General features: G+C 35.0%; 9 protein-coding genes across 9 annotated transcripts in view; 3 read left to right on the top strand and 6 right to left on the bottom strand.

Annotated features, from left to right (window-relative positions):
* Positions 1–1922: 1922 nt before the first annotated feature.
* Positions 1923–4117, top strand: LOTGIDRAFT_173347 (hypothetical protein; the record flags this gene model as incomplete). Its single annotated transcript, XM_009050824.1, has 5 exons — positions 1923–2033; positions 2322–2343; positions 2558–2806; positions 3164–3256; positions 3857–4117. Coding segments are annotated over 5 exons (736 nt in total), but the record flags the coding sequence as incomplete, so codon positions are not given.
* Positions 4118–4656: 539 nt separating this feature from the next.
* LOTGIDRAFT_141097 (hypothetical protein) lies at positions 4657–5160 on the bottom strand (the record flags this gene model as incomplete). Its single annotated transcript, XM_009050823.1, has 1 exon — positions 4657–5160. One exon carries the CDS (start codon positions 5158–5160, stop codon positions 4657–4659), a length of 504 nt encoding a protein of 167 aa, XP_009049071.1.
* Positions 5161–12659: 7499 nt separating this feature from the next.
* LOTGIDRAFT_200968 (hypothetical protein) lies at positions 12660–13326 on the bottom strand (the record flags this gene model as incomplete). Its single annotated transcript, XM_009050822.1, has 1 exon — positions 12660–13326. A coding segment is annotated over exon 1 (534 nt), but the record flags the coding sequence as incomplete, so codon positions are not given.
* Positions 13327–16809: 3483 nt separating this feature from the next.
* Positions 16810–21738, top strand: LOTGIDRAFT_238638 (hypothetical protein). Its single transcript, XM_009050821.1, has 7 exons — positions 16810–16967; positions 17690–17911; positions 18109–18183; positions 18828–18938; positions 19519–19740; positions 20272–20355; positions 20785–21738. Exons 1-7 carry the CDS (start codon positions 16911–16913, stop codon positions 20860–20862), a joined length of 849 nt encoding a protein of 282 aa, XP_009049069.1. The 5' UTR covers positions 16810–16910; the 3' UTR covers positions 20863–21738.
* A 299-nt stretch (positions 21739–22037) lies between these two features.
* LOTGIDRAFT_173343 (hypothetical protein) lies at positions 22038–22770 on the bottom strand (the record flags this gene model as incomplete). The annotated part of the gene is made up of 2 exons (XM_009050820.1): positions 22038–22236; positions 22517–22770. 2 exons carry the CDS (start codon positions 22768–22770, stop codon positions 22038–22040), a joined length of 453 nt encoding a protein of 150 aa, XP_009049068.1.
* Positions 22771–37265: 14495 nt separating this feature from the next.
* LOTGIDRAFT_173342 (hypothetical protein) lies at positions 37266–39155 on the top strand (the record flags this gene model as incomplete). The annotated part of the gene is made up of 2 exons (XM_009050819.1): positions 37266–37335; positions 37687–39155. The coding sequence occupies 2 exons, from the start codon at positions 37266–37268 to the stop codon at positions 39153–39155; spliced, it is 1539 nt and encodes a 512-aa protein (XP_009049067.1).
* Positions 39156–44543: 5388 nt separating this feature from the next.
* Positions 44544–57532, bottom strand: LOTGIDRAFT_238636 (hypothetical protein; the record flags this gene model as incomplete). The annotated part of the gene is made up of 5 exons (XM_009050818.1): positions 44544–45190; positions 45401–45481; positions 45748–45914; positions 48620–48623; positions 57391–57532. 5 exons carry the CDS (start codon positions 57530–57532, stop codon positions 45075–45077), a joined length of 510 nt encoding a protein of 169 aa, XP_009049066.1. The 3' UTR covers positions 44544–45074.
* A 2650-nt stretch (positions 57533–60182) lies between these two features.
* Positions 60183–63435, bottom strand: LOTGIDRAFT_238635 (hypothetical protein; the record flags this gene model as incomplete). The annotated part of the gene is made up of 3 exons (XM_009050817.1): positions 60183–61563; positions 62029–62079; positions 62775–63435. The coding sequence occupies 3 exons, from the start codon at positions 63433–63435 to the stop codon at positions 61346–61348; spliced, it is 930 nt and encodes a 309-aa protein (XP_009049065.1). The 3' UTR covers positions 60183–61345.
* Positions 63436–70997: 7562 nt separating this feature from the next.
* The window catches only part of LOTGIDRAFT_238634 (hypothetical protein), a gene marked incomplete at its 5' end in the record, with an annotated part of 16803 nt that continues 15711 nt past the window's right edge, over positions 70998–72089 (bottom strand). The window contains one exon of the mRNA XM_009050816.1: positions 70998–71441. Within this exon, the coding sequence (XP_009049064.1) occupies positions 71190–71441 (252 nt within the window). The 3' untranslated portion in view covers positions 70998–71189. The remainder of the gene's footprint in view (positions 71442–72089) is intronic.

Raw genomic sequence — 72089 nt, 5'->3', positions numbered from 1 at the left:
ACTTTACAAATTCATTCCATATCTGACTTTCTGTGTGTTTTTTTTTGTCTAATTTTTTTTTGTACATATTGAAAATTTGCCTTTATCCCTCTGTGTACTGAAAACGATACATCAGATTAACTATGGTATCGAATAAAATCAGCCTCAACTTAACAATGTCATGCTATTAAGAACTTCGTCTTATACCTTGACTGTAATAGCCAACTTTCTTGCATCACGGAATTCAGCAATTTGATTGGATGTGCACCAGAGAATACAGCCAATCAGAGCCATCGACTGAAAGACTGTAAAACATTATATCTTAGTGTTAACAAACGTTCTGTCTGAATCTCTGATTGGCTGTATCCGCTAGTGTACAATCCAATCAAATATGTACATTGACAAATGTCTGTGACACAAGAAACTTGGTTATTGCAGTCAAGATATTAATCGAAGTTCATAATAGTTTGACATTATGAATATGATTCAGCCGATAGTGAGGATATTGATAAACCGATATTATAATGGTCAGTGTAAACTTGCAATATTTCCTTATTTCATTGTCTTATAATACTTTCACTTGTCGTTATTAAAGGTTGTATATTCAATAGTGTATGTCTAGAATGTGTGTTATGCTATAGTGTTGCTTTGTTATGTTCCAAAATTGCCGAAAGTTTCAGGCTATACTTAATTGTAAACTAGAAAAAAGTATGTTCTCTTCTTTTGACCCTGGCCAGTGCTCCTATAGGAGAGTATCTACTATAACACCCAACATATACATATACACCCGGTATATATTTTAAGATTGGTATACAATCCAAAACATGTGTATGTGTCACCTTTTATGTTACTATTATAATAATTTGAATAAATGTTTTTAGTTGTATTCATACTTTCTTAGTTTGGGTTTTCCAAACTGCAAAACTTGTGTCAGATATCATTACACCCCTACAGCCCTGCAACATATCACGGTAATGGATGGAAGACATTATTTACTGGAACTAAGTCACAGGATCTTAGAATTAACATATAATTTAAGAATTTTAATCTTGGCGAATAAGAGCCAGTAGATATACCTGGTGTCATAAATGACATAACAGGATCCTTATATAATCCGATAAATCTAAAAAACTTTTATTTTCCAATTTCCCAGGGATTCTGTAACTTTATGACACCAGGTAAGTTCACTGATGAACATATACTAATATTGACCTTTTCGATAGTATTACTTTAACGTCAGAATTATCACCTAATGGCTCTAAAGCTAGGGACTATTTTGTGACCCATGCTCGCCCTCTCAACTAATTTTTCCTAGAAACGCCACTGATTATGAACAGGCACTGACATAGAAAGTCATATGTATGTATGTAACATTTGATTAGAGTAGTTGATTAGTTTTAGTCGAATTGCAGGAATCACAGACGGCTTATCGAAAATAGGAATGATGCATATTGAATGATGCACAGTGTCCCCAATACACATACAATTTATAAAGCCTATTTACAGTCCTTTTAAGTTTTATTCATACTAACACTTCAATTCCTCAATTTATCATTCGTTGTTACGTTAAACCTGGTCGCAAGGTTAATATTGTACATCAAAACGTTATTATACACTGTAAGGTTGTTGGTTTAAGAATCTATAATTTAGAGGATACGACTGAATGGAATATTTTTCGTACAAAATATAATCCAAAAATAAAATTAAATATTGTTTGGCCATATGCCATATTGTTTAAACTCACGCCTAGGTAATAAGGCTGAAATTATAAAGGTGTTACCAGAATACAATAGAGTCACGTTACACTATTTGATCAGACAGATGAAATAATACTAACTATTTGTTATGAATGTAATAAATTTAAACATGAGGTACAGGTGTATTTACAACCTTCAGTAAAATTGATCTTTATGAATGAATGTAAACTGAAAAGAGTATAAAAGATGTGGAACTATGATAAATCTACAGGTTACCACAATACAGTATCCACCATGAGATCTCTGTTTCTGATAGCTCTTCTTGTTTGTACTTTGGTTTCAGCTCAGCCTAGACAGGTATGTAAATTGACGACGTTACCATACCATTGATCGTTTCCAAAGTTGATATCCGGACTGTGCTTTCTCAATGGTGAATTTGTCATCAAATAAAGATACTCTGTTTTGTCACGTTGTCCAATCATCAGCTGGTGCAAAAATAAAACGGTGTTCTCCCAATCTCACAATCTTTTAATGTCTGATTAATCAATTAAATTTGATGTAACGCTATGTTTAAACTCAGAAACATGCAGCAGTTATCGACAATTTGGACCATCTCATAGTAATATGTCTCATTCAATATTTCAGGCAAAGAGAGTTCAGCGTGCGAGTAAGTACTATCATCTATGTCTGTTGTCTTTAAACTGCATCTAATATTTATATCTTTGTTTTCATCGACATTATTTGAGTAGCCACTGTTTAGTTTAGAGGAACAACACTTACGCGACAATTAATAACGATTTTTTTTTAAAAATTTTATCTGTACATGTACATATTTATGACAAGCTTATAATTAAAGTAGTAAAATATTACTTATTTTACAGCATGTTCTCAACGTTATTCGGCTACATCTGGTGTTATAACATCTCATTCTAACTATGGACGAAGGAATTATGATAATTCAATGGACTGTACTTTCACCATAATGACTGGTAACAGTGCCACTGTTTACATTTCTGTTGATCAGCTGGATATAGAAAGGGAAAGTTCTTGTTCTTATGATTCTCTTAGCATTGGTATTAATACTCCAAATTCCAAAAAACTGTGTGGAACCGAGAGAGGAACTTTTATTTGTAAGTATACACATGTTTAACTCGGAGGCGAGGTCCTTCCCGGGCGACCAATGGATTTTAGATGGCTTGAGATAAATTTTGAGCATTAAGAGGACAAAATACCTTTAACAACAGGGTTCACGCCATAAATATGCTACTGTAACTTATGATAGCATGCTTTTTCTAACAATTATTACAAAGTAATGTTTGGTAGGTTTGTTGCTATTTTCGAGAAACAGTCAATCAATGGAGTTTTCTGGTCAATTGCAACGTTTCGATAATGTTCCAGTAATCATATAATTGAAGCATTAAATGGTACAACTGAAACCGGTATTTTATTACAAATCCCTTTGCTACTCCTTTTTTCAATTATTTCAGATAACAATGTGCAAGGTCGTCTAGTTCTGTCATTCAAATCTGATGGTTCAGTTACATCTCGTGGATTCAAAATTACCTACAGAGTTTCTAACAGTGAGTAAATGTTTCCTTTTGTATTGTTTGAGTCATTTGAAAGTTACGTTATAAGTTACGCAAAGGTAGCATTATTTTCAATTAAAACTAATTGTGAAACTTTTTTGAGCGATGGGATTATTTCTAACAACGTATTTGGTCTAAATTAAAATCCGTAGAAGCAATGATTCTGTTTATCAAAATCTAGTCCAAAGTATGGCATAATTGAGAGTAAAAGTTGTATAGAAGTGGATTCCTCCAAAGAGAAGTACCATCTATTGTTTCGAAAAGAGTAAGCTAGTATTAGTCTTATGGGCGATTTCAAGTGGTAGAGCGATTGTTTTTTACTTATGATATCTGGATTGTGAACTCGAGGATTATCCCATTGATATCCACCTGATTCCAAAAATTTGACACAAATTGTTAAAATCTCCAACTCTACAGGAGGAGCGCATTGGTGATTTTTTGGTTTTTGGTTCAGTTTTCAGCTAAAGCGGATGTTAACCATTACGTCACTTTCTTATAAGCATTAAATCTATTCATCTCCTGGTATCTCATTGAATGATCTAGGATGATTGTTGAGGCATATTTTTATTCATGTATATTTCACTATATTTACAGGACCCTGCTTAATGACATTCAAAGGAGATTCTGGTGTAATAACCAGCCCTAGATATGGTTTAACTAATACATATGCTAATAATCTGAACTGTGATTATGCGATTAATACTGGTGCTGGAAAGGCGAACGTGAACCTGGTTTTGAAACATTTTGATGTTGAATCATCATCCGGTTGCGTTTGGGATTACCTTAATATAGTAGCCCCTCATCACCAGTCTCAGAAACTCTGTGGAACCAAATCACCAGGAACTTCATATACAAGTAAGTTACTTAGATTGATTAATCATTTTGGTCTCTACACCGGAACAGCGTGCATGCATACTTTGCACTTTGTGGAAAGTCAACATTTTTGAAACAAGCTTAATAAAGATCTTTTTACTTTATCTTGTAAGACTTGTCCATTTTTCTTCTTTCCTTTCAGTTAGGGGTGTAGAAGGTGGCATGGTTCTCAGGTTTCATTCTGACAGCTCGGTTACTAACTCTGGATTTTTACTTGAATATCAAGTATTAGGAAGTAAGTATAATTTCTAATGTCTATTGTCGGACAATCTGCTTGACTCGTGTGTAACTCGCTGTAGTACACAAACACCTATTAGAAAATCATAAAGGCCTATCATTAATGTAGAAAAGTACCTGGGAGTACCTGTGAGAATCATATGTCTTACCTTACTTTACTATTTGAAATAATATACGAAACCTCGTAAACGAACCAGGCGCTATTTATACTTAGGATATATGATTAAGACATGTGCTATTATTTCATTTACAGAAAACAGTTCAATACCATCACTGAACAACACCTATCCATCCTGGAACAGCACCAATCCATCTTGGAATAGCACTATTCCGTCATGGAACAACACCAATCCGAATAATACCAATCCATCTTGGAATAGCACAATCCCGTCTTGGAACAGCACCACCCCGTCATGGAACAACACCATCCCATCTTGGAACAACACCAATCCGAATAATACCAATCCATCTTGGAATAGCACCATCCCGTCTTGGAACAACACCGATCCATCATGGAACAACACCAATCCGAATAATACCAATCCATCTTGGAATAGCACCATCCCGTCTTGGAACAACACCGATCCATCTTGGAACAACACCAATCCGAATAATACCAATCCATCATGGAATAGCACAATCCCGTCTTGGAACAACACCGATCCATCTTGGAATAGCACCATCCCGTCTTGGAACAGCACCATCCCGTCATGGAACAGCACCATCCCGTCTTGGAACAACACCATCCCATCTTGGAACAACACCATCCCGTCTTGGAACAACACCATCCCGACTTGGAACAACACATTCCCGTCTTGGAACAACACGGGTCCATCATGGAACAATACCAGACCAACTGGAAACCGTACATTTATCTTTTAAACATTGAACTAACAATAAAGTAGTGTTTGCATGCTTCAACATTGTTGTCTCTGTCATTAGATTGGGAAAAACCTTACTATTTTATCTTTGAAATATATCTAAATGGAATGAATTCGTATTTGAATTAGAACTTCGTATTCAAAGATTTCTCTAAGAAAACATCCAAAGGGCTTATTTAGATCGACTTTTATTTATTACCTAAATTTTATTCAGTAAGATTTGTACACCAATCTTATCTGATCTGATTTAAGAGCATGGCCTTGTAGGGAACTATGTTGTCTATTGCTCACCAATGGCGTCGAAATATAAAAATGATTTGAAACGCAGAGATAATGGTGTCGATGAAGTTCAGTTTCAAACTGTGCTACCCCACAACGGTAAAATAATACCTTAATTGCAGAACAAGAATTGAAACGTGGATTTGTTTGGGGTTTCTTTTTTGTTGCTTCTGTACGGAGTACTAAAAAATGCCCCTCCCTTAAACTTCAGAATTAGGTAAAGGAATAGAACGTCTTAGAATGAAGGTAAAATTTTAATTTCGCTCAAACCTGGCCAATAACAGTATATTATCAGTGGACTTAACTGGTGTCATAGCTATACATCAAAATCCCTCTATAATCCGATAAATCCACAAAATCAAGTTATGTATTATGAAACGTTGAATACATCCAGTAAGCGATTTTCAAATCGTGAGTCTTGGATATCCGTTGTAATCCTTTCATTAGTATAGGATAAAACACGGCTCGGGGTTTATATGATATCTGACCCTGTCATCGTATGATTTATATCTCATATTATGCTTTTCCTAAAAAAAACAATCCTATCAATTTTAATCCCTACATTGTGAAATATGTCACAAATGACTCTAGGAGCATATTCAAATACAAAAATCTTACTCACTGGTCGCCGACTGAATTGACCAAGTTTGTAGATATGAATTGTACCCCTTTGTTAAGGAAAATGCCTCTTTCATAGAATATTTTGGACCTTAAATGAGAATTATAGAGCATGCATCATAGAATGGATAAATTTGATTTGTATTTGTCGAGAGCTCTGATTGACTGTATTCTCTAGTATACAATCAAATGGTACTTCCGTGAAAAGTGGCTATTGCAGGAGAGCATATGTTTAAATAACTTTCCCGGGGGAGGAAGAGCCCCAACCCATTTAAGTCCATGGGCCCCCATCCATCTAATTAAGTCCACGGGCCCCCTCTATTTGTTGATGGTGAAAAGAAGACTATCGGCGAAGATGTTCTAACATTAAACTACAAAGGTAAGATATCGTTTGTTCACATTTGCACGTGCCAGTGACTGGATTTGACAAACGAACGTTCTTTCTCAGTCCTAAAGATTCCATAAAAGAGGCTTTCACCGTCAAGGAGGTGCAATTCCTACCTACCAACGTGGTTGATTGAGTCAGCGACCAGTTGCTTTGAAATATTTGTGAAACAAAGTTTAGAGAACGCAAAAGTTTACAACACTCTTTAAACTGGGTTAAAATTACAGATAAAACGCCATAGAACACGTTTTAAAACGTAACCGTTTCAAATGCATGTCAAATGAAAAGCCTCATCAAATATATGTAACCGAGTGAAATTACATTAAATATGGATCAGAAAAAGAAAACAGTTCAGAGTACAGCAGTGCTGTCGGATTCCTCTCCTTCCATTCATTCTTCTCTCGTTCCCGCGTCAACCCGCGTCAAATGAAAAGCCTCATCAAATATATGTAACCGAGTGAAATTACATTAAATCTGGATCAGAAAAAGAAAAATACAGTCGTCTCAATGAGACCAAGAAGACAGTTCAGAGTACAGAAGTGCTGTCGGATTCCTCTCCTTCCATTCATTCTTCTCTCGTTCTCGCGTCAACCCAAACCGGATCTCACTGATAACAACTGGTAGATCAGGGGAGGGTACTCGCATTAGACTACGAATATTCCGCCCTACAGCTAGACCGAAACAATTCCCTCTCTTCCAGTTTCTGGAAGCTATTTTGAAAGATGTCGGCTGATGGAGAGACAGAAAAACTAGGCCCTGTTTTGAGAGGATTTTCCACAACTCCAAAGTTGTCGGGGGTTTTAACCTTATTTAAATCGGATCCGCTTAAACCAGATAAATTCGTAAAGAAGATAGTTCAGTAATATCACCCTTAATCCCCATACACCATATATGTCACGTCTGAAAGTCCATCATCTTTTTAATCGAAATTGACAATTAAAACTGCGTAAGGAGTTATTTACTTTTCACCAGCCGAATATCAGAGGCTGGTAAGGAGACTGATGTTTCGGACTACTCGAAAGCTAGACTCAATACATATGCGTTTCAATACTTCCACGTGTATGTTTTTAGTTTTTTGCAACTTGATGGAAAGGGGATTTCGTACAGTTGTAGAATTTATGAATACTATTTATATATGTCCAAAACCAAAATCAACCCTCAATCAACTATAAGGAGGATGGTTCCAAAAGTTAAGACGCATCTGATTTTACATTGATGTCGCAAGATAACGCAGAGTTACGTCCCATACACGTGTCTGTTCCTACATCCTTAAAAAAAAAGGCGGTCTTAAGTAAGCTTGAATGGACAGCCCGAAAAACCCAACCAAAATAATTATAAATACTTATTTTTAAATTTACATTACTAATAATTTTATTGGAACTATTTACAGTTACAAAAATTATAAGTTCAAAAGATAAATGTATGGTTTCCAGTTGGACTCGTAGTATTCGTTAGTGGGAAAGTTTTATTGGACGACGGCAGAGAGTAGTTCCCGAACAGAAGGGTGTTGTTCCAGGAAGGAATGGTGCTGTTCCAGGACGTGATGGTGCTGTTCCATGACGGGATGGTGTTGTTCCCCAACGAAATAGTGTCATTTCCCTGAAATATTTTAAGGATTAATCGTTTTCAATCAAATACGAACTTTCATCCCGATTTCCATATTCACAATATCATGCTATTACGAACTTGGAGTTTGAAATGAGTCTATGTAGTGCTGAGTCGGAATGCTTAAGGTTTTTTGAAACATAAGTGTCGAAATAAACGAATTCGTATGAGTATCTTGGTTAGTACTTTTAGAAAATACGATTACAAGCTCGTTTCTGAAATGGAAGCGACGTCCAAGATATGAGAAAGTCTGGAAAGTACATACCTGTCTTGGCTTGGCTGAAACCAAAGTAAAAGCAAGAAGAGCGATCAGAAACAAAGATCTCATTGTGAATACTGTATTGTGGTAACCTGTAGATCTATCATGGTTCCACATCTTTAATACTCTTTTCAGTTTACATTCATTCATAAAGACGTGATCAATTTTACTGAAGGTTGTAAATACACCTGTACCTCATGTTTAAATTTATTACATTCATAACAAATAGTTAGTATTATTTCATCTGTCTGATCAAATACTTCAACGTGAATCTTGTACATTGCTCCAGCCACATGAATGAGCACTTTTTATTTACACCCACAATGTAATAATTAGTTCTAAAGCACCAACGAAATTATGGTTTTCTACCGTATTTGATGAAGCGTATATATACTATAGGGACGTGAACTGTCCATCTTCACAATATCAAGCTATTACAAACTTTGTCTACCACCTTTCTTATATCATAGCAGTTTGAAATGCATAGATTTGATGAGATTTTTCACCGAAAACATCAAACCAGAAAGCCATAATATTTACTGCCTTTCTGTCGAGGGATCTGATTGGCTGTATTCTATGGCGTAAAAGCCAATCAAATTTCTGCATTTTGTGATACAAGAAAGCTGGCCATTGCAGTCAAGGTATAAGAAGAAGTTTCACATTGTGAAAATAGCACTGGTCAAATGTGTTTTGAAGCCTTTGTTGAAATAGTATAGCCTTTTTAACAATTCGACTCATTAAATCGAGGAAGAGATTCAAAATGGTTGTGAACTACGTTCGTGTGTGTAATTCCATGAAAGAACCATACACAGTTCCGTAAGTTTCGTCCAACTTTGACATTGTTCCGTAGAACGGTTCTTGAGTTCTGACGCTCAATTCAATTTTTAGCATGATAGAAGCTAAAGTTTTTATCCTTTAGATATAAACGTAGTATGCCTATATATAAATTGAAGTATTTTGGAGAATTTCGAATATAACAATGTTTTTATGAAGAGTTATTGCTTCCGATGTTGCAGCGCATTGGAATCCGGAATATTCATCTAATCTTTATGTACCTTGAAATGTACCTTAAACTAATCATTTCTTTTACTTTTCTTTTTCTTTGATTAACGCCGGTAGGGAGAGAGCCCACCTTGTACATCACATTGAGTGATATTCATATACCATTTTTTTAACATCCTTTGTAACAAAAAAGGTTTCCTTTGACAACAGTATTAAAGTTTGACTCATTCAAATTCTCATCTTTTGTGTAATCCAAATTGGTAGAGAACCATAGCTCCTTTAGTGCTAGACATAAATAATGGCGTAATTGAAAATAATGTCCATTCATGAATATTTAAAAAAAACTTGCTAAAATATCCACAACATTGTTTAAACTCACGCCTAGGTAATAAGGCTGAAATTATAAAGGTGTTACCAGAATATGATAGAGTTACGTTACACTATTTGATCAGACAGATAGAATAATACTAACTATTTGTTATGAATGTAATAAATTTAAACATGAGGTACAGGTGTATTTACAACCTTCAGTAAAATTGATCACGTTTTTATGAATGAATGTAAACTGAAAAGAGTATAAAAGATGTGGAACCATGATAAATCTACAGGTTACCACAATACAGTATCCACCATGAGATCTCTGTGTCTAATCGCTCTTCTTGTTTGTACTTCGGTTTCAGCTCAGCCTAGGCAGGTATGTAAATTGACGACTTTACCATAACACTGATCGTTTCCAAAGTTGATATCCGGACTGTGCTTTCTCAATGGTGAATTTGTCATCAAATAAAGATACTCTGTTTTGTCACGTTGTCCAATCATCAACTGGTGCAAAAATAAAACAGTGTTCTCCCAATCTCACAATCTTTTAATGTCTGATTAATCAATTAAATTTGATGTAACGCTATGTTTAAACTCAGAAACATGCAGCAGTTATCGACAATTTAGACCATCTCATAGTAATATGTCTCATTCAATATTTCAGGCAAAGAGAGTTCAGCGTGCGAGTAAGTACTATCATCTATGTCTGTTGTCTTTAAACTGCATCTGATATTTATATCTTTGTTTCCATCGACATTATTTGAGTAGCCACTGTTTAGTTTAGAGGAACAACACTTACCCGACAATTAATAACGATTTTTTTTTTTAGTTTTATCTGTACATGTACATATTTATGACAAGCTTATATTTAAAGTAGTAAAATATTACTTATTTTACAGCATGTTCTCAACGTTATTCGGCTACATCTGGTGTTATAACATCTCATTCTAACTATGGACGAAGGAATTATGATAATTCAATGGACTGTACTTTCACCATAATGACTGGTAACAGTGCCACTGTTTACATTTCTGTTGATCAGCTGGATATAGAAAGGGAAAGTTCTTGTTCTTATGATTTTCTTAGCATTGGTATTAATACTCCAAATTCCAAAAAACTGTGTGGAACCGAGAGAGGAACTTTTATTTGTAAGTATACACATGTTTAACTCGGAGGCGAGGTCCTTCCCGGGCGACCAATGGATCTCAGATGACTTGAGATAAATTTTGAGCATTAAGAGGACAAAATACCTTTAACAACAGGGTTCACGCCATAAATATGCTACTGTAACCTATGATAGCATGCTTTTTCTAACAATTATTACAAAGTAATGTTTGGTAGGTTTGTTGCTATTTTCCAGAAACAGTCAATCAAGGGAGTTTTCTATTCAATTGCACGTTTCGATTATGTTCCAGTAAACACATAATTGAAGCATTAAATGGTACAACTGAAACCGGTATTTTATTACAAATCCCCTATGCTACTCCTTTTTTCAATTATTTCAGATAACAATGTGCAAGGTCGTCTAGTTCTGTCATTCAAATCTGATGGTTCAGTTACATCTCGTGGATTCAAAATTACCTACAGAGTTTCTAACAGTGAGTAAATGTTTCCTTTTGTATTGTTTGAGTCATTTGAAAGTTACCTTATAGCAAAGGTAGCATTATTTTCAATTAAAACTAATTGTGAAACTTTTTTGAGCGATGGGATTATGTCTAACAACGCATTTGGTCTAAATTAAAATCCGTAGAAGCAATGATTCTGTTTATCAAAATCTTGTCCAAAGTATGGCAAAATTGAGAGTAAAAGTTGTATAGAAGTGGATTCCTCCAAAGAGAAGTACCATCTATTGTTTCGAAAAGAGTAAGCTAGTATTAGTCTTATGGGCGATTTCAAGTGGTAGAGCGATTGTTTTTTACTTATGATATCTGGATTGTGAACTCGAGGATTATCCCATTGATATCCACCTGATTCCAAAAATTTGACACAAATTGTTAAAATCTCCAACTCTACAGGAGGAGCGCATTGGTGATTTTTTGGTTTTTGGTTCAGTTTTCAGCTAAAGCGGATGTTAACCATTACGTCACTTTCTTATAAGCATTAAATCTATTCATCTCCTGGTATCTCATTGAATGATCTAGGATGATTGTTGAGGCATATTTTTATTCATGTATATTTCACTATATTTACAGGACCCTGCTTAATGACATTCAAAGGAGATTCTGGTGTAATAACTAGCCCTAGATATGGTTTAACTAATACATATGCTAATAATCTGAACTGTGATTATGCGATTAATACTGGTGCTGGAAAAGCGAACGTGAACCTGGTTTTGAAACATTTTGATGTTGAATCATCATCCGGTTGCGTTTGGGATTACCTTAATATAGTAGCCCCTCATCACCAGTCTCAGAAACTCTGTGGAACCAAATCACCAGGAACTTCATATACAAGTAAGTTACTTAGATTGATTAATCATTTTGGTCCCTACACCTGAACAGCGTGCATGCATACTTTGCACTTTGTGGAAAGTCAACATTTTTGAAACAAGCTTAATAAAGATCTTTTTACTTTATCTTGTAAGACTTGTCAATTTTTCTTCTTTCCTTTCAGTTAGGGGTGTAGAAGGTGGCATGGTTCTCAGGTTTCATTCTGACAGCTCGGTTACTAACTCTGGATTTTTACTTGAATATCAAGTATTAGGAAGTAAGTGTAATTTCTAATGTCTATTGTCGGACAATAAGCTTGACTCATGTGTAACTCGCTGTAGTACACAAACACCTATTAGAAAATCATAAAGGTCTATCATTAATGTAGAAAAGTATCTGGAAGTACCTTACTTTACTATTTGAAAAAAATAAACGAAACCTCGTAAACGAACCAGGCGGAATTTATATTTAGGATATATGATTAAGACATGTGCTATTATTTCATTTACAGAAAACAGTTCAATACCATCACTGAACAACACCAATCCATCCTGGAACAGCACCAATCCATCTTGGAATAGCACTATTCCGTCATGGAACAACACCAATCCGAATAATACCAATCCATCTTGGAACAGCACCATCCCGTCATGGAACAGCACCATCCCGTCATGGAACAACACCAATCCATCTTGGAACAACACCAATCCGAATAATACCAATCCATCTTGGAATAGCACTATCCCGTCTTGGAACAACACCAATCCATCTTGGAACATCACCAATCCGAATAATACCAATCCATCTTGGAATAGCACCATCCCGTCTTGGAACAACACCGATCCATCTTGGAACAACACCAATCCGAATAATACCAATCCATCTTGGAATAGCACTATCCCGTCTTGGAACAACACCGATCCATCTTGGAATAGCACCATCCCGTCTTGGAACAGCACCATCCCGTCCTGGAACAACACCATCCCGTCTTGGAACAACACCATCCCGTCTTGGAACAACACGGGTCCATCTTGGAACAACACCATCCCGTCTTGGAACAACACGGGTCCATCTTGGAACAGCACTAATCCATCATGGAACAATACCAGCCCAACTGGAAACCATACATTTATCTTTTAAACATTGAACTAACAATAAAGTAGTGTTTGCATGCTTCAGGATTGTTGTCTATGTCATTAGATTGGGAAAAACCTTACTATTTTATCTTTGAAATATATCTAAATGGAATGAATTCATATTTGAATTAGAACTTCGTATTCAAAGATTTCTCAAAGAAAACATCCAAAGAGCTTATTTAGATCGACTTTAATTTATTACCCAAATTTTTTATTCTGTAAGATTTGTACACCAATTTCTGATTTAAGAGCATGGCCTTGTAGGGAACTATGTTGTCTATTGCTCACCAATGACGTCGAAATATAAAAAATATTGGAAACGCAAAGGTTAATGGTGCCGATGAAGTTCAATTTCAAACTGTGCTACCCCAAAACGGTAAAATGATACCTAAATTGCAGAACAAGAATTGAAACGTGGATTTGTTTGGGGTTTCTTTTTTGTTGCTTCTGTACGGAGTACTAAAAAATGCCCCTCCCTTAAACTTCAGAATTAGTTAAAGGAATAGAACGTCTTAGAATGAAGGTAAAATTTTAATTTCGCTCAAACCTGGCCATTAACAGTATATTATCAGTGGACTTACCTGGTGTCATAGCTATACATCAAAATCTCTCTATAATCCGATAAATCAAGTTATGTATTATGAAACGTTGAGTACATCCAGCATAGATATACATTAGGAACGTGAACGGTCTATCTTCACAATATCAAGCTATTACAAACTTTGTCTTACAAGCATCTTTTTTATATCATAGCAGTTGAAAGATATGATGATATTTTTCACAGAAAATATCAGACCACAAAGCCATAATAGACCATGGACTGTCTGTACTCCATAGAATTTTAAGGGGGTTAAAAATGTCAAGCTAATTGTGTTGATTTTGCAATGGTAAGGCCAATAATCCATGTTCCCAAGCTGGCATTCTGCAAAGAATGCATTTATCTGGAGCGCGGGTAAAAGAGAAATGCAGAATGATGTATTAGCAGGTAAGAAAATGAAAGAGGACTTTTGACACGACATTTTTATATTATTACATAAACTGTATGTATTGCCATTTTCTTCACGTTTGGTTCAGGGCCTTTTTATATGAGAAAACATTCAAGAATCATAAACATTAATTGTTACTGATAAAGAAAAATATATCTTAATCACAATGGAGAAGTATATTTCAAATTACAGAAGTTAAATACATAGATGGTAGTTGTACACATTGTATAAAACAGAATCCATGGCTGGACTACAAATTACAGGTATTTTGTAAAACACGTATATCTAACTTGAATTGTTTAGTTCAATTGGTATCTAGTCATCATTGATTCCAGAGAAGCAATCGTCTCCCAGATTTTAATTTTTCGTGAATGTCTTTATTTTATTTTATTCATTTTAGTACATTTGCTTGAAATAGAAGTTTAAAAGTGAAATGTTAATGAAACATGTAAGAAAATGTTTAGTTTAAGTACAGCCAGTGAGAAAATCACCCAAAAAGTGACATGGTCAACAATATTTTGAAGCCGAGTCTCGTGGACTGAGGAGAATGATAGTTTATTCATTATTTGGATGGAAATGGATCTTGCCAATTGAAGTTTATGTAATAAGGAAATAAAAGTTAAGAAATAAAAAGGTTCTTATATCAATCTATTTTTTTTATCATTCACTGATTACTTTGGTCGTGTGAACGGCTTAAATTAGAAACTGACAGATTCAGAAGAGGTTTGATGTATTAAGACGATTCTAGACTGGTAATTGTGAAATAAAACTATTAAATTGTCTCTTAATATAACTAACAGTCATAATATTTCACATGTGTGCTAACTGAAAGTATTTGAATTATCACCCTTTTCAAGTTTAGCATTTTTGAAAGTGTATTTTTATTATCACCTTTGGCTAAGATTTTTTTAACCTGTTTATAACATCTAGAGAGACTGCACCATATATTCAAAGAATCCTGAAATTTTCATGCCTCACAGAGTCTCAGAGAATATTTTTTATAGCCCATTAAAGTTTAAGATTTGTATGGCCTGGTTATGAATGTAATAAATTTAAACATGGGGTACAGGTGTATATACAACCTTTAGTAAAATTGATCACGTCTTTATGAATGAATGTAAACTGAAAAGAGTATAAAAGATGTGGAACCATGATAGATCTACAGGTTACCACAATACAGTATTCACCATGAGATCTTTGTTTCTGATCGCTCTTGCTTTTACTTTGGTTTCAGCCCCCCAGCCTAGACAGGTAGGTACATTCAAAACTTTCTCACAAGTAAGACCTCGTTTGACAATAGTAAATTTCAAATTTTATTATAGTCTTTAACCAAAATACTGAAACGAATGTGTTTACATCGACGGCTATATTCAGAATAATCTGAAGCATTGAGGCTCATTACTATAACAAGCAGTTTTTTCTTTATTATAGCACAGGACAAGTCGGTACCATCAAAAACATTTTCATCATTGTTAAAACTAACAAAACATTACTAAGCTAATCAGCACTTGTAAATGAATAGTCCTTGTTTCGAACCTAGGCCTGTGTTTTTTATTAGTTAAACCTTAACACAAACTGTAAATCGCACAATGTGTGTTTTATTCTCTGTATACACATAAAACAATTCCTTGAATTTGCCACAAATCTTAGTTTGTGTTATTGTTGTGCTTTGACGACGTTATAGTATCACGCGACATTTTTGTGGAAAAATAAACGCCAGTTTGCGTAACTGGTTCATGGAAGGGAGTAATAGTAGAGATTGAAATATTAATTATTAAATGCATCTTAAACAGGGGACCATTTATAAGAACTTATAAGATCAGGGGGGTAAGCTTACGCCAGGTACTCTGGGTTAGATGATAAAAGCAGTTTTAAGGCCCCCTAAGAAAATTTTGCCCCCCCCCCCCCCTTTATAAATTTAGACGACTTAAACGCCATAGTTGAGCCCCCTTCAACCCCTTAGACCATAGTCTAGCTATGGGACTACCCACAGCAGTAGTGACAGCATCGATTGCTGACTTTTCGAAGTCTGATGATTGTAATTGGATCTGGATAGAGGTCTTATACCGGATTGGTTCCTGGACCACTTCAATTTTACTAGTGTAAAACGAATGATAGTCTTTTCATTTTTTAAGGACATTTCGCAGCATCTACTTATACCCAAACTTATGCTTTCCAGGTAGTAGAAACAAGTGGTTCACATATACCTGGTTGTCTATGTGGGGTGCTTTGCTGAATGTACCATCCTTTTATCAAATATCACACACTGTTCCCTACATTAAGCCTTCATTTGTGATAAGGAGCAACAGTAAATTTAATATGAACATAAACAAAATATGTTATAAAATGGTAGTGAGCAATATTGTCCGGTGGGTAACTATCTATCACTCGCATACATTCAATCAACCATTTAATAATTAATATAAGTTACCGATAATTACTTACTAGTCCTATTGTTAATCTGCCAGTAATCCGCGGTCTATCACTTTCAACTCAACCTCGACACTGGTAGTTATAAACCAATTATATCACTTGGCAACTCTGATTATCTGGATATAGAAAGCAATTGGGCAACATATTCGAAGATCAGATCTAAATACTTTTACGGAGTAAAACATCAATTTGTACGCCATTTCCACAATGTGTTCTGATAAAGTCGCCAAATTTTTATTAATTGTATTGAACATAATATTTTTGGTAAGTTTTAATTTTAGAAATTTTCTTGCATTTATTTTATATACGTACCTTTGTGTATATTTATGCTGATTTTATGGGGACTACATTAATCTTCACGGAGCGTGCTCTGCCTATACCAACGCACGAACACAGGAAGGTAAAGGCATTCTCCCATTCATTAATTTGATGCATTTTACTTGAAATCATGAATCCTATAATATAACTGTATGCATGTAGTTCGCTGATATTTTTCTTGGTTATGTTTTGGAAAAGTGATGTCGTGATCAACTTTCCAGCCATTCTTTATCTGCCTTATATTAATGAATGTACGGCCCCATGGTCAATTGATGCATTAATACAATCTAACAATATCCATTTCAAACATTTTATATACCAAACACAATTATGCTTTAACAAGTCATGGTTATGCGGGTATTTCATAAAAGCCAAGTTTTATGGTGATGTAAATCATACAAGTTAAGTTTTATGCGGGAATATCAAACCACGTTTTATACTGATACATCATACAAGCCATGTTTTATGCGGATGTATATCATACAAGCCAAGTTGTATTCGGATAAATCAAACAAGCTAAGTTTTTTGCGGATATATCACACAGATAAGTTGAATGTGGATATATCGAACAAATCAAATTTAATATGGTCGCACGAGAAGGATTCACTGTATATCATATAAATTAAGTTTTATGCAATATATACATCTAAATGTAATTTTTCTTTCAGGTATTTGGTGCTATATGTCTAGGAATCGGAATATGGGTTAAAGTGGACCAAAGTTCTTTAATGTATATAACTCGAGCGGCAACCAATAACAAGTCCATAAATATTCCCTCACTCATAGAAAGTGCCGCTTATTTATTAATAGGTGGGGGTGCTATAATCTTTGTGATCGCTTTCTTTGGGTTTTTTGGTGCCATCAAGAAGATTAAATGTTTTCTTTTCCTAGTAAGTTTATTATACGTTTACATCATAATATGCCTCTGGAGACTGGGGGTACAAATAGACGGCAAACTCAATGGGGACAGATCTGTGAAGACCCCCAACTGTCGCCACCACTTCCCATGATACCCCTCGGGTTTCTGAACGATATCAATTAATGTTTTAAGTAATGTCGTGTGACAAAAAAAATGTTTATTTTTCAGTATGCAATATTTATATTGGTTATATTATGTCTAGAAGTTTCGGCTGCTATCTTAGCAATTGTCTTCAAATCAACAGTAAGTATTCCATATTGTTTTATATGAACATGTAAGAGGTGAAAAAACTATAATGTTTTAAAAGCAATTTTATTGATTTGAAGTAATAGTAATAATAATAATAATCGATTTATACTGGTAAGACATTAGGCCAAAAGCCTCTCTTGCATTTCGCGAACTTATGTACATACAAGCAAAATTAATCATCGTGAAGTAATATAAAACTATACGAAAAGAAGCATATAATAAATGTCAATCTGATAAATCTATATACAAATTAGATCAACTGACCTACTACTGACAGAAGGAAGCCTTTTCTAGAACTATTTTTGATGTTGAAATTACTAGATTTGGTTCCACTTGCGGGACACTGACAAGTCTAGCAATATAGCAAGTCACGCGTAAAACAGGGTTTGTCACGCTTTCAGGGCTGACCGTAAAATATGTCATAGATTTAAACAAACTGCCATCTTGACAAATTTCGTAATTTCTAACTTAAATGTCAGCTAAATTCGAATGTTCCACGTTCTACCCATCTTTACAACGTCAACCTATTACAATTTCATGTTAGACCCTAACTGAAGTGGTTATTAAAAACAAAAGCTATTAAATAAACGGATCGAACGTCTAATTTTAATTAAACTGACTTGTTTTTTTTATTTCAGTTTGATATGTATGCTAAAAAATACCTCACTAAGGCTTTAACAGATCAGTATGTCGGCCCTTACATTGCTACAGATTCTCTATCGCTAGCTTTTGATTACGCTCAAGTCAAGGTAAGTTCCTACATCTTGTCAGATAAATAAACATTGGGGAGGGGGGGAGGGGGGGCACAAAGTTTCCATCGCTATGGATATGATTTCTAGGCCCTTAGTCTGTCGTCTTTGCAAAAGGGGGGGGGGGGGGGGGGGGGGGTTATGGCGTCAAAATTATCACCGAAAGTGACGGTATAAACTAGTCCAGATATCCTTTGAATTACACAAATATTCAGACTTTTTAAGAGAATGAGGACTGAGGTTTTAGGAGTGGTATCTGTAGAGTTTTTCAATCGTTTTAAAAAATATCCCAAGAATTGTATCAAGTTCTAAAGCTAGGCATGTGAAATCTGGTATGAATAGTATGAAGACATATTATGATCTGGATTCTTAAATGTTACAATTAAAATGAATGGAGTTTTACGTCCTACTCTTCTACATTTGGTCTTATGAAGACGACAACCCCATGTAGTGTGCAGTGAGGGACAATGGCATAATCCTGCTCTTTTTTTATTTCCAACAGGCGAGGGATTTTTAACGTGCACATCCTGTAACAGGTGTCTCGAATAATTGTCTGCAATAATTCATTTTAATTTTTCAGTTTAAGTGTTGTGGTATCCACAATAGTTCAGATTACTCGACATTTTCTACATGGAACACAACCTGGACTCAATCTTCCACTGGGACTCAGGGTACTGCTATAATTCCATTTACCTGTTGTATCAGCAGTTCCCCTGACTCGTATCCCACTGAAATGAACACCTTTATCAATGGAATGGCAGATGACAACTGTCCTGTATCACAAGCCAGTGCCTATACCGACGTGAGTACTATAGAAAACAGACATATCTCCAATTCACGCTTAGTGCATTCATCTTGGTTTGCCAGTAGTCTGGTATCTTCACAAAGTCGATCTATTACAACTGCGTCTAATATAAAAAAGACATAGTTCTTAAAAGCTTGACATAGTGAATATGCTATCATAGAAATTTCAACCAGAATTCTAAAATTGCTTTTATATATTACATGTATAAGGTAATTCCAGTGATGCTGATATGAACCCCGGACAGATACAGAGTTTGGTGGTTCGTACAGGACGGATATTCGTGACCCTGTGTATTACTCTCAGCTTGCTATGGGAAAATGGAATTTCATCGCATCTGTTATTAAAATTCACATAACACAATTGTTTGATGTACGCTATTTGGATGCTTTGACAAGAATACAACACACAAGTATTTTCCAGGAAAATACCAGAATATTTTATTGGTGCTTAGAGGCTTACGTGTAGGTTGTAAAAATTATATGAAATAAATAAATACTGTTTAAAATATTATACTGATATTCATTTCAGGGATGTTATGATGCTTTGTGGACGTTTTTTAAAACATATCTTTATGTAACACTGGGTATAGGAATTACAGTTGCTGTACTTGAGGTAATTGAATTTCAGTGATGCTTTTGATTAGACAAGACATCTTTGCAATGTCAAGCTATTACGAACTTCGTCTTATACCTTGACTGCAATAGCCACCTTTCTTGTATAACGGAATGTAGCGATTTGATACAAGACTGCAATTGAAGTCTCTGTTAAGGTATAAGATGAAAGCGTATAAACCTCGTATCTGATTCTTTGACAACTCTTCTTGTTTTCTTTTTTCTTGTAAACAATATTATATTCACATAAAATAGTGATTGGGGAACAGGCTTTCGCTTATATTACCCCTGTCCCGACACATCTAGTACCCACAAGAAATTGGTTGGCTCTAAGCAATCAAATACAATAATTATTTCAATGCTCAAATTGGACTGTCTGGCAGTTGCAAACTTCCAATTAATGACTTTGATTATGTGTTTATCTTTGCAGTTTATCGGACTTGTGTCGGCATTTGTGTTAGCTTGTACAACAGACAAAAATAAAGTAGAGGATATGAGAAAATATTGAATAAATCAACAGGAGTGCTGTGATATACTATGATTAACTCTGATGAATCTGATATACTGTGATATACTGTTTTGTGTACCACACAGGTAAACAACTTCCATAGGACTAGTTGAACCAAGTCTATGCCCCCCATTTGGCTCCGCCACTGCTTTTCTTTTTAAAGGGTTGGGGCCCATGGTTCAACCAGTCCCTTTGCGTTGAAGTTGAGATACTGTGTGGATCGGGGTAAGGTTCTCATCTATTGACGAATCGGTAAGATAATCTTTTGAAGATGACCATAGCAAAGTATGTTTTCAACCATATTCGCAGCCGCGAAAGCAAGTTTTTCGGGCAAAAATCTCATGACTAGAAATTCGGGCAATCTCTGATCTTCCTGAATTATTTGTTTATCTTGTAAATCTCTCCAGAAGTATAGTATGTAATTTCATCTCAAATTTATGTATTCCAATACTTAATCCATTGTCTCAACTTGTGACCTAGGTCAGTGCTTCTATAAGAGAGTATGTCTTATAAAACCTTATACTGCCCATTGGTAAAAAGTAGCCTCAAACAATAACATATTTACACAATGTTGTTTTCAATAAACAAAAAATATTTGTAAAAACATATTTTATGAAAAAGACCTATTAACCGAGAATCGTCATCTTATTTAATTTGATTGTTTATCACTGTCTATAGAATGACGTCTGGTTCCATCCCACTAAGGGATATTAAGGTCTAACTGCTGTTTGCCATATTATTTCAAGAAGCAAAGCAAACAAATAAAGTTCCACCGTGGCTAAAAGAAAGTGACCAAGGAATTATACTCATTTGAGAACGTTACCTGTATGTGTAATGAAACGTTGTATTTAAATAATAAATAGAAGTTTATATCCGAAACACTGTTGTTTCTTATAAACCTCCAGTGCCGTCATCCTATTGTTCTAGCGGGATTTTATATCTCATAAAATGCCTGGTCATGTCATTCCCGATGATTGTATAATAATTTTCCCAGGATTTAATGTATAATCCCCGGGATTTAATGTATAATCCCCGGGATTTAATGTATAATCCCGGGGATATTATGTATAAAATCCCGGGGAAAGTATGTATAAAAACTTAAAACATTTTCGGATTTCTTATGCTCAAGCTGGCTTGAACAGCTCTCAAATAACAACAAAAACATATTAAGACTTTTAATGAAAGTAAAAATTATATGTAGCAGAATTTTCGCGTGTGACATCGAGGGTCACAGAAGTCGATGTTGTCGCATTCTGCATTGTGGAAACAATATCTTCTTCAGTGGTCATTGTGTTGGTTGATTTTCGAGCAACTTTTGCTCCAGTCAAGAGCCGAGAGTCGTCAGATGATCTCTTGTAAGCTCTTATAGCTTCACTACAATACAATTACGTTCCAATTATAAAAAAAAAACGACTTCGATCTGCTTGTAAACAATTATTAACAAGTTACATCATACAGAAATTGTCTCCAAATCTTTTCCATCAGAACTGAAACAGTGTAAATGCACAATAATATTGGATTATGAAAGTTTGATTTTCATAGTTACATTTGCATTAATCGATTTGATAAGTTTATTTCGTGAATAATTATTGGACGTGCATGGGTTGAGTTAAAATATTCGGCTGTCTTACGAGGCAAAAATATAAATACTAACCAAAGAGAACAACACTTCTCAAACAGTCTGACATAGCATCTAGATGGTTGATTATTTTCGTAGGCACGAACTTCCTTTGGTGGTACTTTGCTGTCCTTCAGGCCTCCATGATTTGTCTTGGATACATCTTCTTTATACAAAAGATAACGTCGACCCTTCTCATCCACGCTGTTTGCAGGATATTCAGAGCCATTTTGTTTTCGTGCTTCAAAGATAAAGTATTTCAGAGCAGTATACAAACATTCTTTATCCATTCTTGATAATGGCGTGTATAGGCATGAGGCGGGCAATTCTAAGTTTTCTTTCATGGGCCGTAGTCTTCTTTCTTCCTGCCACCTTGAAAAGACGAACACGCCCCAGGAGTTCCGATATCTTGTTGATTTCGGAACACACACCTCTGTTTTCTTTTCTATATCTTTTTCGCACAGAGGCTCCCTAAATCTGTACTGAAAGTCGTCTCTTACCGTTTCCTCCGGCGTAAATACAGACTGGGTCAGAAAAATATTGTCTACGCTGAGTACAGTATAGAAAACTGAGAGACCACTTGGTTAACTCTAATCACTGGCACGTGCATGCTGTGTTTGCGCGACCCGACATTGGTTACATTGTGGATTAAAATTTGGCGATAAAAATTAAAATAAAGGTTCAATATCGGTTTATAAGTCTGATAAAACACTTTCCCTCGGGTTTTTATGACATTTAAAACCCTTTTCCTCGGGGCAAGCCCCTCGTGATGAGGGATTTTAAATATCATAAAAACCCTCGGCCGTGTTTTATCCTATACTTAATTTGATGACCAAGTTTAACACTTTAAATTTTATGTCCACCAGAGGTAGTATTCTTTAAAATTGTTGCTATAGTTGTTGATTTCCAACATTCCTGTCAATAAAGTAAAAGCAGCTTTTGCGATAGTGACGTCATAACCGGTAATCCATTTCTTTAGTTACAGAAGCCACAGACAGCTTGGACCCCTTTTGGAGATTTGAATTCTGCTCTCAATACAATTGATGGTGATGATCAATTGTTTGTAGACTAAATACGATATACGACTTTCAAAATTTGTAACAATTTACACAGTAAAAGAATAGCCTCTGCCTCCATAATCTACTTGCTCAGTAGCTTAACCACATTTTTTTCAAACACAATAATACAGGGGTATCGAATTTTAATATGAATAGCTTTTGACAAATGATGTAGGATTAAATAGCTCAATTAGCTTTTTCTTCAGATAATGTGGTAGAAATCATTGTTTTCTGGATTTCAATGACAACCAACGTGGTAAAAAATCCCATAAAAAGGATTGTCCAAAATTTCCTCATTTTTAAAGCTATTTTTGTACCTCTGTGATCTTTCAAACTGAACTACTATCTTTCTGTCTTTCATTACAATGACATGTACAAAAATCAGATCAGTTATGTCAGACACTAATAATTATGTTAATTTGGGAGTTGAAGCACTAAATATCTTTTACGCATAACCATATATGTACATTTCAAAGTGTTGATCAGGACAAACAGTTTTACTGCTTTCCGGTCTACTTGTTGGAACATATTAACACTTTCGCAGTTTTAAAATCGTTATGATAAGTATACTGAGTACATTGCTGAGTATATATTGAGCTAGAAATGAATCTTTGGGCGCTTCAGTGAAAGGTAAGTCCTGTCTTGGTTGTGTTTTATTCCTGCAGAGCGATAATCATATCTATTACTTGAAATGCCGAAAAAAAAAAACAGAATTTGACTTCAAAGTTACTTCATTATTTCTGTTTTTTGATTGAACTATATTTTCATAGATTTCAGTAAATACTGTGTTATAATGTTATAATGATTTATTTCAGTATTAACTACAGTACAACTGCCATACACTGCCTACAGGAATGTTATCAGTGAAGGAAATACAGACGATGTTTCCCAAATGCAAACCAAGTCGCAGGCAAAGAGTAAGGTCAAGCATATCTCTTGACGAATCAAATCCAACTCCTTTCAAATCTGGCAGAAATGAAAGAGCAACCACTTTTTGGCATGTAACGGTGAGCCATGGGAAATATTATGAGAGGTTGCAACACTCACAAAGCCTGTCTACTCGTCGAAGAACTCTGTCTACTGCCGACGATGTTGCAGATGATAATATCCTAGAAAATTTCCTTGCCAATGCGAAACGTGAAGTAATGGAGGCAATGAAAATACTGTCTATGACCGATTCAAGTAGAGAATTAATCTTTGAAACAAACGATATATCAGTAAACACTAAATACTGTAATGGCTCACCTGTACACAAGAACAGGAAGTTGTCCGTTGTTGAAGATCTTAAAACACAACTTGCTTTTGTCCGAAAGAATTTGAAGAAGACAATAAAAATATTAGAAAAAAATTGAGCTAATAAGCGAAATGAATCCCGAATTAGAAGCAGAAGGCGATAAACAACCAGAGCAACCTGAAAGGAAAGAGAGCTGCAAGTCAATCTATTCTTCAGGACTCTACAAACACTTGAAGCATACCAAGAAAGCAACACCCTTCATCTGCGACACCGTTCTTCCTGATTTTACAAAAGTTGTTGTTAATGAATATAGTGGTCAATCTTGGGACAAGTTGTGGTCAACTGACAGATAGAAAATATTTACTGATGTTGTTTCTTAATATGTCCATATTTTATAAGAATAAAGAAATATCCTCAATATCCAATCTAGATACCTGATTAACAAATAAAGCTGATTAGACATTGCAAATTGTATATCCATGACCGCAAAATCCCCTTTTTAACATTTGCTATCAAGAGAAAAAAAAATGTAACACCATCTCGTTTGGGTAGCACCTGCATATATATATTGGATATCTTTACATCTTGTGGTTATGTGCTTGATCAGGGTAGCATACAAGACAAGACCATGTCCTTGTGTATTGGGTCTAATTCTGATTCTAATTAAAATAAAGAGAATAATAATAACTAGAACTGTTCTATTAACAGTACTGATGCAGGGCGGGTTACGACATTCAGGTACATACGAAGAAGGTCTATTCACTTCTAACTTTTACTACCAAAAAAGAGTATTCTGTACTGCCCATGGTTCAGTGACTATGTATAATTAGTTGGTATTTCTACTGTCATCAGGTCTTAACACCACAATAAATCTTCCCAATTAAAGATTCAAAATTTAGTTCTGATATGTTTGTTTGACCAGTATCATATTACATACATACATACACATCTTTTCTTTATGACTTCTGTAACTTTTCTTATTGACCTTCATTCAATTTTTTTTAGAACCACTCTATAAACTCATTGGTTACTTTTGTATCTTGTTTTGAAATATATCAATAACTTTTTTTTCAACTGGTGGGGCATCGGCACTTGCAAATTGGCACACGACAGACTTTGAAAAAAATATGAGCAAACAGTAGAAATAAAAGGAAAGTAACAAATTGCAGCGGCTTAATCGGGCTACAGACCCTGCATTATACTGTTAATTTTATGAACACAGATTTGGACATTTGGATGCAATACGTACACGAAAGATTACCAGGTACTGTCAAATTATCGGAAATCAATCAGAATACACAAATTTGAACATTTTAATTCAGTGAATTGAAATTGTATACGCTAGAATTATTATTTAGTATAATTTTGAAGAACACCTCTATTTATCTGAATAAAAAAGTTAGCCTCCAAACAATTTTTTTATGGTTTCGGAATGCTAAAAATTGTAAAAGTTTATCAAATATAGAAATTGTGTTTCCAAAGTGATCAGATTCGTGAGTTAATATTTCTGATTGATAGGATTCTGATTTCTCAAATTTTATGACTATCTTCTTTTAACAGAAATCAAACAGAGTTTTGCTCAAGAGAAACATTTAAATCAGTGAAGAAGGGCTCCGTACTAAATTTGTAATGTGAAACTGGTCAAGTTATTGTACCTTCTTAGTAAAGTATTTTTTATTGGTGCAATATAAATTAGTATCATATCTGTCAATAGTAATGAACCATCACATTCCAGTTTTGGCTGTAATGGCCACCAAGTGGTATTAAAAGCTAGGACTGTATTGCAATTACATTGATGTAAATACTTTCCTGCATCTCAAAATGAAAATATACGAAAGTGCGTGGAGTTTAAAGTATATTGACTAAGAACAAGAGAATGTTTGTCAATTAATAAAGACTAAGTTTGATGAAATTCAGACAAGAAATAAGAAAGTTGGTAATGCGCATGCGCACAACAATAATTCAATATTTCCATCAAATTTAGAATACACATACATACCAAGTTTGATGAAATTCGGATAAGAAATAAGAAATTCGATATATCCATCAAACTTAGAATTTGTTTATACACATACTTACAAAGTTTGGTGAAATTTGGATAAGAAATAAGAAAGTTGGGAAATTAAGTAGGGGTATACCTATAAGGTGCTTCCGTAAGCTCAAATTACAGTATAACATGGTTCAATCCATCCCAGAGCTTATTCATATATTATAGCTGAACATAAAACATATCAAACAAATATAAAAGGGGTGCGGCATTTTGATTTTGATTAGAGTTGACAGACCAATGACAGCGTATTTTAATTACAGTAATTACACCATGTTAAGTGTATGGGATTTTGAATTTGCATTTAAGGCATACATGTTAAATATCACTAGAAAGCTCAGGACCTCAGCATTATGAATCCGAAAATAATATTGCTCTATCTTTATTAAGTCACCTGTTAGAATGCTTTAATGATGCAAATTATGACATCCATAAAACCGGAACCACGCACATAAATAATCTAAAGGTGGTACCGTGCTAACACAAATAGGAATTGAGATACAGCAGTGCAAAATTGGCCATATTTAGAGCCCTATAAAACCAAAAGGCGTGGTTTGACGCCAAAGATCATAAGGTCATAAGAAGCTCAAGGTCAGCTCATCAAAGGTCAAGGTCACGAGATAAGCCTTCAAATTTCGAAAAAATTGAACCGGAAATTGCAAAAAAAAACAAGAACGAAATTAAAAAATCGGCTTCCTAGAGTTTTCATTTGACACCAAAATCATCAAAATCGGATAAGCCGTAATCTCTGAATAAAATTTTGAATAATTTCAGAAAAATCAAAATGGCGACCAAACTATCAATTTTCATGTGTAGTAAACCCTTCTGTTTTTTAAAGTCATGACATGACGATTAGTATAAGTTTCAGTGACTCTCATACATAAAAAAAACGGAAGTGGATCAACCGGAAGCTAGCACCTTGATTTCGCACCAACCGGAAGTGATGCAAAATTTTGAATGTGTCAATTTATTTTCTGTTGTGATCTGATTTGGCAAATCAATCGGACGCATAGCCGAGAAAATAGAAAATTTGGTCAAATTTGGTCAAATTCGGCTAAAAAATGTTCTATGAATTTTCAAAAATCGAATTTTTTTAACTGCTATCACATAGGATATTCGGGCGAAATTCTAAAACTGAAAACCCGAGCCAAATCGCTCCAAAATTGCGCCTTCTAGAGTCAATTATCTACTTTTTGCACATTTTGCAATGTGCCACTATTCGTTTTGCAAAATTGTTCCAATTTATATTCATTAGTTAAAACACCGAATATGCAGATCGAATGCATTGCTAATCTTGCAGTAACTATTACCGTTTCTGCAGAGTACTCGACACTCTACCATTACCAAGCGATTGCAAGGGGAGTGTTTCTAGAGAGACCAATTATTAACAGTTGTCCAGCATGACACTCAAATTATAACTTTCGTTGCTACGTACAATGCTACAGCTAAAAATAGGCATACTTCTGATTCTAAAACGTTTTATAAAGAACTGCAGAACGAATTCCCTTACATCTATACTATACGTTTGGTGACTGCTTACAAAAGGAACTAGAACTGTTCTAATAACAGTACTGATGCAAGGCTTGTTACGACATTCAGGTACCTATAAAGATCGTGTATTGCAATTACATTGATGTAAATACTTTTATGCATCTCTAAATGCAAATATCCAAAAGTGCCCAAGAGTTTAAAGTATATTGACTAGGAATAAAATAATGTTTGTCAATTAATTAAGATTAAGTTTGATGAAACTCGGATAAGAAAAACATAAATTAGGTAATTGGCATGCGCACAAAAAAAATTCGATATTTTCATCGAATTTATAATTGGATTATACACAAGTTTGATGGAATTCGAATAAGAAATAAGAAAGTTGGGAATGCGCAAGCGAACAACAAAAAAATCGATATGTTCCTGCAAATCACAAATCAAATTTACAAGTATATACCAAGTTTTTAAGCCGTGGGCGTGGTTGTAGTGTGCTTCAGTAAGCTCAACTTGCAGAATGACTCCTTTGAATCCACCCCAGAACGTCATTATATGCGAAAACTTGACATACACTTACCTAGCAAGTTTGATTAAAATTGGATAAGAAATAAGAAAGTCGGTAATGCGCACGCTCACAACAAAAATTCAATATTTCCATTATATTTAGAATTGGGTTATATACATACATAACAAGTTTGATGAAATTTGGATAAGAAATAAAAAAGTTGGGAATGCGCATGCGCACAACAACAAAATTTACAAGTATATACCAAGTTTGGGTCAATTAAGCCATGGGCGTGGTTCTAGTGTGCTTTAGTAAGCTCAACTTGAAGAATGACACCTTGTATTCCACCCCAGAACGTTATCATATGCCAAAACTTGACATAGTGCATTTCTGATAGAAATTGGGGAGAATGGTACTTTAACGGACATATCAAACTCATTAACTAACATAAATTTGATACCACGATGTTAACGAATATTACTTTTAAATATGCATGTTACATAGACATATTGTATATCACTGGAAAGCTCAGAATCTCAGCATTATGAAATCGAAAGAAGTATTGCTATATCTCAATTAGACTACGGGATACAGCACTGCAAAGGTTCAAAATGGACCATTTTTAAGCCCTTATAAAATCGACAATAGTGGTCTGACCCCAGAGGTCAAAAGGCCATCAGATATTCAAGGTCACAAATTATCAACATAGTAAATATGAAGGTCACCAAAGGTCAAAGTCATGAGATATACGCCTTCAAACTTTGAAAAAAACATTTTGACACCAAATTTGTTCAAATCGGATCATGAATATCTCCAAAATAGCAAGTTTTGCATAATGAGGCAAACCAAGATGGCAACCTATATGTTACTTCCGGTACGAATTTTTCAGTTGTTACACTTTGTATTAGTGACACTAAGCTTATGTATAGTCATTTCGACATAACTCAATTTCACCAGAAGTAATGCCATGGGAAGTACTAACATCGAAACCGGAAGTGATGATCATTTTTGACTATGCAGAATTAATTAAACCCGAGCAAAATCGAACGATCAATACGCCCTATACAGTCCATTTGCGGTTTTTTGCTATCTCACTTACGGTTGCGCAGAACATTTTTGTTTTACATTTAATACGTGAATAGCCACGAGTAACAAAACGTCATGAAGTCCGTTTTGCCGCACCTTTTTCTGGTTCCGAGAAATAACATATTTTATGAAAAGGACCTAGTAACCGAGAATCGTCATCTTATTTAATTTGATTGTTTATCACTGTCTATATAATGACGTCTGGTTCCATCCCACTAAGGGATATTAATTATTATGATGGTAGGGGGTTGGGGTTTTAGTCCCAGAAGCCTTGTCTTTGACAAATGTAATAACATAGCGATTTTTGATAGCAGTACTTGTTGAGACCAATTTATCACCTAAAAAGGATTGTAAACATTTTATGTGTAGCTGGGACACTGATGTCATTGATTTCCAACATTCCAATTTTCTTTCACGAGTCCTGCAATTCCACTAAAACTGAACATTTTATGACGTCACTATCGAAACAGCAGAGCCTATATAAACTCAGTAAAGGCAGCTTTTGCGATAGTGACGTCATAACCGGTAATCCATTTATTTAGTTACAGAAGCCGCAGCTTGGAATGAAGCAAAGAAAAAAAAACACACAAAAACCCCCTTTGGAGATTTGTTCAGCCCAAAATCAACCATGGCCGTGATCATAATCATAATCAAACACAATAATACAGGGGTATCGAATTTTAATATGAATAGCTTTTGACAAATGATGTAGGATTAAATAGCTCAATTAGCTTTTTCTTCAGATAATGTGGTAGAAATCATTGTTTTCTGGATTCCAATGACAACCAACGTGGTAAAAAATCACACTTATAATTATGTTAATTTGGGAGTGGAAGCACTAAATATCTTTTACGCAGAACCATTCATTTACAGGTCAAAGTTTTACTGCTTCCCGATCTGCTTGTTGGAACATATTAACACTTTCGCAGTTTTGAAATCGTTATGATAAGTATACTGTGTACATTGCTGAGTATATATTGAGCTAGAAATGAATCTTTGGGCACTTCAGATTCTAAACTTCATAGCGAAAGGTAAGTCCTGTCTTGTGTTTTATTCCTGCAGAGCGATAATCATATCTATTACTTGAAATGCAGGAAAAAAAAAGAATTTGACTTCAAAGTTACATTATTTCTGATTTTTGATTGAACTATATTTCATAGATTTCAGTAAATACTGTGTTATAATGTTATAATGATTTATTTCAGTATTAACTACAGTACAACTGCTATACAATGCCTATAGGAATGTTCTCAGTGAAGGAAATACAGACGATGTTTCCCAAATGCAAACCAAGTCGCAGGCAAAGAGTAAGGTCAAGCATATCTCTTGACGAATCAAATCCAACTCCTTTCAAATCTGGCAGAAATGAAAGAGCAACCACGTTTTCGCATGTAACGGTGAGCCATGGGAAAGATTATGAGAGGTTGCAACACTCACAAAGCCTGTCCACTCGTCGAAGAACTCTGTCTACTGTTGACGATGTTGCAGATGTTAATATCCTAGAAAATTTCCTTGCCAATGCGAAACGTGAGGTAATGGAGGTAATGAAAATACTGTCTATGACCGATTCAAGTAGAGAATTAATCTTTGAAACAAACGATATATCAGTAAACACTAAATACTGTAATGGCTCACCTGTACACAAGAACAGGAAGTTGTCCGTTGTTGAAGATCTTAAAACACAACTTGCTTTTGTCCGAAAGAATTTGAAGAAGACTGTAAAAATATTAGAAAAAATTGAGCTAATAAGCGAAATGAATCCCGACTTAGAAGCAGAAGGCGATAAACAACCAGAGCAACCTGAAAGGAAAGAGAGCTGCAAGTCAATCTATTCTTCAGGACTCTACAAACACTTGAAGCATACCAAGAAAGCAACACCCTTCACCTGCGACACCGTTCTTCCTGATTTTACAAAAGTTGTTGTTAATAAATATAGTGGTCAATCTTGGGACAAGTTGTGGTCAACTGACAGGTAGAAAATATATACTGATGTTGTTTTTTAATATGTCCATATTTTATAAGAATAAAGAAATATCCTCAATATCCAATCTAGATACCTGATTAACAAATAAAGCTGATTAGACATTGCAAATTGTATATCCATGACCGCCAAATCCCCTTTTTAACATTTGCGATCAAGAGAAAAGAAAATGCAACACAATCTCGGCAACGTTAACCGTGTATGATCCTTAAAAATCTTTTTCACGAATCCACTAGTCTTGGCGCCTTGGATATTAACTAAGGTTACTATCACTCTTTTAGGGATTGTAAAGAGGTTTTCTAGAAAAGGAAAGGGGAAAGAAAATCGTTGAATATTAATATGATGCTTTACAAAAACTTTTATATTACGATACACTGGGCCTTGGCACCAAAGCAATGCTTCTCAACTAGGGGTACTAGTACCCCTTTAATAATAACGTCTGTTGGTCTTGCACTCCTCTAAACTAAACGTTTAATGACGTTACTATCGCAAAAGCTGTTATTACTTTAATTGGCAACTTAATTGGACAGTGACCTCATAAAGCATTTCTTGCAGGAACGAAAACATCCGGCGGAAAATTAGAATGATGTAAATAGAAGCATTTATGGGCTCCAACAAACATAAAACCTCTTCACAATCCCTTTCTTAATGCAATGTGGGAAAGGACACCGTTTGGAAGTTTTTATTAGTCACCTCAGTGACCCACATTCCAACAACAGGCCTTCAAACATGTAACCATATCGTGTATATGCGCCATATGTTACACGACATCCAGTCAAATCTTTTCAAAAGAATACAATATGTAACACGACGTCCAGTTGAATCTTTTCAATAGACTACAATATGTAACACGACGCCCAGTGGAATCTTTTCAATAGTTTACAATATGCAACACGACGTCCAGTTGAATCTTTTCAATAGTCTACCATATGTAACACGACGCCCAGTGGAATCTTTTCAATAGACTACAATATGTAACACGACGCCCAGTGGAATCTTTTCAATAGTTAACAATATGTAACACGACGTCCAGTTGAATCTTTTCAATAGTCTACCATACGTAACACGATGTCCAGTGGAATCTTTTCAATAGTCTACCATGTGTAACACGACGTCCAGTTGAATCTTTTCAAAAGTCTACCATATGTAACACGACGCCCAGTTGAATCTTTTCAATAGACTACAATATTTAACACGACGCCCTGTGGAATCTTTTCAATAGTCTACCATATGTAACACGATGTCCAGTGGAATCTTTTCAATAGTCTACCATGTGTAACACGACGTCCAGTTGAATCTTTTCAAAAGTCTACCATATGTAACACGACGCCCAGTTGAATCTTTTCAATAGACTACAATATTTAACACGACGCCCTGTGGAATCTTTTCAATAGTTTAAAGTATGTAACACGACGTTCAGTTGAATCTTATCAATAATATATAATATATAACGCGATGTCCTGCAACTTTCAAGAATGCATTCAAATTGTAGCGATATGTCACATGCCTCTCATGGAGCGTCTCTGAGGGTTCTACCAAGAAAATTTTCGAAAAAATTCAAATGATTTGGTGCATTCTGACAAATATTTTGGGGCCAAAACATATCAAAATCATATTTTTTAAACTTGTTAATAATTGATTGTGGTTGCAACCCATTTCCCTGTATCCCCACTCGTGCCGCCCCTGTTTACGATGGAACTAAGTCTCTGTCATTATCCTAACTTTTGAATGGTTGTAAAATGGATCAATACTAGAGAAAAAATTAACACTTTAAAAAAAAATAAAGGTGAAGAGAAGCTTTTAACAAATGCCCAGTTATTTAGGTTTTGATCTTTAAAATCATTTTATATGCACGTTGTATCTGAACGCTGACCAATGAAAAGATTTACAAGAAGCATGCGGGTATATATTGTTTTATGGAGTTTGCGTTTGAGTTTGAGTTAGAATTACAATCTTATCAACACAAGGACATTTTAAGCCGACTAGCAATACTATTTTGAGACTGATTTTCAAATTCTCTTAAAAAATGCGGGAAAAAATCAAAAAAACTTCTTGTATTAACAGACAATATTGTTTTTCATCACTTTTATACTTGACCAGTTCAATCACTGCCTTGTTTCATCATTTTTAACTTGACAAGTTCTATCACTGTCTTGTTTCATCACTTTTAAACATGATCAGTTCTATTCAATTGGCCATTGCCTTGTATTGTTTCCAAAGATTAGGTTTAACGGTAACCCTCGTATGTTATCGTGGCTTTCTTCAGGCTTTTGATTTGTCAGATATTTTTAAGAAAGACTTTTTGTAGCACAACCTTGAGATTACTTTTTCTCACCTGGAATCTATTCCTATATGTTATAGCTAACTAAAAATCCATGTTCCCACTTTCAGAAAGTGCCACAACTCCATATTTCAGCTTTTAAAGATGCGCATTTTTATTTGATTTTTATACAAATCTAGAACTTTAATGAGCTATGAAAATATTCTGAGACTCTGTGAGGCATGAAACATTCAGGATTTGTTGAATATATGGTGCAGTCTCCCCAGATTTTATAAATCAGTTAAAAAAAACAGTTAGTCAAAGGTAATAACAAAAATACACGCAACATTCATAAATGCTAAACTTGTAAAGGGAGATGATTCAAATACTTTCATTTAACACACATTCAGTTGCAAATATGAAATATTATGACTGTTAGTTATACTAAGAGACAATTTACTAGTTATATTTCACATTTACTAGTCTAGAATAGTCTTAATACATCAAAACATTGAATTGACAAGATCCATTTCCATCCAAATAATTAATGAATTGTCATTCACAACATTCCATGTGACTCGGCTTCAAAATGTTGTTGACCATAACGCTATGTAGGCGATAAAGGGAGAGAAGGGGTATGAAGAATTCTCAGATTTTATAAATGGAAAAGATCTGTCCACAGGGGATGAGCCAACTTCTTAAGCAGTTAACAAGGATGAGCACATTCACGACTTGATAGCCACTGCCCTAACAAACAAACTTACACCATTATGCATCAAATAAGACCTTTACGAACAATGAAAATCTGGGAGACGATTGCTTCTCTGGAATCAATGATGACTAGATACCAATTGAACTAAACAATTCAAGTTAGATATACGTGTTTTACAAAATACCTGTAAGTTGTAGTCCAGCCATGAATTCTGTTTTATACAATGTGTACAACTACCATCTATGTATTTAACTTCTGTAATTTGATGTATACTTCTCCATTGGGATTTTTAGATATATAATTTTCTTTATCAGTAACAATTTGTTTTCATCAATCTTGAATGTTTTCTCATATAAATAAGCTTCTGAACCAAACCTGAAGAAAATGGGCAATAAATAAAGTTTATGTAATAATCAAAATATTTAACACATTAATATTAGAATATACAGAATACTGCACAAATTGTTTTTTATATTTCTATTGCAACCTGTTCTATGGGACAAAATTGCTTAGGAGTTTCTGTGACAGTAAATAAATGTACAACAGCTCTATAACGGTGAATATGGCTTCGTTTTTTATGTAGGCCTACATGAATTAAGAATTTACAATCAAACTCAAAGTTGTGATTGGTTGCTTAGATATATTATTGATAAAAACTTACATAAATTGTTATTTTCATAACAGGTAGTAGCTTTACCTATAGCCCACACGCATTTAAAAACCATATAAGGAGCAACCCTTCCAACACTCGGGTAAATCTTAATAATTTTTTAAATAAAATATGTCATCAGATATAATGCAAGCACGGTCCCTACGAAAAAAAAACGAAAGTTGGCATAACGCAGACACCACAATTTTGAGTAAGCCTAATTAATACAACGATATTGACCTTACTTTTGGCTATATATGTGACATTTTCAGAAAACAATCTATTTAAAACTGCATATAAATTTTACAATTAATCAAAAGCTAGAAGTATTCCAGATTTTCTAGTAAAAATTCCCAAACCAAAAATGTTATCAAACCAACATCGTGTGAAAAGTCCACTTTCATTTTCTTACCTGCTAATATATCATTCTGCATTTCTCTTTTCCCCGCGCTCCAGATAAATACATTCTTTGTAAAAGATACGCCTCTTGTCCAACAAGTTTCCGAAAATTGAATAACTTTGCATGATCTTTCGATTCCGGATGAATTGAACACTTCATTTTGTCGGTCAGATTGTTTACAGAAAGTTGACCTCGTCGAACTAGAAAAGGTCAACCAGCGGAGCTATATATAAGAATAACGTCATTTGATTGGTTTGATATCGGTCTGATATTGAGATGAGAGGTGAACAGGTCACACTCTCGGCAAGAGACGCGAATATTTAAATTCCATATTTTCAGCTTGGGAACATGGATTCTTGGCTTTAGCATTACAATATCAACAAATTTATCTTGAAATTTTTTAATCCCCCTAAAATTTTATGGAGTGAAACGATGCGTACAGACAGTCCATGGTATACACGTCCTGTTGAATCTTTCGTAAGGTATAAAGTATTTGTGGTCTTACCAAATCATTAAGAGTAGCGCCCCTTTATTTATTTGCATGTAAGCTTTGATGCAAGAAATTCTCATTTAACTATCGCTGTATTCTGTAGTGAGACTCTTTATAACTGTCCGCGTGGTATTTACAAGGATGAATAGTGCGACGAACACATTTAAAGGGAAATATTGTGTCCGGCTCAATGCCAAGAAAGATTATTATTTCATATGTATCTGACTTGATAAATACTTCCATATAATCTTTTCATTTCCCGACTTCAATCACCGTACTTCTTTGGTTCAAAACAACTTTCTCGGATGCAGACAAAGTGATCTTCTGCATATCTGTCACGAAATCAGTAGTTTTGCAGTGATTGGCAATGTGCAGATCACAAGGGAAATGAAATAATGAATGAATGATAACAAATTTATCGAACTCTTAACACAACGTAAGTAAACGTCTGTATTTAAAACCTTTTGTCAAACTACGTTACATTACATTTTTCCGTTTCTTAGTAAACATGGGATTAAAGGGATGCATGTGTCGAAAAAATTCTGTTTACCAGCTTAAGCGCCAAGATCCACCTTCTCCCCTGTTTTTTTTTAGAATGAAGATCTAAAACAAGAGTGTCTTAATTCAATCCAAATCACTTCTATAGTCTAAATAAGAAATTTTGATTTTAGATTTGATCAAAGTTTGGAAATTGAGATCAAATTAAACTATCGGAACATTGGCGTTTTGAATTCCTTTCTGTTAATTGTCGGCTAAAAACCCGGAAGCTAGCGGACACGCTATTTAACCGGATGGTAAGGTGAATAATTCGACGGGTAGATCCCTTTTATACCTCGAAAAGATATTCGTGTAACATACGGGTCAGATTGGAAAAGATGTGGACTTACCAGGTTTGCGTTACAACAATATTATTATTTGGGGCGTTCGTATCTTCAGTAGTAAAAGGTAAGAATTTTGCCCCTTTTCAGACTTATCGTGCTATCAATTCCCTCCTTTCAGACGAGTTCCCTTTGTAACAGTAAAGGTGCTTGCAAGCATGTGCACAATATTACATTTTCATCAGTTGAGTTGATAAATAAGTTATGGGAATAAATAAAAAAATTGACTTTATTATCACAATAATTTAAAGAAATATTATCAGAAAAGTTGCTAATCATTGCAACGTTTTAAATGTCCGTGGTCAGAAATGTCTTTTTGTCACTGATTTTATATCGGGCTGTTTGTTTTGTATGTTGCTATGTATCCTCTTATCGCTACTTTCCTGTTTTTATGGTTTGATTTGTGTTTTATTTGCAGATAAAAATACATATACCCATAATGATTATACCAATGTGAATATTGGTAACAAAAATGAGAGAAGAGACAGCCAACAAAGCCTTAACTTGTCGATCGTTTCAACTCTACCAGAAATCGTGGAGAGAATTAATTCTATAGTGAATCACTCACAAGGAGGAGATTGGGTAAATGCAATAGATGAACTTATCAAGCAGGTATCAGATCGCTTAGAACATGGACACATAGTGCCAGAACCACAGATCGCTTATCCTGGAAAACAACTACCTATAAAAGAGAAGCGTGGACCAAATCTGTTAAAATTACTTGGTATAAGAAATATCAAATCCGTCCAAGCTTATCAACATCAGAATAAAGATAGAAATCAAAAGCCAGATCTTCCATACCATAAACATCATTTATTTCATAAATTAATTGCAACACTTCAGCAGTTTGGTAAATTTCGTAATCAACTTTCAGACTCAAACGGATCAACTGAAAATGGCATGTTTATAAAAAGTCGAGACAAATTAAGGTCTGGAAACGAAAATAAATTGCATAGATTATTACAGGGAGTACACCCCGTGGATAATCTACAGAGTTCCATACTAGAGGGGAATGGTGATCATTCTGGTAACGAACTCGGAGTTTTACTGCATGGACCAGGCAGGCACAGATTTCCGAAACCGGCACAACACGGAATAAGAAACAGTACCAAAGAGGGATTGCACCCCATGGAAATTCTACATAGTTTTATACCCGATGTGAACGGTAATAGTTCAGGGAACATGCTCGCCATTTTACTGCATGGACCAGGTCCGCATAGATTTCCCCATCCTGAACAACACGGAAATCGAAAGGGTACCAAACAGGGATTACGTCCCAGGGAAAATCTACATAGTTTCATATCCGAGGGAAACGGAGAAATGTCTGGTAACAATCTTGACGTTTTACTGCATGGACCCGGTCCGCATCCCCATCCTGAACAACACGGAAATCGAAATGGTACCAAACAGGGATTACGTCCCAGGGAAAATCTACATAGCTTCATACCCGAGGGTAACGGAGAAATGTCTGGTAACAATCTTGACGTTTTACTGCATGGACCCGGTCCGCATGCCCATCCCGAACAACACGGAAATCGAAATGATACCAAACAGGGATTACGTCCCAGGGAAAATCTACATAGTTTCATACCCGAGGGTAAAGGAGAAATGTCTGGTAACAATCTTGACGTTTTACTGCATGGGCCAGGTGGTCATGGAAAACCCCACCCTGAACAACATAGGGACGGTACCGAGCAAGGGTTAAATAGAAACCCTAATAGAAATCCTGGAAGAGATCATCCACATCGCAAGCATGGAATAGATATAGATAAGCTAACACCTACACAACTACATAGTCTTCTCCAGTATCTCAGAAAACTTAAAGAATCTAACGGCAGGGCAACTTTTGAACCGAAACTACATGAACTGTGTTGTATTGTGGGCTAATACCCATTCAGTCAAAGGAGAAATAGTGTGGTCTGGTGGATATTGTACATAATTGAAAAAAGACATGTGTAGAGTTTGGTCGTTGTTTTAAAAGTGAAACCTTGCCTTATTTGCCACCATTACTTGGGTTGTCAATTGACTACTTCAAATTTTCAATCAATTATCATTCGTTGTTTCATATCTGTAAGCTATTTGAGTCTACACAGTCCAAACAATTTTTCGTTTGTTTATCAAATAGAACAAATAATAACAAATTGATAAATAGATAGCTCTTATCTAATGTAATAACTATAAAAGATAAATATATCGGGTGGCCCAGAAAAAACGATAATACTTTACATTCCAAGATTACACCCATTGACCATCATAATATTTTGACCTATCACAAAAATTAGCTTAACTTTATTTTGGTGAAATGTTGTCTTATATCTATGTAAATATTAGCCTGACAAATCTGTCTACCCTTTCCTCGGACGTGATATACGGATGTGATATCAGCACGCTAGACATAAAATGTTTCTTTTGCTCCGATTCCCTTTTGGTTCGCTAGTTTTTGATAATTTTCACCAGGACAAAGACAAAAGCACAATTTGGTGCTTTGTATACAAAGCTGTACCATTATTGAGTCCATCAAGACATTGCTGTATATTCGACAAAACCTCCGTGCTCCACACGGTACCAAAACAGGGATAGGCTTAAATTATGGAGTTATGCGAAGACTTTGAGGAATTGGTAGGGCCAAATTTTCTATATAAATAATAGGTCAAAATATTATGGCCATGGCCTCGATACTTCATATATAAACATAAAAATTAATGTGTAATATCTGTTACTCTTTTTTTGCCACCGGATATATTTAGCTCCATTTCTGATATTGCCCTCATTATTTTATCAAAGCTGATAATTTCAATGATATACCTACTTGACATTTCCTGTGCTTTTTAAGAAATAGAAACACGTGTTGGCTGCTCCACATGTGTCAAGATTTCGTGACATGTCAGCGATGTCTTTGATTATACAGAATGTACCTTGATAGAAACATTAACCAATGTTGATAAGTATGCTCATGTTTCCTAACTGACTCTCACGCACTTTTTACACTTTATTGGCGTCTTTTGTCATCTATCTCTAGAATACACTCCATAAATGCATATCAATGGATAATCTAGTTAAAATTAGATTACCATTTCGTTTCTTTTCTTCTGAATTATTTTTATCGCCATAGTAGACAGAAACATCAGTCAAAAGGAACGACATTGTAGTCTTATTTTAATTAGATTGATCGATGGGTGGGTAGGTGACTTCCTTATGCTGAAATGTTAATTTAGATGCCAACTGACGTTTTTTAGGGGGAGGGGGCGAGAACCACTGGCAGTTTCAAGGATATATTCTGAAACTATATCCACCAATAGAAAATATGATATACAAAGTTAACCGGTCTACGGCAGCAACAATAGACATAGGCATACTAACCCAGATTTGATAATCAAATAATATTATGTCTACTGATAATAATGATAATGTTTTAACGATAATTAACCTAATGACCATTAAGTACGCCGCACGTTTTGTAATATCATTTGACAAAACAACCACCATGAACACGTATTGCATTATTGTCATGTCAATTTCCATAGCTTCAACTATAGCCAAACCTGTCACACCTAGAGCTTCATCAGGTAAGTGTAAATTTTTCATTGATGGATCTTGAATAAGTCAAATTGACATTGCCGACACGTGCAGTATATATTAATGTGAATTGAAGTCTCCATATCTTTCTGCATGGGACGTCGGAGAGATAAAAACAAAACAATTATCACCAGAACAATTGTTTTGACTGTTTGAAAAATTATCCCTCAATTAAAAAAGAACAGTTTGCGTCCCAAATCTTTCGTATTTCCATTACTGCACTGTGGTGGATAGCGTTAGCTAGGCATGGCAATAAAGAATACGACGTTCAACGCATTCTTCTGTAAGTCATATCAATACCCTACGGTGGCTTGTATACGACATCGTTTTACTTTTTAATTTTGAATTAAAAAACTGGAATATAATTATAAAACATAATTTTGAATTAAAAACTTGTATTTTCACCCGGATGAAAATTAATTTTCACCCAGGTGATAATTCAATAATATTTAATTAAAAACTCATATCTTTCTGCATGGGACGTCGGAGAGATAAAAACAAAACAATTATCACCAGAACAATTGTTTTGACTGTTTGAAAAATTATCCCTCAATTAAAAAAGAACAGTTTGCGTCCCACCAGTTGTAAAATAGGAGTATGGAGCTTTCCTATGATTCTTTTCTGTTCTTGATCCTGCTTTGACACATGTGTTCTCAATACTAGTTATTACTCCTGAAAGAGACAACTTGCGGACAGTTCTTACAATGCTTTAGGTCCGATTCCATCACACAAAATGATATTAGTTCAATCAAAGTAACCTGATCGGCGCGTCAACTGGTGTGATATGTTCTATTTCGGTAGACTGTTTTATCGGTTAGGACCATAAAGTGTAATTTTCAAAACATCTTTCGTATTTCCATTACTGCACTGTGGTGGATAGCGTTAGCTAGGCATGGCAATAAAGAATACGACGTTCAACGCATTCTTCTGTAAGTCATATCAATACCCTACGGTGGCTTGTATACGACATCGTTTTACTTTTTAATTTTGAATTAAAAAACTGGAATATAATTATAAAACATAATTTTGAATTAAAAACTTGTATTTTCAATAATTCAATAATATTTAATTAAAAACTTGAATTTTCACCCAGGTGATAATTCAATAATATTTAATTAAAAACTTGAATTTCCACCCGGGTGAAAATAAACGTTTTTAGTTCAAAATTCTAGAATTATCACCCGGGTGGAAATTCAAGTTTTTAATTCAAAGTTATGTTTTATGATATTCCAGTTTTATAATGATGTCGTATACGAATCACCGTTATACCCCCTTTTAATTGTTTTTCTCGATTGTTATTTTGGTATCTATATTTATTACAGGGGTTTCAGAAAAAAAATCGGAATCACAAAAGCACAAGAGTTATTTAGTGGAGTTTTTCAAGAGACACAATAAACAGGAACTGGAAGACTATTCTTGGAATGTAGATCATGCAACATCTGTGGATGAAATTTCATCCCATATCAAAGACATTCCATCGTGGCAGCTGAGGCAATTGCTGGAAAGCATCAAATCAAACAGTGACAAAATATATCAAAAACTTGTAACATCCCGACCGCCATATGCACCGTCTACAGCTAGAATTTCTTTATTGAATATGTGTTGTCCGATATGACATTTCATAAAGTATAAAACTATTTTTTGAGTTGATTGTTCACCGGGCATGAAATCATTTTTTGAAGATATTGATTTGATCACCAAACTTTAATTAGTAACTGATATTTCGGGAAAGATCAATGTCAAGAGGATCCTCATGAGCATGAGTGGTTATGAAAAATGATTGTTTCTTGGTTTGAAAATAAGAGGTGGAGGCTTTTCGTTCTCAATTTCAAGGTTTTCTTTTAAACGTCAAACCACACATAAAAAAAATGTACCAACTTTCCGAACGAATTCCGAAATTCAAAATAACTTAAATAAATAATATTGCAGCTTTATGATGAACTGCAGCAAAAACAAAAATCTATCTTGGATTCTATGTTTCATTTAATTTGTGGTACATTTCCCAGTTATGTTCCATAGAAGTTGATCATACGGTATACTGCGGACTATACTTCTGTATAATAAGTTACGCAGAAGGGTTTGTTGTCTCTAGTAGTGGTATATTACCATTATCTTACTTTACCTTATCTTTTTTGTACCCCTCGCTAATTTCTAAAGCAGTGGTTGTCGACACACAAAATCCTAGGGAGGTTATCAAGAATTATTGCTAGACGAAAACAAGGGCATATTTTGTCTGTTTAAATCAATAAACTGATTTGTTCGTAGCTAAACCATCTTATAATAAACAAAATGATTACAATATCGTTTCTCTTTTGTTTTCTAATATTCTTCGTGTTCATAAAATAAACAAATTGTGGGATAGCGAAACCCAAAGTAGAACAATATAACAACCTCTTTGTATTTCGCTATCAAACAATTCGTTATGTTATCAAGGAACATGTTCTACTTGACACTTTCTGATTGGTTAATAAATAACGTCATTAGAACAGAACTGTGCTAGACATCGTGTTAGATTACAAAGGAAACTAAAAATATCAGAAAACAAAAAAGAAACGAAATTGTAATGTAATTTTAATTAGATTGCTTAATCATGTTCAATTTGTCTGATAAAATCTTGAAGGGGCTAGACAAGATAATATTTAATAGTAATACATTTGATCCGTATTCATAAACACTGTATTTCACACTAAATAATCTAAGGGAAACTGTAGACGAAGTACTAAAACACAATATCTTGAAGATACATTACAAAGTCCCCATTTCCTGTGATATTTAAACACAATATTTAAATCTATAATTGAACTACGTAACAAAAGAAATATGATAGGTTTAATAGTTAAAATATCTAGACAGTTATACGATTATCAAGTGATGTGAAATAATGTAAAAAAAAAATGATAAAGTCGTTACGGAAACTAATTGTTTATTGTAGCGGGAATCTTTCATTATCAATTTAACAGACTTGATTAATAGTTGATAATGAGAGACAGCGACACAATGAAGTTTAATATCAAACTCTTGTTAAGTCATTAACAATGTTCTAGATCATATTCCAAACCCTTTTGTATGAGATATTCCGGTATATGGGTGTTAATTACTAAGCGAGGGAGGGGGTCATTTCAAACCAATAAATTTCACTATTGCAAATACAATGTCTTGGATTGGATTTGAAAGAGCCTGTGTGTGATGTATCAGGGATTCTATATTTGTACCAGCCCGCTTCCGAGACTGCGATTCATATACATCCAGGAAAAAGACTGTACTATACGAAACAACATAGCTTTGAACCGTTATCAGCTCGGCATCCGCGGTTGTTCGACAAAATGACTAGACCAGATATATATCATGATGTCATGGCAAATTGTGTAAGCGATATTAACCACCATAGACGTCGGATTTGAAATCTGAATGGTACAAATAGACATGAAAAAGGCCAGTAAACTCCTATCGAAATCTATGTACTAAAATTGAAGTTATTAGCTTACTGCTAAAGTCCATGTTCTTGGTGGCAAAACAGAATCTTCTGCTATTGACGCGATGTAATGATTTGGATTTACAATCATTCTTTCATAATGACAACTGTTGTTATGATTGGGATATGCAACTGATCCATCATTATGACAACTGGTTTGAAATTAGGGGCTGGGGGTTAATATCCATAATATTAACTGATTGATTAGCAGTATATCAACGATTACTCTAAAACAAAAGTTTTATTTTTAATTCAAAATTATATCATTACATTGTATAAGTAAATTGGTATTGCAATTGACTTTAAAATCAAGGTGAATCCTTGTACATGACAGTTTGCAATCCGTTGCAGTGTAATTCAAGGGATTTCAAACTACGTTTCTGATACGTTATGTGGGTAGCCTTATTTGAACCTCGTAATTATTACTGGAAATTTATTTAAAATTGCACTAATGACTAAAAAGTCGACCTTCTTCGTCGTCTTTGTGGAAAGTTCATTTCCAATATTTGGGCAGCTTGATGATCCAATGATTTTTTACTCGATGACCACTCGTTTTCCATTATTTGACCATATTTAGTGTGATATACTTCGGTAAATTCTGGATTGAAATATCATATGGTTAGTGCTTCCATGTATAATATAGAATATGTCTCTAGACTTGTCATTATGGTGTATGGTGATTGAATAAGGGTAAGAAAAAATGGCGAAATCCCCCATCCGTATCTAATATCATGCATAGCCTCTTGTCCTGCAACAAATTAACCAAATCTTAAAGTTGGGATTCGTAGATTAGATTCTGCCTGTCTTTGTTTTAATCCCGAGAGTAAGGCAGCTAAATTATTCATCAGCATTTCTTGACGTTTTGATTTAGGCACTGAAATTATAAACAAATGGTTTAAGATATGTGATACAAAGTGGTCGCACTACTAATTTACAGAATACTGACCGTAACCTGGTCTTTGAAAGGTATTAGTGGTGAGAACCGACTCTCGGAAGCACTGACTTGGAAGGTGTTAGATTTGCCCGTCTTCAAAGAGCAATCATTAACTGAAACATTAACTAACACAAATTTAATTTAACTTACTTGCATGGTATTGTCTTAAAGTATTTAACATTGGCTCTGTATCTCGAAATCTCATTTTTTTTAATAAAATTTTCGTTAAATCTAAAAGGTAAATAAATTGAGATTAATTAATTAATTAATATTTCCTTAAAATGAATTCTAATTTTGTATTAAATGTTTCGTTTTAATATCAAACAATATATTTTGGCACATGTATTGTACTATTTTTCGAGAATTCTGTAAAAAGCGTATTTCGCTTTCTTCGTGGACTGACTACCGATCGTGAGTTTGGTAAGAAAATTATTTTTTTCTGAACCTAAACAGAAAAATTAATAGAATTCCAAATTTCAAGCGAATCTCAAACTCACCATCGTTAGGAGAACGTTTATCTGCAGCGTAGTGAAGCATTCGAAGATCTTCAGGTGAGAGAACCTGGTCCTCCGCCAGATCAGACGCCATGGTGATACCAATACACATAATAATGGCTATAATAGCCGGGTAATATCTTCTTATAACTTGAGGTATCATTCTAAATCTGAAATGACATGGGAATGATAACGAGGATAAATCACAGTAACAATTTACGGAAGTATTACAGAGAGCAGGGCTAACATTAGAGTCACTAAGTATCAAATGACCAGTCAATATTTTTAATATTAAACGTCAGTTACATCATAGTATACATCTGGGATTTTCAACCTTTTTATTTCTATTACCCATTTTAGGATCTTTGATGGATTGTATAATCGGATAATTAGCCTAAGGTTGAAAATCCCTGATATACATAAATACAATCTATCAAACCAACATAACCAAACCATCCAATTGATCCAGATCCAACGACCAACCATCACGACAACTAACTACTAATTAACCTGCGATATCTTGACCTTCGGCAACAGATATCAGATATATCACGAAGAACCTCAGAATAGATATCAAATAGCTTGGATAAAAAACAACTGCAGAATGGATATCAAACATCTTCAGAATAGATAACAAACATCTTCAGAATAGATAACAAACATCTTCAGAATAGATAACAAACAACTTCAGAAAATAAAACTAAGATCTTCAGAATAGATAACAAACAACTTTAGTATAGATACCTAACAACTTCGGAAAAGATAACAAACAACTTCAGAATAGATAACTAACATCTTTAGTATAGATACCTAACAACTTCAGAAAAGATAACAAACAACATCAGAAAAGATAACTAACAACTTCAGAAAAGATAACTAACATCTTTAGATTGGATAACTAACAACTTCAGAATGGATAACAAACAACTTCAGAAAAGATAGCAAACAACTTCAGAAAAGATAAATAACATCTTCAGAATAGATACCTAATTTCTGGGTTTTCTGTACAACTGTCACATAAGTTTATCATAAGTTCATTCAGAGATATTAGACATAACCGCTGCATGACAACTGACATTGACACTGGTCAACAACCTGTAGAAAAGTCCCAAATCTATGTCACAAGTACTGACATGTCTGATTGAGTCCAGTTCTATGTCAATATTATGTACAGTTATCTGTACAACTATACAATGTATTGATGTCTATGGATATAGTTTCTTCTCTCTAGATGGTATTAAATGGCGTGTGATGGTTGTGTTAATTAATCTGTACGACTAGTCATCAACTTAGTCTAATTAGCAATAATCATTCTGATTCTGAGTGAAAATAACACATTTCTTGTCAACATGCGACTCTTCAAATTAACATCTTCGTTCATGGTGGAGTTCAACTATATTCATGTGATAGTTATACTTTTCTGAAACCTTTTTAACAATAATGTAAATAATTCTAGCATCCTTTCCAACTGATTGATGAAATTAAATTAAAAATTATATCTGATTTAAACGCAGATCTTAATGTTTCGTCTTTTTTCTGCAGGTTACTACATCCATGATCTGGCGAGTAAATAATGATCTGTAGAAATATGACTAAAGAGCATCAAAGTTGTCATAATTTATGCCAAACAAAAAACGCCGATATTAATAAGTGGCTAGAAAAGTTCATGTTTAACCATGCATATCTTTTAAGAATTCACGATTCGTTAAATACCCCAAAACCAAGAGCTGCTTAACGATTCCGTTAGATCATGGATGCCAATCACCACCAAAAGAAAACGAAAAAAACAGATGATTGACTGAAATTGATTTTGAAAATAGTTCTTATGAGTCAATATGATAACAGTATCCTCCAAATTCTGGATTCTTGACATAATTCTTTTTTCCCCTTTACACAGAACTTCCATCTTACTAAAACAATTAATGATAGCTTTTACCCATAAAACTGTTCCAGCAGTCCTCGTGCCCTTTCAATCTTCATTGCGATATACCAGTGACCCTTTCATCCCCCTAGTCACCGTTTCTACTACCCTGTACAAACTACAAAAACCAAAGCCCCCCTCTGTACCCCCGTGCCCCAAAAAGAGAGGGGAAACACATCTATCGTTCATGAAGAAAGGGCAGGATGAAGATAAACATCCCTCATCCTCTCAAGCAATTGTGGCTTTTCTGACTCGCTTAAATACTTATATATATATATCCAAAGAGACTAAATCTGACAACATTAGTTGATCAAACATCTAATTCAAGATCTCGTTGATATAAAAATCAGTTCTATTTGGAAAACTACATTCAAAACCAATGTTAATATCTACCATTCCATTGCTCAAAGTTCGTTCTAAATAACAAACAAATGAATAGCAGCCCAGCATCAAATTTACCAATTCTATTTTTCTCTGAATATTACAAGTAAATGTACAAAAGAACTACTCAATATTATTTTCGAAGATCATTTGATTTTCAAATATATCATATAAATATTTTCACAACGCCTTAAGTTTAAGAGCTAAATGTTTAAAGCTATCATAAATGAACATGTTAAAACGGATGACAAACAAAACCCCCCAACAAAGCAAAAGGAGATTTCAATAAACGGACAATATACGAGAAGGTGATCTGATGCCTTAGTTGAACGGGGAAAATCATGTCTAAAAGAATTAAAATTTGTATGCAGACAATCGTCTATCTTCTGATTAGCAACCTACAATTCAATGGTGTTATGTGCCCAGCGAAAAGGTAGCATGAACACCATGAAAAACAAATCTCAAATCCAAAGAACTAGACGTAGCTTTGCGATCAACGACGATTTCCTAAATGTTCAATGTTCAAGTCAAAGAATACAATTTTAAAAAAAAAACAATGAAAATGTAACTTACGTTTCTGTAGTATTATGAAGGTATATTGAAATGAAAGAAATATGTTCTGTAAAGCAATATATACCAAGTAATAGTGTGATTGGTTCCCACTCGTTTCATTATTCATTAACGCTGCCAGTTTTATTGGCCTACACCTTCACAGGCTAATCATTGGCTGGACTTGATTGGCATAAATCATATATTATATTCTATGGATGTAGTTGGCTTTTCAGATTGATTCCGTCTGATCGGATGTTATGCAATCTACCCACCCACCTCAAATTTACTGGATAAATTATAATTGACGATAGTGAAACCACCCCAACAATAGGTGAATAGCACCGAATTGGTGCAACCACAGGGCAAATTTAATTTAAGGAAAAAACTTTCTGTAACCTTCTTATTTCCATTTGACAATGCCTATATATAGTTATATGTTTTATAGAATAGATGTAATATGTGTTTGCCTTACAATCTAATTAAGCATTCTCAAAGGAGTAATAATACTTTCAAATTTCCTAAATAAAACGACGTATTCCTTATCAAAACTGAAAAAACTCCATTAATAATTTCGCACAAAAAGCAAGTCCCAAAAATTTAAAACCCAAGAATTAAACTGAAAAACTGAAAATGTCCAGGAATAATTTTGCACGAAAAGTCCCAAAATTTAAAACCAAGGCTGTAATCTATCGCTTAAAAATCTAATACAATTGAATACCTGCTCCCAGATTGTGTACAGTAAAATCCTACTTCGAATTCACCAAATACATCTTTAATGAATGGCAACATAACAACGATTTAATGTTTCCCGGACCTATTTTATAATATTGCCTCATAGAAAATTGTTGAAAATCACAATCGAAATATTCCAAATATATATATTGGTAAACGATGACTGTCATGAGTATAATATATATTCTGTTATTCGAAACTTTTTAGAGCTACATCACATTATAGCATAATCGGTTTTTTTCCTTACACCTAAATAGAATAGATTCAATTCTTCTGAGATAAAGTATTAGCAAGGGAAAAGAAGATGTTTTGGAGTTCGAATGATTGACAGCTGAAGAAAATTGAAATGACAACATTAACCAAGCGGGGCTCAGGTCTCTGCATCCTGCCTGAATAATAACATGTTGTGTTATCTGAAACGTAATTTGAGCAAAGTTAAAGTAGACAAGATGGTAAACCATACATGGAATTAATATTGTTTGTTATATGGCCATATTTTTCTTCCAAAATCACACAAATAACTCGAATTATTGTTTGTTTTTTACGCTACAGAATTGCGTATAATACAATCATTAGTTAATCTCGAAATTACTATAGGCATAATAGTCCGAAATTACCTCTTACATCGATAATATTTGCCCAAAGAATCTTTTATTTCAAGCTTAAAATATCTGAATATTGATTACAAAATCTTATATCGGCATTGAAATTATAAGATAAGGGCCCGGATATCTTGACTATTTCCACCCCTATTCACGAATCAACGATACCTATTGCTTTGATATATCGTCAGGCCAAGAAAACGCAAAAACTAACAATCTTCAGATCTTTAAGTCATGAAAAATACAAAGACAAAAGTTTCCAATTCGCTGCATAAATCAGCAAATTCCCAACCGTTGATTTATTTTATTTTCAAACATCTCGATGAGACAAATCTATGACAGTCAACAAGGCCGTAGCGTAACGGAAACAAATGCTTCACATTTAAAACAACGTCCAAACTTAAAAAAAATTTTCAATGGGTTCAATCCAACCAAATCTCACTCTGCCTCCCTCATTTTAACATAGATTTTGCAATGGTCTTGCAGTTAAATCGATGACATTAGTTGCCACTGTACACTGAAATAAACAGCGACAATATTATCGATGGAAACAGCTCCTTCTGTGTAATTGTCTAATATAATATATCTGGAGATATTAATCACCTAATTAGTCTTGTTAATTGTTTTTAATGGAAGAGATATCAATATAGTTGAGGTGTCAATGAATTATTCAATAATAGACCGGAGTGATATAGCCCATAATGCGGATTCTGCTCTTTGTATCTGTACATTTTGACGTTTGGCAGATATGCATTCAAAAATGAAGCCTGCATTAGTTTGTTTCATGAAAAGTTATCATCCGCTTCCAGCATAATTTGATTTTACAGGAAATCAAGGAAAAGGGTTATATAGGCGAAAGCCTGTTCTATTTCTCTTATGATCAAAACGAACCAATGTCCAATGTCAGTTAGACGTCTTGTAAATCTCCTTATAGCTATATCACTATCGCAAAAACTGTAACGTATTGAAGAAAAATTTGACCCCGACACACAAATAGTTTTAGAAAACCTCTTTACAATCCTTTTAACATGTAAAACTTGCTTACGAAGACAGGATAGCGTAAGCAGAGTTTCCTTCAAAAGAGTCCATCTTTCCATAGGGATATATAATTAGTCTAGTCATTACCATTACAGCTGCGTGGGTTGATGAATACGCTTAATGTACACCTCTCATGAAATATGGTGTCATTGTTTTCGTATACAAATATTATTCAGAGTAACGGGATCAATCTATCTGATTGACAAATTAACCACAATGAAATCTTTATTTGGTGCCATATCTGAAAATATTTTGTTTGTTTAAGCCCCCGATTCAAAGGGAGATCAGTCTATCGGAAATTGTGTACTTGATTGACACTTCTCAGGAAATTTACAGATTATTATTTTACAAAGATGGAAAGCTTTTGCTCTCGGGTCATTTGGATTACGTCAAAAGAACTGTCATTACAGGCATTGAGCTGTTGAAAAAAGAAGTGATGCAAGGCTAAAGTAATATGGTGTTGATCAGTATTGATAATAAGAGAATATTCAATAAATATTGGTACTCAATAGGTTATACATTTTCTTTAATAAAGTCAACAAATGTTAATAATTGTCAAGTGCTAATGAGACGCTGAAACAAGATGTAAAGTAATATTAACGCGTCATTGTTATATGTATATACTCCTATTAAGGCCTGGGTCCGTAATTAAAGTATATCTAGTGTTATGAAGTAAAAAACAAAGTTATTACATGTACTCCATACATATATTCCTACATTAATAAATGATCCTACTACCGACAACTACCTAGTTTGCGATATCTGCTTCTGGTGGAAGCGGACGTTAACTTGTCCTCTACGAACAACCACCTAGTCAGCGATATCAGCTTCTGTTGGGTCACCAACCAACAACTACCTTGTCTCTGATATAAACTTCTGGTGAAGCGGACGCTAACCAACCAATCAAACTTAGTCTATACTGATATACTGATGATCTATACTGACAGTGGCCTATTTACGGGGAGACCCTCCCCTCAGGCCTGTGAAAGGTCTTATTTTGAAGTGAATATCAAGCTCATCTCAGGCTATCTGAAATCCGTTGGCTTCTTGGAGCCTGTGGCAGCCCCCAGTTCCCCAACCTAAAGGGGCTTCGACCCTTCGGACCTTTGCTCAAAAGGATCTCTTATTTCTGGCCTCCCCTCAGACTTTTTCTAGATACGCTCCTGAATGGCCTCTTAACATAGCCACGACGCCCGCCCGCTTATGTCATTGCTAGTCATGATACAGAACAGCTCACAGTTGGAGTCACCTTTGGGAAAACCAAGTTTGATTAATGAAGAATTTTTCAATTGTGTTGCCAGACAAATTTAGAATTATATGGGCGGTTTTACCGTTTGTTGTTTTCACCTATGAAACTTCGTCCGGACGTCAAATTTCTAGTGGAAGTAATGCGATTATCACTAGCTAAAATCTTCTTGCATTTTTATGAAAGGTCAACTTTAACAAATTTGTTCAAATTATGGTTTTTACACATCTTTACAATTTTTCTATTTTAGATTATCCACTGTTAAATGTCTAAATATATCCCTATTCGAATTAATCCGTACTTAATTTATCATTTGATATTTAAGAAATTGAAGAAGAGTAGGAAAATGATCAAAAAAATTATAAAATAGATATAAAATGGCATCAAAAGGAAATTATATTTTTGAAAAAGTAAATATTGATAAAGTTATTCAGTGTAATGATATATTGTTATCGTCGGTCTTTTTTAGTTATTAGTTTATAGATTTCTTTCAACCTTAGATAATCTCTCGAAAATTACAAAGCATAACAATTGTTCGTTTCTTGTTTGAAATATTGAAACACAAAATACTTCATTGATTATCTCTTGAAAATTCCAATTTATATGACAGAGTTTGATTGCTTCTTATATGAATAGCCTTTGAAGACAATCTGTTTTATTCTAATTGTTAAAGCTTTATATAGTCGCCCCAGATATAGTCTCTGACGCCCAAACTATTCCTATCTACGACGAGGTTATAGTCTGGGATGTTTCAATGAATTTCTGTTACGTCTTTTTCAAGGGAGATGACAACAATTTGGCATATTGGATCTACAAGTCTCAAACGACTTGTTTACAACCGAAACAATTGGCATCTCCACAAGTGTTGTCAGTTTATATTTGATATTTCTATCAGCGGATGTTTAATTTATCGATTTCTCGAGCAAAGAATTAAACTTCGAAGAAATTGTCATAATAACTGAATTATTATAATTAATGTTTCCATCACCAAAACGGATATGGATTCACAACCAATCAGATTCAATAGCCATTGTAGACTCGATCATTTACAAATGTTTTATAGAAGCTGCACGTAGATAAAGGGGTCTGGATGATAGAGGCTTCCCCAGACATTTTTGGCATTTATGGAAGAAAGTGGAAATACCATTTTTTGAGTATATTTTGAAATATATAGGTTTGAAAAAAAAAAAGACAACAGAAAACATAGCATCATAAAACAAATGAAAAACAAAGAAACAAAGAAACCTTCAACAAAGTGCACGTGGAAATCGTTCTGCATTTCTGGACAGCCTGAAGTGACAAGGATTTCTGTCGAAATGATATTCAGACAAGTACAATGCGCTATGGAATAAAATAATTCAAAGCGAAGTCCTTAGAACACCCTACAACGGTGTTAAATCGTAGACATTTTTACCAGTACTATTATGTAGATTGTCGGATGATTACTAAAGGTGCGGGCACACGAGAGGTCTTGGTCGGAGACTTTTGTTGCCGATTAGAGTCTTGTTTCAACGACTGGCACTGGCACACGAGGAGACAAAAATCTCCAGTCGGTCGTTTTTCACCTTGTCGTGCTGAGCATGCTATTGAAAGGAAAGGGAATCTGATTGGATGATGACGTCTGTCTTGCAGACTATAAAACTATCGGAGACGATTATCAAACTTATGTGATATTATAAATCCTGTTGGCGACACGATAATCTTGCCGTGGAAGGACGGGCACAGATTTTACTCAAGATTCGAGTCGGAGACAAAAATATCCGACCCATGACCGTTTGTGTGCCCACACCTTAAGTGTTTTGATTATTGGTAAATACTGCCATGATTTTGATACAATGTGATAGATAGTAAGATAGTAAATATATAACTATTTAAAAGAACATTGAGTAGAAAAGTAAGAGTCAGAATTATCTCCCATTTGCTCTAGATTTATAGACGTTATTCACGTGACACATCAGTGGTTTACTCATGTTAAGAAATCAGATGAAAACAAAGACAAAGTGAGGTGAGGGTACCAGATTCATTGTAAGGCGAACCACTGGTAACTTATGGCAGAATAGTTCATAATAAAGGGGCGTACTATAATCAATTTTCTTTCTGATTACATCCGATAACTGTCAAAAACGGATTAGAAATCCTTAATGACGCTGGGATTAACATGCCATTTCCAGCTTAAAACGTGGTAACCACGTTTATCACTGGTTTAAAATCAAATCGACAAACATAGGGGGAAGGAAACAGAGGATTTCCACGAATAATCTCATCTGACAAATATAGTTCTTTTTAAGGCAGTTTGATTTCCCAACCCTACTTAGGACCTTGGTCTTTTTTCCCTTACAAAAATAAACCTGCGTAGTATTTGACACAGAAAAACGGTCTTAAATGAAAAGTAGAGTTTGATAGTCTGAGATGGTCTAAGCTCGTTTATTAAAAATTGATGGAAGGATGCGTGACCACATCGCAGTGGCTGACCCCGAATCCATTCCTTTGTTAGCCTCTATCACCCAGTCCCTCTTTGTCTTCGACAAAAGATGGCCTGGACCGGTTGCTTAAAATCTTTGTAATTGACCTATACTACAGTTGCTATTGAATCTGATTTGTTGTGAATCCACATGAACTAGATTCAGCTTGAATAACAAACCACGAACTCTAACGAACCATGAACTAAAGTCAGCTTGAATTACAAACCACGAACTCTAACGAACCATGAACTAGAGTCAGCTTGAATTACAAACCACGAACTCTAACGAACCATGAAGGAGAGTCAACTTGAATTACAAGCCACGAACTCTAACGAACCATGAACTACAGTCAGCTTGAATTACAAGCCACGGACTCCAACGAACCATGAACGAGAGTCAGCTTGAATTACAAACTAGAACTCTAACGGAGCACGAACAAGAGTCAGCTTGAATTACAAACCACGAACATTAACGAAGCATGAACTAGAGTCAGCTTGAATTACAAACCACGAACTCTAACGACGCATGAACTAGAGTCAGCTTGAATTACAAACTAGAACTATAACGGAGCACGAACAAGAGTCAGCTTGAATTACAAATCACGAACTCTAACGAACCATGAACTAGAGTCAGCTTGAATTACAAGCCACGAACTCTAACGAACCATGAACAAGAGTCATCTTGAATTACAAACTAGAACTCTAACGGAGCACGAACTAGAGTCAGCTTGAATTACAAGCCACGAACTCTAACGAACCATGAACTAGAGTCAGCTTGAATTACAAACTAGAACTCTAACGGAGCACGAACTAGAGTCAGTTTGAATTACAAACTAGAACTCTAACGAAGCATGAACAAGAGTCAGCTTGAATTACAAGCCACTAACCCTAACGAACCATGAACTAGAGTCAGCTTGAATGACAAACTAGAACTCTAACGGAGCACGAACTAGAGTTCGTTTGAATCACAAAATAGAACTCTAACGAAGCATGAACTAGAGTCAGCTTGAATTACAAAATAGAACTCTAACGATGCATGAACTAGAGTCAGTTTGAATTACAAAATAGAACTCTAACGAAGCATGAACTAGAGTCAGTTTGAATTTAAAGCCACTAACCCTAACGAAGCATGAACTAGAGTCAGCTTGAATTACAAAATAGAACCCTAACGAAGCATGAACTAGAGTCAGCTTGAATTACAAACTAGAACTCTAACGGAGCACGAACTAGAGTCAGTTTGAATTATAAACCACGAACTCTAATGAAGCATGAACAAGAGTCAGCTTGAATTACAAATCACGAACTCTAACGAACATGAACGAGAGTCAGCTTGAATTACAAACTAGAACTCTAACGAAGCATGAACTAGAGTCAGCTTGAATTACAAGCCACTAACTCTAACTAAGCATGAACTAGAGTCAGCTTGAATTACAAACTAGAACTCTAACGGAGCACGAACTAGATTTCGGGGAAGGGAGGATTTGATTCTCCCAAATGTACAGACCTAGGGTGGAGCAGACACTTTATTTAGAAATTAGGATTAAGGGTCTTGATATTGGGTTTTCGTCTGTTCTTATTCTGATCTGAAATTAGAAAAAATAACTCGCCCGATGGGCGAGAAGTATAGTATCTGTTATGTACTGATTGTTTTTAATTTACTATGAACAATATTATCATTTAAGTTCTTATTTTTTGAATATTTGCCCATTGCTGTCCCTGAAGTTTGTAAATATGTTTTACCATTAAATGTGAAATCGTTTTGACTAAGAAAAATCTCTAAAAGCTGTAAAATTGCATCGTTGGGTCTGTTTGGATCTGGGTTTCTATTAAAAGCTTTACGAACTGCCGTTAAACCAGTAGTGTTATCGATATTGGTATACATAAAAGAAACGTCGATAGAAATTAAAATCGCATTAGAGGGAACTCGAAGATTTTTTATCTTATTGACAAAATCGGTTGTGTCTTTAAGGTTGACATGCTAGAGGTAGTAAGAAATGACCAATGTATTCTGACACTGCATATGACTCACTACCACAGTCAGATATAATCGGGCGGCCTTTAGGGATTTTATTCGAGATAAACCACTCCTTGGTTGGATTCTTGTGGATTTTAGGCAAAGTGTACAAATGTCTCTCGCGACAATCAGGTTTGGCAGACAGATAGTCATATTGTTTCTGTTTGAGATAACTAGTTTTGACTAAATCGGCAAGAATCTTGTTAATCATGTTAGCAGTTTAGCAGCGGCCTGAGGGGGTGTCCACGTGGATTTAGGAATAAACATTGTTCTAGCACCAAGTGGGGGGTGGTTTCGAAAAAAATATGTGCAGCTAAGATTTCGTTGAAATCGTTCAATGGATGGTCGGAGATAATTCAAGTTAGCTATCTTTGGTGTGGGAATAAATTTAAGTCCACGGTCTAAGATTGAATGCTGAAGGGGTGTGAGAATTTTACGGCTCAAGTTAGCTACAGGAGCCGCGGTGGCTCAGTGAGTTAGACGCTTGCTCGCTAACCTGAAGGTCCAGGGTTCAATCCCGGCATAGGTCGAGATAATACCTTCGGATTTTTCAACCCGGTTTCCCCCTTCATTCACAAGGTGCAGAAGAGTAGGACGTAAAACTCCATTCATTTCATTTCATTTTTCAAGTTAACTACAGTTTGGCCTAGCGGTGGCCTCTCAGTATTTTTATCCCCAGTAATTAGTTTAAAGACTTACTCGATGCTTGAAGCAGGTGTATCCAAAACAAATAAATGCTGTTTGCTGTTTCTGGAGACCATTGAAGATTATCAACTGGTTCGAATTCTTCTTCGTAGGGTGGTAATATTGTTGCGCTGTTGATACTGGACTCCATCATCATGTTGTTGAGAGTGCTGAGATTCTGTTGTGCTTTCTTCGAGATTTTATTTGAAATGGGTATACATGTGAAGAGGATCTTGGAGTTTGGGAAGGTTTTGTTGGCTGTGGCGATTAATTTCTGGGCTTGGTTAAAGGAGGTCTTTGGTAGCTGATCACGGTTGTTGAGGCCTACATGAAGAATAATGGTAGTAGGTTTGGGATCATGGTCGTATGATTCCAGGACTGACTGTATGTGATGGATTTGGGCACCGGGGTAAGAATGTATTTCAGTGTCTGAAATGGTTTTGGTAATTCGATTCAGGTTAGATGATCCAATAATTAAGGTAGATTTCTTTAGAGCGGGTAGCTTCCATAATGATTTGTCCTTGGTTTGGTGATAATACGGTTTGGTAGCGGATATAGTGCTCGTCGACGGTGTAATTGGTACTGGTTTGGTAATTGTTAGAATTGTAGCATTGGGAACGGACTGGGATCTGGTTCGAGGGGGGAAGGTCTGGATACACGTCTCGACTTGGATGGAGACTGAGGGGTGGTTTGCGAGTCCAAAAACGCACAGAAGGAAGAAAGGTTGGTGGATCCTGGATCACGTGGTGAAGATTCAGATGGTGTGGAAGGGGAAGACGAGTCTGAAAGTGAAAAGAGAAGGGGAGTGCCCTCTCTACGAGAGCGTTTACCTATGTCTGCTGGACTAGGAGTAGGTGAACTTCGGGCTCGTTTAGGGGTTTGGTTCGGCAGCGTCGTGGCTCTAGATGGTGCAGGTGTAGTGTCCATTTCAGATGGTAGAGATATGGTTACTCTGGTTTTTGTTTCGTTGATTGTTTGGTAGAACTTGATTACAGCTTGAGTGAGACGTTTCCCATAGGAGCGACGGGCCCAGGACAGGGCATGAGAAACGATGCGGTCGACGGCAGGTGATGATAAAGACTTGGTACGAATGGTGGTCAGCTTCTCTTGAAGTGTGGTTTGGTAATGGTCGATCAGGACCTGCGTAACCTTAGAGAGCCATGTCCGATTGAGGGATCTAATATTCGCGCCAACAGCTGATGTTTTCATTGCTGGACGGATAAAACTATCCAACTCAGAGACTTTTGAAGGTAAACGCTGGTTGGCCTTGCTGTTGAAGGGTAAGGATTGCCAAATGATGGAGGCACTGCAAAACTTGGAAGAACACCTTCACAAAGGGTTCTTCCTCCTTATGAGTGGGGACTGGTTGGCGTCGGTGGGCTGATAGTCGTTTCTGTTGTTGGTCAGGTCGATGGATACCTCTTGATTGGTAGGTGTTGTGGGTAGGTCGGCGATGGGGTGGGATATAGCTGGATGGGTTGGTTGGTGGTCGGCGATTGGTAGGTGGTAGAGGTCGATGGAAGACAGGGCCGTTGTAGGGTACGTGATATTGGACGATTAGTGTTTCTATGTCTGGCTTCTTGCCAGTGGTTGTTGTAGTTGGGGAGCATAATGGAAATAAGCAATTGACACGAACCGGTTTTCGAAATATTATCCTTTTTCAAGTGTCGAGGAATGGTTAAGTTTGAATTACAAAATAGAACACTAACGAAGCATGAACTAGAGTCAGCTTGAATTACAAATCACGAACTCCAACGAACATGAACGAGAGTCAGTTTGAATTATAAACTAGAACTCTAACGAAGCATAGCACCCTTTGTTGCCCCGTTCAATACAATCAGCAATCGAGCAGGCAACGGTGCATGTACTAGAATCAGCTTGAATTACGAACCACGAACTAGAGTCGGCTTGAATAACATTAACATAATACGAATTAGAACGAATATTATGCTACTGTATCAATAACCGAAATAACCGAGGCCAGACTAGATTGTACGGAGGGACAAGTAATATATCTGGAGGGACAATGGTGTATGGTGTTTAGTTGTAGTAATGCCTCTATTCCAGCCTCTGGTGAATACTTAGTTCATCCTGTAGCTACGGACCTGCAGAGCTGACTGGACTCGTATTACATTAATAGATCAGAATTGTATTTACTTATTTTCTGATGAGTCGGGAGGGGAGTAGATATTAACTTCCAAATACACACAGATTTAGAGGTATCAACTTGCGCTACGAAGTGCAGACTGTCACGATTGTAGAATCTAAAATAAATCGCCTAGCTTTCGTAGACCATCCAACTAATTTCTCAAAGAGAAAGAATAAAATCTTGCAAGAGTTGTCTCCCAATAAGCGCAATATGATTGATTATTTCGTGCAGCAACAGCTGGATAGTTCCCAGGACTGCGGATCAGGTAGTATAGTGAACAAGTTTTCACAGGTAGGTCAATGAAGTTGTTCGAACTTGTTTGAGTGTAAGTATCCTCTCAGATATGAGTTTCGTTTGTTTTCATCCTTAATCCCGTCACACAAACGCTTTAATTTCTATTCCATTTCTAGTGGTCACGTTCATGGTCATGGTGATAGATTTGGGAATGGTGATAGAGTTGGGAATAGTTTGCTGTAGCCGCCGTACAAGTTCTCTATTTTTCAGTTACTTGTGATGTTATCAATTTTCCCCCAAGAGTATACCCACGACACGACACGAGAAGAGTCCTTCCATCTTTTCTACAGTAGGCCTTTGTCCCCCTAGAAAAAAAGGTTTGTACCCCAACCCTATTTTTAACAAATCTAAAAAACTGATTTTTATAAGTTTTTGTCTCAAATATGTTTCAGAATGCACCAAATCAATTTATTTTTTCTAAGATTTTTTTGAGAGAACCCTCTCAGACTAGAAGCTTACGACTATGACACCTCCACAGAGTAGCCAAATTTGGACTACAGCCTTAACAGTTGAGTAATTCTGCGCCCTGCGCCCACAGTCTGCTTTTGTAGCTTTTTTTAACTGTTTTCGTCAAGATCCTATATTGACATTAATCAATAGTAGGTGACAATCACATGCTAGGTTAATGTAACAATATACATGCCCTATACGTTGATATGATATGGTTGTCTAAAATCTGTCTACCAGCTGTTACGTTTACCAGTTGATAGAAATTGTATATTATTGACAAGAAATGTGAAAGCAAACCACAGTGACATTTGAATCATCAGATTATGTAAATCAGACTGCTATTTAGTGAAATGTAACATTTTATGTGTACTTTCACTCAAAACATTCGGTGTTTGTTCTATTATAATACATAATACAAATTAATTCACGTACAAGCATAACCAGTTCTCTTCTCTTAACATCTTCCAATGTCAAGTTATGACGAACTTCGTCTTATACCTGCAATAGCCACCTTTCTTGTATCATGGAAGTTTGTAAATGAAGCGATTTTATTGTATTGTACGCTATATTGAATAGAGGGCTATGATTGGCTGTATTCGTTGGCGTACAATTCAATCAAATCGCTGCATTCTGTGATACAAGAATACAAGTTTGTAATAGCTTGTCATGTTGAAGTTTGTAATAGCTTGTCATGTTGAAGTTTGTAATAGCTTGTCATGTTGAAGTTTGTAATAGCTTGTCATATTGAAGTTTGTATTAGCTTGTCATGTTGACGTTTGTAATAGCTTGTCATGTTAAAATTTGTAATAGATTTCAGACCTATGGCGGTACATTTTTCATGAAGTTCAATTGATACAGATACTATTTGCTGTTTCTCGACACCGAGGCAGATTATAGTATTTCGTCCTCGCATTATTCAAAGATCTTAAATTCCTATATTCAACTTCACACATGTGTCGTATATAGGGGGGAAACGAAACCGTTAAAAAAATACAATATTAAATACTCGAAAATAGCTATCGCAGACAAGTAATAACACAATTTGCAAAGTAAGAAAAGCAAAGTCTTATTGAAACATCAAGTAACATCGCTTTCTCTATTTTTGATTAACCCTGTCAGTACTGTTTCATTGTCTTTTCCATTCTTCAAGATTAAGTCTTCCCGTTCTAATTGTTCTATATGACTAACTTTATCATTTAGTTCCACTTCCAGCATAGTGTGGTCATCTGCCGCCCTTCTTTCTATAAATACACCACCAATTAAGGCTGCTATACATCCCAAAAACACCATACCTCCTGCCAAAAAAATATAAAATACTGTTGAGGTCTAACTAAAAAACACAAACAAGCGCAATGATTGTGTAGAAAAAGTTTAAAGTTAAAACGTATCCACTTAAGTAATGTAATAAAACATACTTTGCGTTTAGTGACGACATCGAACACTTATTCTAATGGAATTGCAGGAACCACAGATGTCTGTTTGAAAATTGGAATGGTGCGAATTGATGCCATCAGTGTTCCCGATACACGACAAAATTTACAAAACATCTTTACAAAACAAAACTTAGCCGCTTCTACCCCTTTAAGCTAAATCTGTGAGTACACCATGTAATAAAGGTGACATTTATACCAGTGATTATTGATAGTAGATCATATCATAATCTATGATATCTATATCTGTGAACTTCATACACACCATGAGATAGGTGAGATATAGATCATATTGTGCCAGTAATAAAAAATAAAACAATATACACATACCAGCTAAATAGAAAACGTACGACAAACAACCAGTTCTTGACACAATTTCACCTTTAATAAAAGAAATATATTATTTCGTAATTTTAGTTATGTAAATATTCGTTCGTTTTTAAGACATATTAAACTATGTTCTAAGGCTCGAAACGAAATATGAGTTTCGTTTGTTTTCATCCTCAATCCCGTCACACAAACGCTTTAATTTCTATTCCATTTCTAGTGGTCACGTTCATGGTCATGGTGATAGATTTGGGAATGGTGATAGAGTTGGGAATAGTTTGCTGTAGCCGCCGTACAAGCTCGAAACGAAACTTCTCTTAATGCGTTATCATTGAATTAAAGATAAAGGATATCAAGTTTGAACCAAATTTTGGATATCGAATCCCAATCAGAACTTTAGAATTTAAAAAAAAAGACCTGAATTAATCCGAATTTATAAAATCAATAAACTTTGTCTGAAATCAGAATACTAGAGATGCCTTAAAATGACACTTGGAGCAAGCCACTCATTTTATGCATTCTATGCCTTAAGCATGTTTCTTTTTTTTTTGGCTGACAGTTTCAAGTATATCGTATTCGATACAACATGAACCACCGAGTAAGCAAGGTCTGATGCCTTCGAGAAACTTTCTGTACCAGGAATGCCTTGAAATATAAATCTTTCAAAAGCGGCCAAATTCAAGCATTCCCCATGCCACTTATAAATACAAGTTTGACTTTATTGGCAAAAGGTTTCAACTATATCTTACTTGATACAACAGGGACGGTCAGGTAAGCAAGGCCTGATGCCATGGCTAATATACCAAATCCTTGAGGTAGATATTTCAGTTCCAGGAACTCAACTGTAAGAGGGCTGAGTAATGTCGTGGCGCCACCTGTATATAGACCTAAAGCAGCACTATACATCATCTGATTCGTCCATTCTGATGAGTAGGATGGAAAAGATAAGTGCAACATAGCGGTTAGTCCTAATAATGATGCATGTAATAATGATTTGTTGACGTGTCCAGCGATTAACCCAATCACCAGTCTGGAAATCAAGCTACATATACCGTAACCAGTAAATAAGGTCGCTGCTTGTATTTTCGTTGATCCTTGCTCTTCAGCGTACATGGGTAGAAAAATCATCACGACGGATTCTGCCGCTGACCAAGCATACATGCTGAAAAAGTAGCACATAAAGCCAAAATTCCTCATGATATGTAATATATCAGCCAGAGTGTCCGTTACAGTTACACGTTCTTTTGATTCTGTCTCTTTCGATGTTTCCTTTCTCTTTGAAAATGGCGAAGGCCTTATCAACATAGCCAACGCTGTCACGTTGAACAGCACTGCTCCCATTAGCAGGAACATTCCGTGAACCAAATACTTCTCGATCACACTGTGAATAATCAATGGGCCAATGAACATTCCTAATCCAATTCCGGATGCCGTTAATCCAGATGCCAATGCGCGTAATCGATGGAAATATTCGCCAATGGCAACAAAACTAACAACATACACAATACCAAGTCCAAAACATGAAATATGAAAGAAACAAAATTGATTTTATAATTTGAAAAACAATGTTAAAATAAAACAACGCATTGAGTTGGAATGATACGTTATGGATCGATATGGTGCTCTGATAAGCGTGGGTTTTAAATCCTAATCACCCAACCGTCCAAAAGCATACCCACTTTTGTATTTCCGGTTGCGGCGGTTGGGAGGTTGGAATTTAAAACCCATCTACTGGGGGGGGGGGGGGATTATTATCACAACAAGTAGGTTTCAGAAGGCCAAACCAGTGTTAAGGGGCATCTTCGGGACAAATGTATATAAGCTTAATCATGTGTGCATGTATCCGAACGGGGGATCGGTCCTAACAATAAGTGTCCTCTGAAACTAACCAATCCTTGTCATACCCCATTCATTTGCGCCAAAACGTACCGACTGTACGGTACGTGATCAGCAACATATTAAGCTCTTGTTAAAAAGAAGGGAACAAAGTTCAACTATCAATACGAATGAATACACAGAACTTGTTTAAGGCCATGTATTACACAGTTAAACTCTACCATAACCGTTAAATAATCAAGATCTTCCACAGCATTTAGATTATTTACGTCAGTTAAATCATTTTTAACAAACAAAATAAAATCTGTATAGTTTATTTGCGTTTTCTTTTACACGTTCTATCATTGAATAATGTGTATATCATGTATGCTGACCTTTAGGGTACGTAACAATATTTATACAACAAAATATATGAGCATATTTATCTCCATTGCTTACTGGGAATTAACATAAAATATCTACCTGTGATGACACCATAAGATACTATCAGAGCCCAGACGGATTTACTTAAAGATGCCATACTACAACCAAACAGCATCACAATCCCAGCAGTTATACCAGTATATTTACATCCCATTCTGTTTGTGATTATACCGCATATTGGACCTTTAAAATAACCGTATGTGTTAAATATTACATAGATCAAAAATATAAACAAATTTGGCTCTTGCATTGCTAATTATCACTAACTAATATACTTCATGGCAAAACTACTATATTGCTCGTGTATCTAGTATCAGATATATAATTTACGAAATAATACTTATGTGCCTTAAAGGGACAGGTGCGCAATTTTTTCTCTTTTTTTTTTTTTTTTTTTGACTTATCATACTCTGAAAAGGGATTTGTTTTAGCTAAGCCAAACAGTAATAATTTTCAAAGCTCACCGCCGAAATACAGCTCTATTTGAGTTGTATCAGCTGGTAACATGTGTTAGCCAATAGGAAGCAAAAATATAATAGGCTTCATTAGAAAACAATGCATTTTAACATTTTATATTGGAGATTCGTGAAACATTTTGATACTGAAATAAACAAATCTCATTCTATTGCACTCAACTGACCGCGTGGTGAAAATTTCATGTAAGGTTAAGGTATACATACATATTCTGTATGACTGCACAGTTAACCATCTAAATTATAGTACAATGTACTTTGAAGGTTTAAACAGATTCAATACTGAACTATAGCCTGAGCAGTTTATTCAGTAATCTTTAAAAGCCACCAACCTGCCATTAACGATACACTTATATTGATTGAACCAATCCATTCCAAAATGGCAGCCACAATGATACCGGTACTGTGTTGAACGACTCCTAGTAGAAACACTAGCAAGAAACTGACTATTAAGACTGCCCATGCCCATCCACCATCCATATTCTTATCCTCATAATGTCCCAACATATCGAGTCACTACTAGCCACTATCAATCCTTCATTTCGAAAATTCTTTGAGATAACAAACGTACGTCATTGAATGTAGAGTATAGAGTATAGTAGATTCTCAACAAGGATAACACACGTTGAAAACAAAGCAATCGATTATACTATAGTCGTCTGTACAGACACATATCAATATTACCAATAAATAATCCACAGTTTCGACCTTCAGTTCAAATACGCCAAATACAAATATCATATATTGGCATACCATTGGTGGCAAAGATGATTACATGATAGATCATATTCTAAAGTATCGTGGTGAATCAAAGGTCACTACCGCTTACAGTATATCATATGTGTCAACAGTTGCCTTATTTAATAATCCTTCTTGGCCCAAATAAACATCATATTTGTGTGGATTAAAAAGCATTTGTACAACGTTTAAGACATACGATTAGTAGGGACAACTTGTAAATGTGCAAGCAAACGGATTGCGCCAAATATAATCCATGCGCCTTCGCGGTAACTTCATTTCAGCATTATGCTTTTTTATTTCTGTATTTTATTTATGACTGTAAAATAAACATTCTGAAAGTCTTTAAGGTGAAAAGAGCTGTCTCGACAATTCCCTGTCCTGCGACTGACAGTTGGGTTTCTAGGAAACACAAGGTGAGGGGGGCGTGCAGGGGTCACAAAAATTTTCATGAGGGGGACAGGTTTTCGTAAAAACGCCACTGGCGACTAATTCAGCTATACAGTCGTATGTCCATTGCTATTAATGAATGGCCAGGAGAAACAATTTATGCCTGTCTTTGGCAACGATACAGAAAATCTAAACTATACTTTCCAATCGCTGAATTTATTATCTTGGGTTGTTTTTTGAGTTTCAGGGCGTCAATACACTGTAACACACTGTTATTCTAGGATGAAAGAGAAACATGTTTACTTGTCTCTGCAGTTGTTATGTATGCATCGTTAACAATTTATTGTGGTGTAATAGCGTATTTGAGATCGAGGCTGACTGGTGATGTCTCATTTATAATACCAGCTAAAGACTTAAATAAATTGTAGTGAGTTTAACACGACAGATATGACGGCGAGAAAAGCACAGCCACTTTTCAATGTTATATACCCGTAACACAATATCTAAAACAGATAAGAGATCCAAAAAAATATATCTCAGCCTCGGCATATTTATATAATCATTATTTAAAATCCATTTTTATCATGTGGTTGGTTTAACCTTGTAATTTTCCACAATTGCAATCACTAACAAAACACAAAACCGCATTCGAAACCATTAACAAACATTAACAACCACTGACAAAACACTAAATCGCATTAACAACTACTGACAATACATTAAATCACACTTACACTCACTGACAAAACACTAAACCACATTAAACAACCACTGACAAAACACTAAACCACGTTAACAACCACTAACAGAGCACTAAACTACTTTTACCGCCTCTGACAAAACACTAAACTGCATTAACAACTACTGACAAAACACTAGACAACATTAACAACTAATGACAAAACACTAAACCACATTAACAACTACTGACAAAAGACTAGACCACATTAACGACTACTGACAAAGCACTTACCGATATAAAACATCAATGACAAAACACTAAACCACATTAACAACTACTGACAAAACACTAAACCACATTAAACACCAACTGACAAAACACTAAACCACAATGAATAACCACTGACAAAACAGTTAACCACACTTAAAACCACATTAACAACCACTGACAAAACACTAAACCACAATAAATAACCACTGACAAAACACTTAACCACACTTAAAACCACATTAACAACCACTAACAGGGCACTAAACTACAATCACAACCATTGACAAGACACTCTTAAAACCACATTTACAACTACTGACAAAAAACTAAACCACATTAACAACCACTGACAAAACACTAAACCACACTTAAAATCGCTGACAAAACACTAAAGTACCTTTACAACAACTGACAAAACACTAAACTACACTTAAAATCACTGACAAAACACTAAAGCATATGAATATACATAATACTAAACCACATTAATAACCACTGACAAAGCACTAAACTACAATAAACAACCACTGACAAAACACTTAACCGCATTAACAACTACTGAAAAACCATTAAACCACACTTAATATCACTGACACCACATTAACAACTACTGACGAAACACTTAACCGCTTTAACAACTACCGACAAAGGATTACACCACACTTATAATCACTAACAAAACACTAAGCCACATTAACAAACACTGACACAGTACTTTCCGATATTAAACACCACTGACAAAGCACTTTCCGATATTAAACACCACTGACAAAGCACTTTCTGATATTAAACACCACTAACAAAGTACTAAACTACATTTACAACAACTGACAAAAACCTGAACCACATTAACAACCACTGACAAAACACTAAATCACATTAACAACTACTGACGAAACATTACACCACCCTTATAATCACTGACAAAAAACTAAAACACATTTACAACTAATGACAAACATTACACCACACTTATAATCACTGACAAAACACTAAAACACATTTACAACTAATGACAAACATTATACCACACTTATAATCACTGACAAAACACTAAACCACATTTACAACTAATGACAAACATTACACCACACTTATAATCACTGACAAAACACTAAACCACATTTACAACTAATGACAAACATTATACCACACTTATAATCACTGACAAAACACACAACCACATTAACAAACACTGACAAAGCACTTTCCACTAACAAAGTACCAAACTACATTTAAAACTACTGATAAAAACCTAAACCACATTAACAACTACTGACAAAACACTAAACCGCATCAACAACTATTGACAAAACAATAAACTACACTTAAAATCACTGGCAAAACACTAAACCACATTTACAACTACTGACAAAACAATAAACTACATTAACAACCACTAACAGAGCACTCAACTACATTTACAACCATAAAATACTAAACCACATATACAACCACTGACAAAACAATAAACCGCATCAACAACTATTGACAAAACACTAAACTACATTAACAACCACTGACAAAACACTAAACTACATTAACAACCACTGATAATGAGCTAAAAGTCTTTTACAACTACTGACAAAACACTAAACCGCATTAACAACCTCTGACATGGCACTAACCGACATTTAAAACCAATGACAAGCCCCCTCGCAAAGCAAATTGTGACTGTGGGAACCCAGAATTAGAATTCAACAATGTATTTATGAAAATGTTATATAAATGCTAAGGCTTGCTTAATAATATAAGATAATCTTACCTAACAGATACATCATGCCGACATGACTCGAACCTACCCACGATACAGCAGTGATGTCCCACTCCATTTCGTTTAATAAAGCAGCTACAATGATGCCTGTACTATGTTCCACTATTCCAATTAACAACATGAACATAAAGGCCAGTCCTAGAATTATCCATGATCTTCCGCCGTCTGCTTTATCGCTTTCCATTTTATATTAAATAAAGCATTTCTGTCGACCAGTGTGCTTTTTATGTCACAGATATGAGTAAATAGAGCATGACAGTAGAGTGTTTACGTTTTAATATCGTTATGTAGTGAGTACAGTAAACTAATGTCAATAACAAAAAAATGTCATTGACATAATATACACCCTTTTAGAATGAATACACAAATTTAAAGTCTTAAACTTGGTCAACAAATGTATATATTCATCAGTTGGACTTAAAATAAATCCTTATATGACAATATATTATATTCATTAAACTAAAAAATAAGCACTTGTTTCAAAATTACTTAATTTAATGGATTATTATTGAGTGATATGGATTTATCAGATTATAGAAAGACTCGGATATATAGTTTTGAAACCAGATAAGTCCACTGATGAACAAAGACTCATTTTGGCCATGTTTTAAAGTTTCATTTTTTTCAGTCATTCTAAGAGGTAGTATACCTTAAAAGAAGACCCCCCTGCAGTCATGCGATCCAAAAGGTTTTCGTTAAGCCTTTACCAAAAGGCCAAACGCATCAAGAAATACATAGAAATATGCCACTGTTAAAGTAGTGTTCAATACATCAGTTGTATAGAAATACCACTGTTAAAATAGTGCCCAATACATCAATTGTGGAGCGATATAGAAATACCACTGTTAAAATAGTGCTCGATAAATCAGTTGCAGAGCGATATAGTCATTCCACTGTTAAAATAGTGTTCAATACATCAATTGTAGAGCGATATAGAAATTCCTCTGTTAAAGTTGTGTTCAATACATCAAAAGTAGAGCTATAGAGAAATACCACTGTTAAAATAGTGCTCTATACATCAATTTAAAAGCGATATAGAAATACCACTGTTAAAATAGTGCTCAATGCATCAATTATAGAGTGATATAGAAATACCACTATTAACATGGTGCTCATTACATTAATTGTGGAGCAATATAGAAATACCACTGTTAAAATAGTATTCAATACATCTATTGTAGAGCGATATAGAAATACCACAGTTAAAATAGTGCTCAATACATCAATTGTAGAGCGATATAGAAATACCACTGTTAAAATTGTTCTCTATACATCATTCTATTGTTGAGCACTAGAGAAATACCACTGTTAAAATTGTTCTCTATACATCAATTGTAGAGCAATAGACAAATACCACTGTTAAAATAGTGCTCAATGCATCAATTATAGAGCGATATAGAAATACCACTGTTAACATGGTGCTCAATACATCAATTGTAGAGCGATATAGAAATACCACTGTGAAATAGTGCTCAATAAATCAGTTGTAGAGTGATAAAGAAATACCACTGTTAAAATTGTGCTCAATACATCAATTATAGAGTGATATAGAAATACCACTGTTAAAATAGTGCTCAATGCATCAATTATAGAGTGATATAGAAATACCACTATTAACATGGTGCTCATTACATCAATTGTGGAGCAATATAGAAATACCACTGTTAAAATAGTATTCAATACATCTATTGTAGAGCGATATAGAAATACCACTGTTAAAATAGTGCTCAATGCATCAATTATAGAGCGATATAGAAATACCACTGTTAACATGGTGCTCAATACATCAATTGTAGAGCGATATAGAAATACCACTGTTAAGATAGTACTCAATACATCAGTTGTAGAGTGATAAAGAAATACCACTGTTAAAATTGTGCTCAATACATAAATTATAGAGCGATATAGAAATACCACTGTTAAAAAAGTGCTCAATACATCAATTGTAGAGCTACATAGAAATATCACTGTTAAAATAGTGCTCACTTCATCCATTGTAGAGCGATGTAGTAATGTTGAAACAGAACCCGAAACATGTTGCTGTTGAGTAACGGCATGTTTCAAGTTCTGTTTTATATTTCCATATTGAAACCATTGAGCCGACACAACGATGCTTCAATTACTTGAAATGGCTGATATGATTTGTTTCAACTAATCAAAGGTTGCAGTAGCAGGGGCAGCAATTGCTTCCAATCCTAACCGAAACTGGCTCCATTTTATTTCTTTCCTTTCAAAACTATATTCGCGGCTTTAAGACTGCAGGGGGCGCATGGTGTGTTGATTGTTTGGTTTGAAAATCATGTGACTTCATGAATATTTATTATCGCAAATGTTAAGTTTACTTGTATACCACGTTGAAAATAAGAATTGAAGAGACGAGACGATGGAGATTTATAAGAAAATTTATTAAAGACCTAATCATAATTCTGGAAATAGTTGAAATAATTTCAATAATAAGATGAATAGCAATGGTATCATCTAACAGTGTTTCGTTGCATGTATTGTATAGACGCAAAGAAGAGAATAGTTATTAGTCCATTCAATTTAATCAATTCTGTGCTAGAATGACAAGAGGAATCTATTTCTTATTGGGAACCGTTTCAGGGTGAACAATCATTTCTCTTTGCACACATCTTTTGTAGCATCCATTAGCAATCTTCCAACAAGGCCATTCACATTTATAGTAATCTTCATCAGTACCAATGTCGTCACAGTGGTAATATCTAATACAGTGGTTTAATGTCCGGTGACATTTATCATCACAGGAATCAAACTGACTAGCAACTACACCAATCATGACCACCATTAAACATAATACCAATTTTACTTCCTGAAATGATAATATATCAAACTACAAGTTATTATGGATAGATATTCCAATTTGGTTTGTAATATTGCGCAGCAATGACCGATGTGGTGCCTGGAAGGGTATGCTTATTCTTCTAGACACCTGATATCACTTTTCATTATTGATATAATTCATCGTATGAATAGTTTATTTGCTGATACCAATGTACATGTATTGTCAAACTATTATTTTAGATTCTGAGTTTATTTTTGCGTAATAAGGCTTTTTTTATATGTATTTATAGATATATAGATATGCGGTAGAATGAGACGACTCTGTTATTCTGTTTGTTCGACTACTCTGAAAGTTCACATCTTTGCACATGTTATGGAGGATTTTACATATTAAACATATATTTCAATACAAAATGTTACCGCTGAATTATTCTATTTTTTCCACTCGTCTCATATTCGATGGTCTATGTCCAATTAGGAGGCAAAAAATAAATCAACATTGAATAATTGATAGATTGAAGTATATATCATTCAAATTGACTGTATATTTCCTGTTCGTGCCTATTTCCAACATAATCTAGATGCACTGAACCAGTGTTTTTAGGTAAAAATGAAATAAACTTACCATCTTTTAAACTTTTGGTAGACACTTTCCAGCTCTTCGTCTCGATTTCAG

The sequence above is a fragment of the Lottia gigantea genome (assembly GCF_000327385.1).
Source record: "Lottia gigantea unplaced genomic scaffold LOTGIsca_156, whole genome shotgun sequence".
Classification (NCBI taxonomy): Eukaryota; Metazoa; Mollusca; class Gastropoda; family Lottiidae; genus Lottia; species Lottia gigantea.
Note: the sequence above shows the minus strand (reverse complement) of the source record. Positions and strands in the feature narration are given on the sequence as shown.

Coding starts and splice junctions, on each gene's coding strand:
- LOTGIDRAFT_238638 (XM_009050821.1), top strand. CDS start 16,911: ATGTGTTCTGATAAAGTCGCCAAATTTTTATTAATTGTATTGAACATA. Junction 16,968..17,689: donor TATTGAACATAATATTTTTG/GTAAGTTTTAAT, acceptor TTTTTCTTTCAG/GTATTTGGTGCTATATGTCT. Junction 18,939..19,518: donor TTGATTACGCTCAAGTCAAG/GTAAGTTCCTAC, acceptor TTAATTTTTCAG/TTTAAGTGTTGTGGTATCCA.